Source organism: Hyperolius riggenbachi, chromosome 4 (genome assembly GCF_040937935.1).
Source record: "Hyperolius riggenbachi isolate aHypRig1 chromosome 4, aHypRig1.pri, whole genome shotgun sequence".
NCBI classification, from domain to species: Eukaryota; Metazoa; Chordata; class Amphibia; order Anura; family Hyperoliidae; genus Hyperolius; species Hyperolius riggenbachi.
The window spans coordinates 489,100,632-489,172,720 of record NC_090649.1 but is presented as its reverse complement, the minus strand read 5'-3'; positions in this window follow the sequence as shown (position 1 = coordinate 489,172,720).

Here is a 72,089-nt window from a genome sequence, read left to right as displayed (position 1 = left end):
TAGCTGCAGCTATAGCTGAAAGTTGGAGATAAAAAGTGTCACAGAAAATCATCCGAGGATGAAGCGCTTGTTCCCCGGCCAGACGCTGGGTTCATCTGCTGCGGCGTTTTTCGGCTGCAGCGTTTGTCAGCTGCGGCGCTTTTATCTGCTGCTGAGTTTAGTCGGCTGCAGCGCTTTTGTCGGAGCGCTCTGGGGCGTCTCTGTATCCAAAGGACTTTTTGCTGCTTCATCCTGAGCCGATTCTTGCCTCTCTTCTCCATATTTGCCCGATTCTATAGAACCACAGCCAGCTCCTCCAGGGTCACCCTGCCTCTGGGGTAAGTTTTGGGAGGAAACAGATGCAAGATGCAAAAATCTGCACCATAAATACCAACCCGGATGTGGATTTTATCTAAATACTGATCTATTCATTGATTTGATGAAATATTTACAAAACAGTGATTTTTTAATAATATAGCTACTGGAGGCAGATAAACCTGACCGAATATGTGAATGGCTGAAAAGTTTGTTGTTGCCGGCCCCAAATTAACAATATTTTCTAAGCTTTTATTTTGGAGAATTTGCAGAAACGTTGCAAAATGCTCAATCATATTTACACTGCAAATATATAGCAAAATATCTATCTATCTATCTATCTATCTATCTATCTATCTATCTATCTATCTATCTATCTATCTATCTATCTATCTATCTATCTGCCCATCCATATCTATCTATCTATCTATCTGTATCTATCTATCTGTATCTATCTATCTGTATCTATCTATCTATCTATCTATCTATCTATCTATCTATCTATCTATCTGTCTGTCTGTCTGTCTGTCTGTCTGTCTGTCTGTCTGTCTATCTATCTATCTATCTATCTATCTATCTGTATCTATCTATCTATCTATCTATCTATCTATCTATCTATATATCTATCTGTCTGTCTGTCTGTCTGTCTATCTATCTATCTATCTATCTGTATCTATCTATCTATCTATCTATCTATCTATCTATCTATCTATCTATCTATCTATCTATCTGTATCTATCTATCTATCTATCTATCTATCTATCTATCTATCTATCTATCTATCTATCTATCTATCTATCTATCTATCTATCTATTTGCCCATCCATATCTATCTATCTATCTATCTATCTATCTATCTATCTATCTATCTATCTATTTCTTGTATATCATCTGCCTATCTATCTATCTGTCTGTCTGTCTGTCTGTCTGTCTGTCTGTCTGTCTATCTATCTATCTATCTATCTATCTATCTATCTATCTATCTATCTATCTATCTATCTGTCTATTTCTTGTATATCATCTGCCTATCTATCTATCTATCTATCTATCTATCTATCTATCTATCTATCTATCTATCTATCTATCTATCTATCTATCTATCTATCTATCTGTCTGTCTGTCTGTCTGTCTGTCTGTCTGTCTGTCTGTCTGTCTATCATATATCATCATTTTCTATCAATCTATGCACAGTTCCATGATACATGTTCAAAGTTTTAGATTAGGCAGAAATGTATTTTTTTTATATAATATTGTTAGGCTAATAATAATAATAATAATAATAATAATAATATTTGGATTAGCTCCAGTTTAAACTTTGGGATTAGTTCTGCCAATCATTAGTTTATTAATATACAGCACTTTTCTGAGGTACCCTTATTAATAGATAGCACATTGTAGGGGTACATTAATAGCATATTGGGGTACACTCATTAATAAACAGCACATTGTTGGGGTACACACATTATGAAATAGCTCATTGAAGAGCTTCATTATTAATAGATAGCACATTTCTGGGGTGCACTCATGAATATACAGCACATTATTGGGGTACATTCATTAATAGCACATTGTTGGGGTGCCCTTTCCAGATAAGTCTAGTGCAATAATAAGCAGTGATCAGAGCAGATAATAAGGAGCAGTGCAGGGAATGCTGCACTTCAGTTCAGGACATTGCTGGTGAGCACTGCTTTTACATGGATATTTATATCTCCCACCTGCACTGATAGGTAGGAGCTGCACTGTGGGTGGCTTTTCCTGTGCAGGCAGTGGAGCTGTATTTGTCTGCTGAGCTCCTCTGACCTTCATACAATGCCCACCAGTGACAGTGGACAGTGACAGGACAAAGGGTACCACCATGTCAGGCAGTGTGACTCTCTGGATGATGGTTGTGGAATGTCACAAGGTAGATATTATCATCACAGGGAAGGACACTCAGACAAGCAGCAGGTCTGAATAACTTCAGCTGAGCATCACAAGACTATTCTCTCCCTGTGATCTCCAATAGAACGCATACTCCCTGCACAAGAGGCTGGGACACCCTGCAGTGTCACCCAGAGTGCCATACCTGCCTGTCTGTAGGTTCCAGAGGTGTAATGCTGGGTTCACACGGTACGATTTTCCGTGCAATAGATGGATCAGATAGATAGAATCCCTCAAGTTCGATATTGCTCCTGATCGTTTCCGCGCTCGATTTAGCGCAGAACGAGTGCGGAATCGTGCTGAAAAAAACCATCGGGTCGCAAAATCGCACGAAAAAAAACGTAACGTGTGTACCCAGCATTTAGTCTCATCTACACGGTACAATTTTCCATCAGATCGACCAGTGAGCTGCTACGAAATTGCATAGTGTGTAGACGTCCAAATTGTTTCAGATCAATTTTGCAATAGATTTTGCATTGATAAGTACCCAAAATCTATTGCAAAATCTATGGCAATCCGATTGGACCGGTTGGAAATTATCTAATAGATCCGATCTGATGGAAAATTGTACCGTGTAGATGAGGCTTAATGCTGGGTACAGACGATGCGTTTTTTCGGTCGATTTTCCATCCGATCGATTTTCGATTTGTTTCTTTTGCTCGATTTCTCCCTCAATTCTCTTATCTATTTCCATTCACTTCTATGAGAAATTGATTGGAAAAACAATCGAAAATAAGATCGGACATGTCGGAAACTATCTATTGAACCATCTATCTGCAGAAAAACCGTATGGCGTATTCCCAGTATTATGCTGGGCATACACGGTTCATTTCTGCAGCTCCATTCTCCCGTTCGATCGTTTCGCCGCTCGATTCTGCAGTAGATTCTTTTATCTTCCGCGTGTTTTTCTTATCTTTTTCCATTCAATTTAATCACAAATCGAGCAGCGAAACGATCGGGCGGGAGATCGGACATGTCGGAAATCATCTATCGAGCCATCTGTCTGGCCCAACAACAAACCGTGTATTCCCAGCATAAGAGCTTATTCACACTTGGAGTGATTTCACTTTTTTTTTTTTTAAAAAAATCACCTTAAAAGTGCTTCTGCAATGTTGCTCTATGTGAGTGTTCTCACATGAGCGATGAGCTTTCTATCCAATCGCAAAGGCGGTTCCTGCATCATTTTCTGAGCGCCTGGATTCAATAGAAAAGAGATTACAATTGCTAAGCGCTTAAAAAGCGCTTTGAAACGCAATTTTCCGAGCGCTGCGTAATATGTTGGCGCTTTATAAATACAATAAATAAATAAAGTAAATAAATACATGGTATTTATTGATTTCCGGGGCCAGAAGTACACTTCCTGACCGACGTCAGGAAGCGATAAAAACATTGCTACACAAAATCTTTTCTAAGGGCTCTTTCACATTATACAACACGTGCAGGAGCCGTTTACTGCATGCGTTGAATAGCTTGCGGTGTGTCGCCGGGATGTTGTGGTGCGATGCTGAGTAGCGGCGGTAGTAATGAATTAACCCGACGGGAAACCGCTGGCTCCCGGCGGTTCAACGCTACCGGGTGCGTTGAACAGCAATGCACCGAAACACAGCATCGGGTGTGAAAGGTAAAATGAAAGTCTATGTACTTCCATTTTACCTTGGGTAATGCAAAGTTTCGACTTTGCGTTACACCGCAGAAAAAGGGCTCTAGTGTGAAACAGCCATAAGCGCAAATTGCTCGGAAAATCGCTTTAAAAATTGCTCAATAAATTGCTCAGTGCTTGCGATAGCGCTGGCGATTTAAAAGGTAAACAAGGCTTTAAAGGGTACCAGAGATGCACCCTAGCTAAAAAAATGAAAAAGAAGGTGTACATACCTGGGGCTTCCTCCAGCCCCATACGCGCTGATCGATACCATGCCGGCATCCACCGCTGCCCGCATCTACGAGAACCGACTCCCGTCGCTGACGTCATCGGAGCCGGCCTACGCAGGAGAAGTGCGCCCTCTACGTATCTCTCCATACACTACTGCAGAGATACGCAAAGAGCGCACCTCTGCTACGCTTAGACTGGCTCCGACTGACGGATCAGCACGGAGCCGGTTCTCGTAGCTGCGGGCAGAGGAGGATGGCGGCGTGGGATCGATCACCCCGTATGGGGCTGGAGGAAGCCCCAGGTATGTATAACTTCTTTTTCATTTCAGCTTTGGTTCCCTTTAAACAGTCAGTGGGGCTGATCCAATTCACTCTTTCTCCTAAATTTTATCCCAGGTTATATTTCCACATCCTATATAATGATCCTGAAGTGCCTATGCGTCCCCTGGCCCTGTGTCCATGCGTTTGCGTTACTGCGCATGTGTAGCAGGGACAGCCGTTGGGACAGGAGGAGCAGGGGGCCAGGCGGGCCTGTGTGTGGGCGCATGTGGCAGATGCGCGCGCATGCGCCCTGTCATGTGGCGTTAGCGGCAGTCACAGGGGTGGAGGCTTGTAAGACAGACCTAGAGCCTGTTATATTAATGGCCTTAGGTCCACTAGTTAGAAATAAAATGCTTTGCAAGCCACCAGCAAGTAAGAAAATACTCAGAATAGTTTTGACAGTACTTTTTTTTACCTGGTTTTTGGTACTTTTTCAATTGCAGAGTGCAAATGTTTTACTGATTAGCAGATGAAACAAATGCAGCTTTTCATGTTATGTCATGATCTCTCAGCCTAAGGGCCCGTTCACACTGCACGCGTTTCCAGCCGCGTTTTGGAAACGCGTGCAGGTGGCCGACACGCACAACATCAGACATTGCATAGAGTGCAATGTCTGATGTTCACACTGCATGCGTTCCGGACCTGTGCGGTCCGGGAACGCATGCTGCACGCAGATTTCGCCAAAACGCGTGGCTGTCCCATTCACTTTTCAGTGATGGGATCAGCCACGCAACGCACACAAACGCGGATGGCCATGCGTTCGTACGCGTTGCGTTCCGCACGCGTTCCGCACGCATGGCCATCCGCATTTGTGATCTGAACGGGCCCTTACTGAGAGTTTACTTTACAACTTTTTTTTATTTATTTAAACTTTTCACCACGGTGCAATTGATAAAGTACCAACAATTAGGTGAAAAGGTACCTCTAACATTTTTTTCTTTTCTTTTCTTTTTTATTCTTTTGCTTAGCTGGTTGTTTAAAGGGCATTTTACTTAGAAGGTGTAAAAATATAATTTAGAAGAAAACTCCTGATAAGCCTTATTCAAATCACTTTTTTTTTTCATCCTGCGTTTTCTCCTAGCAGATAATTTTTCATCTTCTCTTTATGGACTTGTCACTGGGTTAAGAGCAGCACCCATCAATAGGAAGATCAGATAGCGTGCCTACGCTGACAGGTCTCCACACCACCGGAGCCGACACTTGCAACAATCCACTTCAGCAGGCACCACCGATATAGAACGTAATAGCTTTATTGTGTCATACAAGTTAAAAAGGCAGTCATCCAACGACAGACCGCTGTTTCGAGCTGTGTGCTCTTTCTCAAGTTGTCAAAACTGCAATGAATAAAACATCAGAACTCACACAATATATAGTAAAGGTTGGCCAATCAGAGCATGTCATTTCAAAACACCCAATCATATGTTGACACATCATAAGGGGACCTGATGGAGAACTTAGCTCAAAAGCAAAAGGCCCTCCCAGCATCTTCTCTTTAAAATATTTTTTTCCCCAGTACTTTGCAATTGAAAAAACTACCCAAAAGGAGGGGGAAAAGTACTGTCAGTATTTTCTTGCTTGCTGGTGGCTTTAAGTGGACCTGAACTCTTGCAAATGACACCAGGAAAAAAATAGAGAAATGCACCCTGAGTGCTTTTAGAGAGAAGAGCCAGTCTAATTCCCCCTCATCTTTAAGTAGTCACAAGTGTAATTAGATCTCTCAGCTGTGCCGGCACAGAAATACATCGGTGCTCGGCAGAGATGCGAATTGGTAAGCACAGGAGGTTAACCCTTTTTCTGCTGCCATGAAAGCAGGAAGTAGATACACTGCAGATTTATGGCAGGAGTTCTGTAAGCTGTAACAAAGAAATGTTCTTCCTTAAAGTGTACCAGAGACGACAAAACGTATACGTTTTATACATACCTGAGGCTTCCCCCAGCCTCATCCGCACGGATCGCTCCCGCGCCGCCATCCTCAGTCTTTTCTGTCTTCGTTAACAGGTCCCGTAAGTTCGGTGCAAGCGCAGTGTGCTCCCTCCGTCTCTCTCTAGCGGAGAATAGTGCTGCGCCTGCGTGTGTTTGAGTGTGAACCAGCTCTAAGGCTACATTCACAGTAGGGAGTCGCGGTGTGACATAACGCATTGTAGCACGGAAAGTCGCACTTCAGTGTTAATCTTACGTGATCTTCACAGTGCGTCCGTTGTAGTGTGATCTGGTGGAGTGCGGTGGTTACTGCACAACGCATGTTTACAGTGACAGTTAAGCATGCTTTTGATAGACTGTATAACGTGCTGTGTTACGTTTTCATTCCATTGAGTTGCATTCCTGTTTTTACAGGGAAGTCAATGGAAAATCCCACTGCGAAGGTAGCCCTTTCCTAAAAATGTCCACATACTGCTTACCTATTATACCTCTATCCCACTCCAGCCCCCAGGTCACACCCCCTTCATGTCCCCTATTTCTCCTTGCTTTGGCAATGCCTGTACGTGGCTTGGTCATGCCAATAAAGGCTCATGCACAAGTCCAACAAAAGCGCATGACAAACCTGACGACATGACCCACCGCATAACCAAGTGATTGCTCGAAATTTTCCACCCACCAACCAACCAACTGAATGACCAACTCATTTGCATACAGCGCGGGCAAGCGGAACGACAGACTTCCCGATATGGCTGCATTAAAAACAAGTACATCATTCAAACGACGTTGTACATACGTGGCTAACTGCACAATATCAGCCCAATAGTTATGTGAGTGGATCCACCAGCTGGATCGGGCAAACCGCCTGTCATCTGACCCTTGTCAAGTCATTTGTCATGCATACACATGCCAACTATCGTACAACAGATGATATGTACGACCCTAGGCTCTGTTTGATTGAATTTATTACATATTTATTGCCAGGGGCGGGCCACCCATGATGCCAAGCGATGCCACTTCTACTATATTCTAACTATACTGGCTACCTATGCTGGGGCAATTATACTACCTATACTGGGGCCAACTATACTGGCTACCTATATTGGGGCAACTATATTAGCTACATATACTTGGGCAACTATACTAGCTACCTATACTGGGGCAACTATATTAGCTACATATACTTGGGCAACTATACTGGCTACCTATACTGGGGCAACTATATTAGCTACATATACTTGGGCAACTATACTAGCTACCTATACTGGGGGCAACTATACTAGCTACCTATACTGTGGGCAACTATACTAGCTACCTATACTGGGGCAACTATACTAGCTACCTATACTGGGGGCAACTACACTAGCTACCTATACTGGGCAACTACACTAGCTACCTATACTGGGGGCAACTACACTAGCTACCTATACTGGGGGCAACTACACTAGCTACCTATACTGGGCAACTACACTAGCTACCTATACTGGGCAACTACACTAGCTACCTATACTGGGCAACTACGCTAGCTACCTATACTGGGGGCAACTACACTAGCTACCTACACGGGGCAACTATACTAGCTACCTATACTGGGGGCAACTACACTAGCTACCTACACGGGGCAACTATACTAGCTACCTATACTGGGGGCAACTATACTAGCTACCTATACTGGGGCAACTATACTAGCTACCTATACTGGGGGCAACTACACTAGCTACCTATACTGGGCAACTACACTAGCTACCTATACTGGGCAACTACACTAGCTACCTATACTGGGGCAACTATACTAGCTACCTATACTGGGGGCAACTACACTAGCTACCTACACGGGGCAACTATACTAGCTACCTATACTGGGGCAACTATACTAGCTACCTATACTGGGGGCAACTACACTAGCTACCTATACTGGGCAACTACACTAGCTACCTATACTGGGCAACTACACTAGCTACCTATACTGGGGGCAACTATACTAGCTACCTATACTGGGGGCAACTACACTAGCTACCTACACGGGGCAACTATACTAGCTACCTATACTGGGGCAACTATACTAGCTACCTATACTGGGGGCAACTACACTAGCTACCTATACTGGGCAACTACACTAGCTACCTATACTGGGGGCAACTACACTAGCTACCTACACGGGGCAACTATACTAGCTACCTACACGGGGCAACTATACTAGCTATCTACACTGGGGCAACTATACTAGCTACCTATACTTGGGCTACTATACTGGCTACCTATACAGGGGGCAACCATACATGGCTACCTACCTACCTGAGGGTGAACATTTTTAGGTGCTTTGTGATCATTCCAAATAGGGAAGGGGGGGATTCGGGGGCATCCTCACAAGTTTGCCTCAGGCAGCAAAAAGTCTAGAACCGACCCTGCTTATTGCTGTTCAGTTTGGGTTTATCATTGATGGAAACTTTTACAATGTTTCATATCTTATGGTCTATCTATCTATCTATCTATCTATCTATCTATCTATCTATCTATCTATCTATCTATCTATCATCTATCTATCTATCTAACTATCTATCTATCTATCTATCTATCTATCTATCTATTTATCTATCTACATTCCTTTTATTTATTACATCATCATCATCACCATTCTCTCTCTCCCTCTCTCACACTCCTTTCCATTCATTTCTTCATCTTCCTGACTTTACACAACTGACTGTTTATACCAGGGGTGCCCACACTTTTTCGGCTCGCAAGCTACTTTAAAATTTGCAGAGTCCAGGAGATCTACCAACATTTAAAGTGTTGCAGACCCCCCCCCCCCCCCCCCCCGGTCATGAACAGCCCCCAGGTACAAGTGCCTCCAGTATAGGTAGCTGAGTACTGGTCCCTTCAGCATAGGTAGCTGGGTACAGGTGCCTTCAGCATAGGTAGCTGGGTATAGGTGCCTTCAGCATAGGTAGCTGGGTACAGGTGCCTTCAGCATAGGTAGCTGGGTACAGGTGCCTTCAGCATAGGTAGCTGGGTACAGGTGCCTTCAGCATAGGTAGCTGAGTACTGGTCCCTTCAGCATAGGTAGCTGGGTACAGGTGCCTCCAGTATAGGTAGCTGAGTACTGGTCCCTTCAGCATAGGTAGCTGGGTACAGGTGCCTTCAGCATAGGTAGCTGGGTACAGGTACCTTCAGCATAGGTAGCTGGGTACAGGTGCCTTCAGCATAGGTAACTGGGTACAGGTGCCTTCAGCATAGGTAGCTGAGTACTGGTCCCTTCAGCATAGGTAGCTGGGTACAGGTGCCTTCAGCATAGGTAGCTGGGTACAGGTGCCTCCAGTATAGGTAGCTGAGTACTGGTCCCTTCAGCATAGGTAGCTGGGTACAGGTGCCTTCAGCATAGGTAGCTGGGTACAGGTGCCTTCAGCATAGGTAGCTGGGTACAGGTGCCTTCAGCATAGGTAGCTGGGTACAGGTGCCTTCAGCATAGGTAGCTGAGTACTGGTCCCTTCAGCATAGGTAGCTGGGTACAGGTGCCTCCAGTATAGGTAGCTGAGTACTGGTCCCTTCAGCATAGGTAGCTGGGTACAGGTGCCTTCAGCATAGGTAGCTGGGTACAGGTCCCTTCAGCATAGGTAGGTAGGGATAGGTGCCTTCAGCATAGGTAGGCAGGGATAGGTGCCTTTAGCATAGGTAGGTAGGGATGGGTGCCTTTAGCATAGGTAGGTAGGGGTAGGTGCCTTTAGCATAGGTAGGTAGGGATAGGTGCCTTTAGCATAGGTAGGTAGGGATAGGTGCCTTTAGCATAGGTAGGTAGGGATAGGTGCCTTTAGCATAGGTAGCTGGGTACAGGTGCCTTTAGCATGGGTAGGGGGATAGGTGCCTTCAGCATTGGTAGGTGGGGATAGGTGCCTTTAGCATTAGGTAGGTAGGGATAGGTGCCTTTAGCATTAGGTAGGTAGGGATGGGTGCCTTTAGCATTAGGTAGGTAGGGATGGGTGCCTTTAGCATTAGGTAGGTAGGGATAGGTGCCTTTAGCATTAGGTAGGTAGGGATGGGTGCCTTTAGCATAGGTAGGTAGGGATAGGCGATGTCTGGTCTCCCCTGTTTCAGCTGCAGGGCAGATTAGAAACATGTCGGCGACTGATGGAGCGCTCCGGCACGCAGCGTGAGTGAGTGAAGCGTGCGTACATGCATGCATGCGTGTGTATGTGTTGTGCCCGGCGCCGCCCCAAGCCATGATGCCACGTCATGGCAGAACCGCCCCTTGCCTCTCTTCAGCCGCGCCTCCTCTCTCCTCCCCGCTTCCTATTGGCCAGCGGCCGGCAGCAGAATTTGATGGGACAGCTGCCGGCCACAAAATGTGATGGGATGCGGCCAAGAGGCCGTGATCTACCAAGTAGTATTGGGCACCTATGGTTTATACTATTATTCCTTATTTATAAAGTGCCATGCTGTGCACACAAAAGTGTATATTAAATAAGGGGTGTAAATTACAAACTGGAGACACAAGAGGAGTGGAGTGCTCTGCCCAAAATTTCAGAGTCTCATTTATTAAATTATTATAACTCCCTCCCCTCCGCCTTTCCCAATCATAAATCCATTCAGCCAATTATTCATATGACCTTGTTTCTATGTCATTTAATTATTCGTCTGACTATCTGTTTATCTGTCTATCTGTTTATCTGTCTGTCTCTCTGTCTGCTCATTATCATTATTAGAAGTAGTTTTATAATGTGTCAGCTTATTTACAGAGTATCGTACAATAAAAAAAGGAGTGTAATTGTAGCCAATGCCATGCATCTAGCGATTCTGATTCAATCGACAAAGCAATCGACTTTATTAAGGAATCGACTTCAGTATGGTTGATTGAAAGTCGATTGACTAGTGACCCACACACTACAAACGATATCAGCTTCACATTCCATCTGACTGATGTTGTGTCTCCATGCTCTGAATACAAAAATCGATTCAGAGTCTATCGATTGACGCGAACAGTAGCCGATTCCTGTGCGATCGACCGATATCTTGCATCCTGCTCGATCAACTAAGCTGGTCAGTTCGACATGAAATCAGCCACTTTTCATATTGGGCGTACTGAAACACACTCAATTCTCTGTCGATTCTATAAAATGATCAAATTGAATAGTCAATCGTATAGCCAAATCGCTAGGTGTATGGCTACCTTAAGGCTTCTTTCACAGTGGGACGTTAAAGTCGCACGTTAGAAAATGTTTGAACGCAGACTAATGTACAGCAATACTAAGTCTGTGCGACATTCACAGTGCACACGTTGCGTTGTGTGTAGCGTTATTAGAAAGTGCTGCATGCTGTGCGTTTAGCAATTAATCTGCTGCGTTATGTGTGTTGCACATGCATTGCTCAGTAATGTTTTTTTATTGAAAAAAAAATTGTAACGCATGTGCCGTTTTTGGTCCATCACTGTGCGATGAAAACGGCGCACCGAGAGACGCATAAAGAAAACGTTAAAGTAAAAGTCTATATGCGTTGCGTTAGGGCCACGTTGTGCGACCTTAACGTTGCACTGAAACGCAACGTCCTACTGTGAAAGAGGCCTTAATGGCAAATTATAAACTTGAGACAATCACACCTCACACAAGCAGAGGAACAATCTGCCACGGAGAGCATCTAATACCTGTCTCTCGCTGTCCGTCCATCTGTTAATGCTCGTACAAGACACAGGACATTTATATTGTGCTTTTCTCCTGGCGTACTCAAAGCGACAGAGCTGCAGCCACTAGGAAGAAGCAGTGTTAGGCCTCTTGCACACTGCATGCATTTTAGATTCCGATTCCGCTTTTTAATCTGTTTTTACATCCGATTCCGATTCAGATTTTTAATCTTAACTGCATGCTGCGTTTTTTGATCCGTTTTTCTGTTGAATGTATTCAAGGAAAATCGGAAACGGAATCGGAATCGGAATCGGAAACGGAATCGGAATCGGAAAACGGATTTGCAGTGTGCAGGGAGCCTTAGGAAGTCTTGCCCAAGCATTCCTTGCTGAATAGGTGCTGGCTTACTGAACAGGAAGAGCCAAGATTCAAACCCAGGTCTCATGTATCAGAGGCAGAGCCCATAACCAGTACACTATCCAGCCACTGACCAGCCACTCGCACACACGTCCAACAAAGTGTACAACCAACATGATGACTTGACCAACACCACAGCAAACGGCTGATGAGTATTTTTTGCACACCATCCAACAAAACGACCAAATAATTTACATACTGCGTACGCAAGTGAAAAGAAAAACTGCCTAACACACGTAAAATCACGCATGAACACACACGCACATGCACACACAGTCAGGCACAGGCACATGTGCAATCACACACAAACACTTACACATACACACACACACACATGCATATGCACAGACTTTACACACACACACACACACATACACACACACACACACACACACACACACACACACACACACACACACACACACACACACAAAACCATGCATGAACAAACATGTACATGCACACACAGTCAAACACACAGTTACATACAGTCACATACAGGCACACACACAGTTGCGCACACATCCACAAACAAAAGCATATGTACAGGCCTTACACACACACAGGCCTTACACACACACACACACACACACACACACACACACACACACACACACACACACACACACACACACACACACACACACACACACACACACACTCACACACACACACACACACTCACACACACACTTACACACTCACACACACACATACATAACACACACACACTCACACACACACACACACACACACACACACACACACACACACACACACACACACACACACAGGCTCACACACACACACACACACACACACACACACACTATACACACACTATACACACGCACACACACACACTATACACACACACACACACAGGCCCACACACTCACACACACACACACACACACACACACACACACACACACACACACACACACACACACACACACACACACACACACACACACACACACACACACACACACACACACACACACACACACACACACACACGCACACACACACATACATACACACACACACACACACACACACACACACACACTATATACACACACACACACACACACACACACACACACTATATACACACACACACACACTATATACACACACACACACACACACACACACACACGAACACACACACACACACACATAGACACACGCACACACACACTATATACACACACACACACACACACACACACACACAAACACAAACATGCCTTACACACACACACACGCATGAATGCGTGCACACTTTGGCCAATGCTCCATAACACACAGAGATTCAATTAGAATTCTTCGACCTGCCAGGCAGATGAGCGCCCTGAAGGTCAGATGGAAGAGCCCAGCCTGCAGTCTGGGAAGGGAAGAGCTTGATATTTAGTCAGCTGTTGCGGCTCAATATTAAGTTACAGGATAATGGTGCAGTGCAGCCTGCTCTGAACCTGTTACTCACGAATGAGCAGCATCTGTCCAATACTATTTTCCTCTTTTGCTCTGTTTGGATTGAGCAATCAATAGAGAGAAGGATGTCTTCAGGCTGAGAGAAGCAGACAGAGCAAGGGGGCAGGTAGGAGTGTGTCCAGACATGGCACTGCAGGGGACTCACCTTCCATCAATAGAGACGATGCCTGCTTACACCAGCATGCTGGGGGGGGGGGGGGGGGGAGTGATGGTGCATATACACAGGCACTGCCAGGTGACACACAGGCACTGCCGGGGGGGGGGGGGGACACACAGGCACTGCCAGGGGGGGGGGGGGGCACACAGGCACTGCCAGGGGGGGCACACAGGCACTGCCAGGGGGGGGGGCACACAGGCACTGCCAGGGGGACACACAGGCACTGCCAGGGGGGCACACAGGCACTGCCGGGGGGGGGGGGGGCACACAGGCACTGCCAAGGGGGGCACACAGGCACTGCTGGGGGGGCACACAGGCACTGCCAAGGGGGGGCACACAGGCACTGCCAGGGGGGGGGGCACACAGGCACTGCCAGGGGGACACACAGGCAGTGCCAAGGGGGGCACTCAGGCACTGCCATGGGGGGACACAGGCACTGCCGGGGAGGCACGCACAGGCACTGGTGGGGGGGGGGGGGCACACAGGCACTGCCGGGGAGGCACGCACAGGCACTGGTGGGGGGGGCACACAGGCACTGCCGGGGAGGCACGCACAGGCACTGGTGGGGGGGGGGGGGGCACACAGGCACTACCAGAGGGGGGGGGGGCACACAGGCACTGCCAAGGGGGGGCACACAGGCACTGCTGGGGGGGGCACACAGGCACTGCCAGGGGGACACACAGGCAGTGCCAAGGGGGGCACTCAGGCACTGCCATGGGGGGACACAGGCACTGCCGGGGAGGCACGCACAGGCACTGGTGGGGGGGGGGGGGGCACACAGGCACTGCCGGGGAGGCACGCACAGGCACTGGTGGGGGGGGCACACAGGCACTGCCGGGGAGGCACGCACAGGCACTGGTGGGGGGGGCACACAGGCACTACCAGAGGGGAGGGGGGGCACACAGGCACTGCCGGGGGGGGGGGGCACACAGGCACTGCCGGAGGGGGGGGGGGGCACACAGGCACTGCTGGAGGGCACACAGGCACTGGTGGGGAGGCACGCACAGGCACTGGTGGGGGGGGGGACATACAGGCACTATCAGGGGGACACACAGGCATAGTTCCCAACTGTCCCTCTTTCCTCCTCATTTGTCCCTCTTTTAGGACTTTTTCCCTGTTTCTATGCAATTATATGTGTTTATCTACTGAAAAATGTCTTTGATTGACTCTAAACTTTATTCCCATTCTTTAAATTGATATATTACTAATTGTAAACTGTTAATATGAAGGAAAATGAACCAGGATAGAAAGGACCAGTGTGGTGTGAATTATAAAACAACATATTTTTCTTATGAAATCTTTATGGTAAGCGTGACTAGGGGTGTGACGGGGGAGTGGCTTAAATGTTCTTCTTTCTCATCTCAAAAAGTTGGGAGGTATGCACACAGCAGGTATCAGGGGAGACGGGCATCACACACACATAGATGGAAAGATAGGAGTGTGTCCAGACATGGCGCTGCAGGGAACACATCTTCCATCAATATAGAGACAATGCCTGCTTACACCAGCACTTCCTGGGGACGGGGGGGGACGACAGGTATCGGGAGACGGCATCACACACTCATAGATAGTTTCAATGCTTTATGAACAAAGTGCCAACATAGTGTACAATAAGGTAGTGAAGTAGCTGTACCAGATAGACTTCTATCTCTACAGGGCCAGCATTTCAATTACGACAAAGTGGGCCCCTAATTCCATAGGGCCCCGCTCAAGCATCTGTCTCCCCTTAAAAAATTACATTTTCTGGCCATGGGCTGCTGGGTAGTGACTTCAAGGGAACCTTGAGGCAGTAGGATCAGCCATACTATGCCAGGGATAAAAAAAAACACATATATAAGTAGATAAATACTTGATCTACTTACATAACACATGTATTGTACTGTCTACGTTTTCATTTCAGTGAATGTTATATAGTAAATGACGAGAATTCTGTTCCTGGTGGGGGCCATGACTTTTGCCCACAGTTAAGGCTAACTCGTGATGTCATTTCTGCCCTTTACTTTTTTTCTTGTCTCATCCAATCGCTGAGTCGCCTCAGCCTTGCTTGTAAACACAAGTGAGTAGGGGATTAGGTTTCAGATAAGCAGCTGGCAGGGAAATTAAGGAAAGATGAGGAATACATTATAGATAAAAGAACCCCAGCATGCAATTCTTTGGCACGACTACTAAAGGGCCAATGCTCCTTAAGTATGTGATAACTCCAAATCATAACAGCAGAAAAAGTTTTGAAAGTTTTGAATGCAGGATTAGCATCTTTATCACTTAATACACTCAGACCAGTTGCTGTTGAAATTTGATTTTTGTGGTGACGATACCGCTTAACGAAATAAGAAAAAAAAGAGTTTCACTTACCTGCGGCTTCCACCAGCCCCCTGCAGCCGTCCTGTGCCTGCGCCGTCCTGGAACGATCCTTCAGTGTGGCTTAGTTTCAATTCCAGCGACAGAGCCAGTCGCAGCCCACTGCGCATGTGCAGGCCCTAGCCACACGCATCCTCGATCATGCTTCCACCTCCGGGAGCGTCCTGCGCATGTGCTGCATACACGCAGGATGCTCCTGGTGGCGGGAGAGTGATTGAGGAGTCAAAACTAAGCCACAGCAGGGGACCGGGGGATCGTTCCAGGGTGTTGCGGGCACAGGGCAACTGGTAGAAGCCCCAGGTAACTTTTTTTTCATTTAGTTAAGGTTCCCTTTAAGTGGTGAGATGCACGCACTGCAGACGGCTGCAGCGGCGCTCTCCCCGTCATAGCAGGCATGTGACGCCACATCAGTATGCCCATGCCTGTGAGGAGGGAAGAGGTGCCCTGCTGTCGCCGCGGTGCGTGCGTTTCACCACCAGGAAGGCGAGGCATTGGAAACCATGGCAACCAGGCTGGCATAAAATCAAGTAAAGTATATGCCTCCCTGTCTGCTACTGCCTCTGCCACTCATAGCGCATAGCTAATAGTGCAGGACGCTATTGTGAGCGGGAACGGGAAGAAAGATATGCGTGGCACAGGGCGCGCAGGTGCAGTTGTTAAGTCGGTGGTAACAAAACTAAATGGGGACGGGAGAACTGAGGATCGTCAGTGGGACGGCGCGGGACAGGAAGGCTGCACAGGGCTGGCTGGTTTTTTAAGTTCTTTACTTCCACTTTCAGCTCAGCACAAAGCTTTGCAGACATCCTGCTGCTCTTCACTCACTCTCTTCTTTTAAATTAAGGCTGCTTTCCCACCAAGACGTTGCGTTTTAGGGGACATTATAGGTCGCATAAAGTGACCCTAACGCAACGCCTGGTGGTGTTGGTGGAGGACGCTACCTAGAGCTGTGTTATGCAGCTCTTGGTGCGCCTTTTTTGTGCTCTGGGATGCGGAGACCACGTGATCTGCATCACATGGTCCCGCCAGCCAATCGCCGCACAGAGTGACCGTTCCTGGAAAGTAAACACTGCACGTCACACAGTGCAGTGAATATTAATTAGCCATGTGGCTGGCCTCGGAGGAGGAGGGGAGACCTCCTCCTCCAACATTACTGAGCATGTGCAAACAGTCTAACGCGGCTTAGCCCAGTATAACGCACAGCATGCAGCACTTTAAGTTGACGTCCTGCGTTACAATGTAATGCAACATCCCATTTAGTTTTCATTACTGTGAGTTGGGCTGCGTTACAGGCTGCACTAACGTGCGCCTGTAACGTCTTACTGTGAAAGCAGCCTTAATGTAATACTCAAACACACTTTTAGTAGATAAACCGCTCAAAAGCTATCAGAAGTTATTCGTTGGGCTTTTGGAGAGAGATGGGATTATATCTCTGGTGTTTATAGGCCTCAAAAGTTGCACTGCAATTATATTATCCAACGCAACGGATTGCAATGCACCAGTGCGAAAGTTACCTTAATCTGTGTGGTTAGGTACACCGCCGCAGGCAAGCAGAGCTACTTAGTGTTTTTTATTTTATTTGAAAAGTTATTCAAAAGTGAAGTCAAAAGTTTGCACTTTGCACGCGTAAAGTTTTGTGCGCATTACTTCGCGTGCAAACCAGCTTAGCACAGGCGTGCTAAGCATACACTCTAATAGGTTAGCACGCGAAGCGCCGTAGTTTTCACGTGCAAAGCCGACTTATCGTGCATGCGGCGTAACGTCCTATGCGCATTAAAAGTTAACGTGAGAGTGCTGAAATTTTGCACGTGCAACACGTTTGCAAAATGCAAAGCTTTGAGGTGTCATAACCCAGTTATCACTGTTTTGTGAATCAAGCCCAATGCGCCTTACTAGTTACATTTAAAACATCATTCAACTGCGTAGGTTGAGGCTTGTTTCACACCCGGACAACAAAACACAATTCGCAAAAGCCTACAAATTGCAATTTGGTGCTGCGATAGCGACGTGATATTTGTGTGTAAAAAATGCTTAGGGTGTAGTTTTACTATTTGGCCACAAGATGGCAACAGTAACTTTTTGTTTCATGCGACGCTTGCAGGAAGTAGAAAGAGGCTGGGAGTTTGTTATTGCTCACAGTGATCGCGCTGCTCAGCCGAGCGGCAGCGGATCATTGCGGGGCTTAGATCAACGAACGGGAATGGATTTTCCCGTTCGTTGATCTCTGTGTTTGCTAGCGGCGGGCGGCGTGTTTACGAGCGGGAGCGCGGGCAGCGGCGGGAGCGCGGAAAGTACGGATTTCTCCATCCCTGGGGGTTAAAGGATGGAAAAAGGGACGGAGAAATCCGTACAGGCGGGGGTAAAGTGGTTAATCATTATTAACCTCTAGAGGACCACGCTCTTAAACCCCCCTAGTGACCAGGCCATTTTTTACAATTGAGGCCACTGCAGCTTTAAGGGCTCGCTGCAGGGCCGCACAACTCAGCACACAACTGATTCCTCCTCCCTTTTCTGCCCACCAACAGAGCTTTCTGTTGGTGGGCTGTGATCGCTTCCAGGATGTTTATTTATTTTATTATAAATATTTTATTTCTTTTATTTTTCAATAAATCTTTGCTTTTTTTTTTTACTGCCCTCCCTCCCCCCGCCAGCCAATCGGTGTGTGCGATCTCCTGCAAAACGCCCCCAGGACTGCATGCCAATTGGCGTGAGGCGGTTGTTAACTAGTTAAATAGGCGCCCAAAGATAGGGACCAAAGATATTTGTCTCTCAGTCTTTTAATTCCATCCTGGTGGATATGTTCTGCTGACAACTGTGCGTTAAACAAGGTGTTTGTGAGATCGCCAGCTACTTCTTAACTTCTGAGTGCACAGCGCATGCCTCTGACACCGGAGACCTGGGTTCGAATCTCGGCTCTGCCTGTTCAGTAAGCCTGCACCTATTCAGTAAGGAGACTTGGGCAAGACTTCCTAACACTGCTACTGCCTATAGAGCACGCCCTAGTGGCTGCAGCTCTGGTGCTTTGAGTCTGCCAGGAGAAAAGTACAATATAAATGTTATTTGTCTTGTCTTTTCTTGAATTTATGATCTATTTGAAATGTTGCGACATAGATTTCTGGCCTTTTGGGAATAGATGGGGAAATTAAATAAGTGTTTGGCCCCCACTAGAAAGAGATAGACAAGACACAAAACATTTATATTGCACTTTTCTCCTGGTAGACTTAAAGCGCTTTAGAGCTGCATCCACTAGGGCGCGCTGCATCTTAGATAAATCGAAAGAAAGATAGAAAGAGAAAGATAGAAAGAGAAAGAAAGAACTTGTTACAATTGTTGTGTGTGCAAGTTGATAACTTAAGTTTCAGCCTTAATATTTATTGTACACAGTGCTGCACATTATATATTGACTCATTTTAAATACAAAACAAGAATGATATTGATACATAAGTAAAAAGATGGATGGATTAGAACTGTAAGCTGCTCAGGGCAGGGTGCTCTCTCCTCCCCGTGTCCTGTTTATGTCAGCCTTCACCCCCTGATTTACTGTATATAGGGGGAGCGTGTGCGTGGTTTAATACCTAGATAGGTAAAGGGAGCAGAGATAGACGTGTATATACAGTAGATAGACAAACTGTGTATCAGATATGAAACATTGGGTGCATGAAAAAAGGGCGCCAGGAAAAAAAGGGCCCGGCTGGATAACTATTAGCTATAATATGCCCCCCCCCCCAAAAAAAAAACATAAACAAAAACACATATGTAAGTAGATAAATACTTGCTCTTCTTACATAACAGGTGTATTGTAGTGTCCACGTTTTGATTTCTGAGCTTTTAATACTGTATATAAAGTGACAAGAATCCTGTTGCCGGCAGGGGCCTGTCCTCTGGCAAAATCTAAAATTTACTTGGCCATACACTGTAAAGGTAGCCATACACTCGTTAGATTAGCAGCAGATAGATCATCAGATAGATATCTGATCTATCTGATGTGTTTAGGAACATTTTTTACTAGGAACAGATTTTCAATAGATTTCAGTATGAAATCTATTGAAAATCGACCTGATGGCATTTTTTTGCCATCAGATTTGCATTAGGGCCAATGCAAAATGATAAGCAATCTCAACAGATAGATTTTGATTTTCCAGCATGTCAGATCGATGGAAATAGATCGAAATCGATCGAAATTGGACGCAAATCGATTGATCGGCCAATCGATTTGCGATCGATCCATTTCGACCGATCGAACGGCCGCTAATCAGCTGAGTGTATGGGCCCCTTAAGACTCAGTACCACTTGCGCCAGATCAGTGGGAGGGGACAGTGTTGTGTCCGCTTCAATGGTCCGGCTGTAGCCCAGGGCAGATGCGTTACCCCCATACACTATATGAGGAACGCATCCGCCTGCTCAGGATTATCGCTGACTGCACAAAAGTGTGGCCCACTTACTGCAACAGATCCATTGCAGAGTGACAAGTGAGAACGCTCCTATTTATAAAATAGGAGCCGTTTGCTGTCCGCTTAGCAATGAGCAGAGAATGGACAAAAAATGTCTCTCAGCTCAAGTGGGAATACAGCCTTACCCTTGTAATGTACCCATTGGTAAACACACGTGAAGTTACAATTAGATGCCATGCAAATCACCAGTCACACTATCTTACTGGAGGTTCTGATCTCTAAGTGCTTCACACTACTTCCTGTTCAGAGATGATAACACTTCCTGTTACAGGAAGTAGTGTGAAGCACTTAGAGATGAGAGATCTCCGCAGTGGATGGAGGTGTGTGTTGCTGCCGCTGCCAGATGCAGGAGGGGAGCGCTGAGAGGAGGGAGACTGTCCCCTCTCCCTGCCGATGTGCAATGCTCTCCCCTCATGCTGCGACCCCTCCTGTCCCCCCAAAACTGCCCTGAGCGGGCCCCGGGCTGCATCCCCTATTGTTACGCCTCAGCAAACACATCATATCTGTGAACAGTGGCATAGCTAAGGAGCTGTGGGCCCAAGTTTTACAGTGGGGCCCCCAAGCACTCTATACATAACAACTGATACGGCGCACCAAAACAGAGGTGCAAGAAGGGGAATGGGAAACAGTTTGTTAATGATTACCACAATTCATAGCACCTATAGAAGTGATTATTATGAGCACAGGACCAATAGAGAGCTAATACTGTAGCTGAGGGAGGGCCCCAATGCAGTCGCTACCTCTGCAACCCCTATTGCTACGCCCCGTTTGTGAAATGACACTAGGGCCAGGAAGCATCAGCTCCAGTGTCTGCCATGCAGAAATCCCATGCCATGCCCAGTGCTGGGCCGAAATTACGCATGAGCGTAATTACGCATCGTAATTCAATGCAAATTTACGCGTAAGCGCTATGCGTAACTTACGGTCTTACGCGTAAGTATTTACGCGTAAGCAGTAAAGTGGTATCGTAATTACGCTGTCTACCGTAATTGCTAGGTATGCGTAATTTTACGAAGACTTACGCATAATTTTACGCGTAATTACGAACATAAAAACTCCCCTTTTCTAAAACTAGCCAATCAGTCAAAATCCTAAGCAACCAATAGTATCTTCTCCCGCCCTTCAGTATATAAGCGTACGTTTTGACGCATACGAATGATGTGTACGCAATAGCTATCACATTGGCGGCTATTGCGTACAGATCGTCCGTATGCGTAAAAAAGTACGCATTAATGGGTATTACGGCACTACGCGTAACATCGTAGCGTAAGCGCCTACATTACAGTATCCTTGCGCGTAACTGCGTAAATTAACGCGTAATTACGGTGATGAACCGTAGATAATTTCCTACGCCGGAACCGTAATTGCGTAATGCGTAATAGTGTAAAATTACGCGTAATGATCCGTAAGCGTAGATTTTTCCATTACGACCAGCACTGGCCATGCCACTACTGATTACAAGTCTCTAGGCTGGCATGTTTGCTAATGCCACTTATGCCAGTCATGCACACTCTGCCCTCCACCTACGAGCATGAGACTAAGCTAATCATTTAAACAAGGCCTAATAAATAAAATAAAAGTGGCAGAGTGGATAGAGAGTCACCCAGGTGAGATGAGGGTAAATATTTCCTTGGCATAGCTGGTTGTTCGTCATCTGAGCATAGCTCTCCACCTATAATATATAATCTCTGCATCTGTCTGTGCTGCTGCTGCACGTGTCGCTTAGATGCTGATACTGTTCTTATTTTCCTGTTTTGCAGCTGAAGCGGACCTGAACCCAGAACGACCGCCCTGCTCTAAAAGATAAGCAACAGCATAGTAACCTTTAAAGAAAAACATTCCTTGTTACAGCGCATACAAATCCTGCAATAAATCTGCAGTGTGTCTACTTCCTGCTTTCATGGAAGCAGACATAGGGTTCACATCCTGTGTTTACAAATTAGCAGCTCTTCCGTGGCAGCCAGCTGACACAGATGAGCGATTGCATTATAGTTTTGATTATTCACAAATGAGGGGGAATTAGACTAGCCGAACTCTCTAAATACATACAGGGTGCATTTCTCTACATTTTCCTTCTGTCCTGCGCAAGAGTTCCACTTTAACCTCCTTGCCGGTTATCCCGAGCTCAGCTCGGGGTAACCTGCGCAGGAGGATTTCTCAGGCCCCGCTGGGCCGATTTGCATAATTTTTTTCCCTACACGCAGCTAGCACTTTGCTAGCTGCGTGTAGTACGCGATCGCCGCCGCTACCCGCCGAGCCGCCCACCCCGCCCCAGACCCGTGCGCAGCCTGGCCAATCAGTGCCAGGCAGCGCTGAGGGTGGATCGGGATTCCCTGTGATGTCCCGACGTCCGTGACGTCGGTGACGTCATCCCGCCCCTTCGCCATGGCGAGCAGGGAAGCCCTGCAGGAAATCCCGTTCTGAACGGGATTTCCTGCTTACTCTGATCGCCGAAGGCAATCGGAGTAAGGCAATCGGAGTGGGTGGGGGGATGCCGCCGCTCAGCGGCTATCATGTAGCGAGCCCTGGGCTCGCTACATGATTTAAAAAAATAAAATAAAAAAAAAGTTCTGCGCTGCCTCCTTGCCGGCGGAATTAGACAAGGAGGTTAATTACCATTTGTAGTAATTGCTGAAGACCTGTCCTTTTTCTGTTGTTCACTACTTCGCCCTGATATATGTCCCAAGTTTAAAGTGATTTATCTCAGTGTATAACTTTCAGGGAGATTTCTGTCTGCCTTCTGCAAAGCCACCAGCCGAAAGGAGGGATTTGGTATAAGGCTGTCCTGTTATTTAGGTGCCTTCACTATAGCGGGTAAACATTCATGGGTTTTGCAATCTGCAACTGCAGCATGCGTTCACATTCACCTCCAACTCTTGCCGCAATTTGCATGCAAACAAAAATCAATCGCAGAGAGTGTACCGACCCTTCCCAAAAGTTTCCATTATTGCGGACTGGTAGAGGCTTTGCTTACACCTACAGCTAGTCGATTATACTGTGAGAAATAGAATCAGTCTTTTTATCAGATGCAAATATTTCTACAATGCAACAAATAAAAAAATAAAAAAATGATCGCATGGTGTGCACTGATAATCTTGCATTCTCAATGGCTGAATATCTAGGAGTGTAATCAGGTTAGGCATTCTTTATATCCACTCTATACGCTGACCAGTTATTAAGGATGAGGACGCAAATAGCTTGCATTCCTGCATGCAGATAAAGCAATCCTGTATTATACAAAAGTTTTAATTTAAAGAAAATATGTGAGCTTTGTTAATGGGATTGATTTATTTTTATTATTGTTATTATTATTATTGATTTATAAAGCGCCAACATATTCCGTGGCGCTGTACAAAGTAAGAAACAAACATGGGATGCATAATAATGCAGACAATTGTGTACACCAATATAAGGAATACAACAGAATCGGTATAAAAATACAGAATTGGCAATTACAGTGACAAGACACAGAAGGGTGAGAGAGCCCTGTCCTTGTGAGCTTACAATCTAAAGGAGATTTGAGTATTTTGAGAATATTGAATGCCAGCCCAGAGAAGTATTGAGAATTTATTTGAATATTTCTTCCCCTCTCTTAGTTACTATGTGTATTTAAAAACAGTTTTAAGCCCTGCCACCGCATATAAAACAAAATAAATACATTCGTAAGGGACACTATTATGCCCTGGAAGGAGGTGAGAAAATTTTTCCACTTATATATATATTTCACGTTTTTTTTGCCTATCCGCTTTCCACAGGTTGTGGAAACTCTTATATTAAAAAAATAGAGACAAGGGTCTTATTTGGGTTAAGGACCTAAATCCAGAGGCAGTTGAAATATTATCATTTGCTCTGAATATGGTCTGCTTTCCTCGGACTTATTGAATTATTTACAGCTGAAGACTCTTGTGCAGTAGACTGATCCTCCAGCATTATTTCAGCCATCTGAATTTGATCTTCTGTTGTCATTATCAGCTGTATGGTTGATTATTAACAAAACTTATTAAGGATAGGTGCACACTTATCAGAAATTTTAACGTTGCGGAAAAATGCTGCGTTTTTGCTGCTAATGGACGTCTATGGGCTGCAGGAAAAAAAACGCATATCAAAAAAGCGTTTTCTATGTGTTTTGAAACATGCGTTTTTAAAACCGTTTTGTTGTAAAATATTCAAAAATGCATCAAAAACACACATAATGAAAGTCATTGGAAAAGCAATGGTATGCATTTTTCATGTGTTTTCCATGTGTTTTTTTTAAGCGTTTTTGTAATAAAACAATTTTTTGTGATGTATTTCCTCTTCCTGTTGTCTTCCTAGTGATTTGCATAAAACGCAGTGATTTGGCTATAGAAGAAGCAATTGAAAATGTTTTCAAAGTTTACATATACTTGAATAAAATAATTAAAAATGAAGTTTGGAGGAAAACCCAATTTAAGTTGGTTCATAGGGCTTATTATGCTTATGATACTTTTGGTAAGCGACAACCTCCACCTGATTATTTATATTTTTGTAAAAAATGTCAGTAACCTCTTGCATCATTTTGGTTGGGGTGCAAGACGACTTGACAAATGTAAAGTTCTTAGAGAAACTGTACACAGAACAGGGAGTCACATATGAAGACATTTTTTAAAAGATAGAAATTCTTCTTTCTAAATGCGTTCAATGATAGCCAGATAAAAAATGTAATGAAAACTTTTGTCAACTGGTCTTGGTATCTTTCAGAAGATTTAAGACTTCGAGTCGACTGTAAGTATAACAAGGGTAGCAGGTTAGATCAAAATGTAACTTCCGCTCTACCCTTCTCTCCAAGAGTCACCTTAACCCCAATGCTATTTATAAGCTGAAGCAATGATGACACATGTATTTCCAGTTTATAAGGTACTTGTTTATTTGTAATTTTTTTCTTTGGATATTCTTAACAAGTTAGTTGTTTTTATTAGAGTATGTATTGTTATTATAGTCATATGCATGTTTGCAATGTATCTCTGTATCGAGCCGAGATTAACACATGATTTGTTGTCATAAAACTCAATAAAATATGCTTATAAAATAATGTTTTGATTACCATATACATGTTATAATTTTTTTTTTAAATCCTATTTATTTATTTGAAGGTAAAACATAGTCTTGCCTTCCTGGTGTAGCAGGGAAGTCTTGTCTTTGTGACTGGTAGTTAAATTCCACTCTTCAATATGGATTTACCTTCACTACACAGTGGTAAAGCAAGAAACGCTTCCAGATAAAAAATAAATTGTCCGCCAGACCAGCAGGGGGAGCACCTCAATAGACAAACAACTGAAAATAGATAAAATAAAGAAAATAACTTTGTAATTTTTGGTCATATAATTTCCAAGTTTAGCATTGGAAATATTCAATAATAAAACACTAAAATTTAAAATAGTTATTGTAAATTCCAAGATGTAATGTTTGAAACATACTTATGACAAAATAATAATAATAATAATAATAATAATAATAATAATAATAATAATAATAATAATAATAATAATAATTATTATTATTATTATTATTATTATTATTATTATTATTATTACTGCTATTATTATTATTACTATTACTGTTATTATCATTATTTTTTTTTTGTCTTTATTATTAATTTTCAAGAACAGTCCAGTACATTCATCCCTGTTATGCTTTAAATTAAATCAATTATAAAATTGAGAAATATATATTTTTATATCCTGTATAACAGTGAAAGCCCAGATTACATGATTGTCTAATACTCGGCGGTTATTGGGTATTGCGACAATGAGGTGTCATCCATATTTAACTAGAATGATTACTAAATTAATAGCAGCCACTAAGACAGATGTCAAAACGTCTGAAAAATGTTTATGTGTGAATAAGCGAGAAGGTGCTGGGCGCATTATCTGATTGTGTGATGAAATATGGATGAAGAACAGATGTTTGCAATAGGCATCCTCCGGAGTCATTAGAAGTGGCCTTGATTTAAACAAGTACTGTAATGAAGTTTGTGAGTCCCTCTTTCTGATATTATTCATGAATGTTTCATAAACTTCACTGGCGATGAAAGAGGGGGAAGGGAGGGCTGCTAATCATTCATTACTCCCGAAATGGAGTATTCTCTAATCCTATTGCTTGTTAAACTGGATTCAGAGAGCTGTCAGCTAGAGAGGAGGACACAGCTGAATGGCATGAAAAGCTTCGGGGGTCGTCACAGGAACATTCGAAACGGTATTTACACTGGAGAGCCTGTATGACAAATGCAGATTGCAGGAAGGAAGTGCATCAGATCTATGAAAAAAAATTAAAAAATAATATATATATAAAATAAGGGGAAATATTTTTTCAAAAAAACCTTATAGTTTTTGAAAAAATCTATTTTAAAGTTTCAAAGGAAGTTTGAAAGGAAAAAAATATACATGTAAATGCAGTAAATACATTAACTGTCATTTACCACATTTAAATGTATACTATTTTCCTTTGAAACTTTAAAATTGATTTTCTCAAAAACTATAAGGTCTTTTTGAAAAATGTTTTCCCCTTGTTTATATATATATATATATATATATATATATATATATAATGTTTTATTTTTTTCATAGATCTGATGTACTTCCCCTTGTTCCCACCATTCTACTTAACATATCTGGCAATTTTGGTCTTTATATCATGTAAGGGGACTTTGCTATTAACCACTAAAGTGGGCGGGTTTTCAGGTTATAATAATTTAGAACTGAATCCATGATGGAGAGGCGATCACGAATTTAAGATCCGATCTCCTGATCAGGAAAAACAGCTCGCGAGGCCGTGGAGAGCAACACTATGCCTTTTCCCCTCCCCCCCGGGTGGTGCCTAACCGTAACCACTCCCCCTGCAGAAACACCCTTACACACATAGAAATGATAATATCTTTGAAAACGTAAGATCTGTACATACAAACAAAATGATATGACAAAAACTATAACATTGCAAGCTTCTGAAACAATAAAGTATTTCAAAAACTTTTTCCTGCTTCCAAAAAAAGGGTTAGGTACTTATCTGCATACAGGAAAGTCTCTGAGTCCCATAGGGTCTCCCCGGTCCCCATTTCGCCGCTGTCTCTCGTTGAAGTTTGACCTGCAGGTTCAATATCTCTTCCGCACGCCTTGTGCAGTCTTTGGAAGTAGTCGCATCCCCCAATGAGCAGATCCGTACTGCGCACACACGAGTCTGGGCTCACACATGCGCAGTATGGATGTGCACATCTTCAGACGCACTCAGGGGTGCAAGTACTGCTGAAGCCTGATGAGGAGTACTGGAGATGTGTAAATTCAGTGGGGGCCAGCGGGGGAACGTGGTGACAGAGAGAGCACCAGGAAGGCTTTGTGGGAGAACTTTCCCTCTACATAAGTAAGTATCTAACCTAATGCAAGTTCACGTTAATGCGCATACACAAGTACTTTAATGTGCACCTTCTGTGCATGTCATGTGCACTTCCCGCAATGCACTGCATGTTCTGAGCGTGCGTTGCATTACGCTCGGGTTGTAGCGTGGATGTTATGCAATGCACATGGCCTTAAAGGATACCCGAGGTGACATGTGACATGATGAGATAGACATGTGTATGTACAGTGGCTAGCGCACAAATAACAATGCTGTGTTCCTTTTTTTTTCTTTCTCTGCCTGAAAGAGTTAAATACCAGGTATGTATGTGGCTGACTCAGTCCTGACTCAGACAGGAAGTGACTATAGTGTGACCCTCACTGATAAGAAATTCCAACTATAAAACACTTTCCTAGCATAAAATGGCTTCTGAGAGCAGAAAAAAAGATAAAAAGGGTCAATAGTTCATAGATTTTAGCTCTGGCATACTTCAATGAATGTGTCATTGAGCAAAAACAATAAAAAAGTTAAAACTTAAAAAGTTGATTTAAACATAAAATAAAACTGTGGAATATCTTAAACTGTCATTTTTAGGAGAAGGAAGATAGATACAATTGTTTATTTAATTCGTTTATTTTCGCCTCAGGTGTCCTTTATTCACACTGAGAATCACAAAATGCTATCAAAATCACTAGCATTTTGCAAAGCGATTTTTCTGTGAATTTTCTCTTTACAGGAAAGTGATTTTGGAGCGATTGCATTTTTTGATTTTTTAACAATGAAATGCAATTGCTCCAAAATCACTAAAAGATGCTGCACGCCTCATCCTTGCCATTTCAGCAAATCGCTAATCACTGCGGATCGCTAATCACTGGGGATCGACATTGTGGACATTTCCACTGATTTGCATTGCTATAGAGCTTTTTCAAGTGCTAGAAATTTACAGACAAGCTGAAACCACTAATAAAATGCTCCAGTGTGAAAGAGGCCGTAGGGTACTTCCACACTGGCACATTGCGTTGCTGGCGCTATTTTTCTCAAGGCGGTGCAGTTTAATGCTTATCAATAATTCACACACTGCAATGCAATGACCGATTGACAATGCAACCAATTTCGGTCAGAAATTGATCACATGTATGGAACGGACATGCTGAAAGATGTCGGGCCGTCATGGTCGATCAGGTGCACAGTGGTAGCAGCAAGCAATATTGGGGTGAGCTACGAATGCGACAAAAACCCCGGCACTGTTTCCTCTAATGTATAAATGTGCCCCGTTCATGTTGAAATTGATTGGGAATCGTCCTGCGGTTAATTTTACCCGGGGGCACCATTTTAAATAACTGGCCCTAACTGTAAATAAGATTGCCAGGATGCTTTTAGCAGGTGCAGACTGGCACTTTATAGACCCGGACTGGTACTGGCTGTTGCTTGCCACCTGTTCTCAACCACATTATCCATGGACTCTTGCAGACGAAGGTCTAATCACTATTAACCAAAATCTCTGCAGCAAGGTGTTTTGTGATGCCAGCCAGTACCAGGCTTCTGGTGCCACCAGGCCTTATTGAGTACAGCAGTTAAAAAATGCCAGGGATCGCTGGTAGTGTGACAGAAGAAAAAAGGGAGAGAGTTTACAGGGTAGGTGCTTGAAAATACTATTCAAATTTCTTTGCCTTTTTTGTCCTGGAATGTCCCTGTCATACAAGCCTTAGCAGAAATGTATTTTTCCTATGCCAAGACCCCAGCACAGAGAGGCCGGAATCAGTCCATAAATAGCCCCCATAGCGTGTCACTGGCCTGGTGACATAAGAGAGGTCTTTGAATGGTGGTCTCTTGGGCAAAGCGCTCACTCCCAGGTCTTGCTCGGACAGCACGGTTGGCCATTGTGTAGACTTCAGTTGGAGTGTCAGGCAGAGGTAATGGGAAGTTACTGGGAGGTGAGGTCTCTCAGTGTCTGCACAAGATTCTTGGTTCACGTTGGGGTTACAAAGACTATTGACTTCTTTGTTTTCTTTCTTCAAACAGCCCTCTTCCTTCCTTGAAAGGATGTGCCCGTTTCTCTTCCTCAGCCATTTTCTTCATGGGTGTCTCAGAGCCGGGACAAATGTTTGTTATTCTTCATTGATGAAAATGGTCCAGACTGGAGAAAACAAGCAGCATCTCTGCGTCACTGGAGAGAGCTGGGGGGCTGCCTGGAGCAGCTGAGGACCATGGGAGGGAGGAGGACCCGACTTCTAAATCTGGTATGTCCCATAAGTCTGGTCAGTGAAGGGAAAACACACAAAGATCAGACGCGAGCGCAGCCCAGGCAAAGAGGACAATGTCAGGTCCTGTCTGGAACACAAGGTCATGGTGAATGTGCTTCAGATACTGCTGAGGTGATTTTGGAAAGGCAAACAGCAGCTGAAAGGCAATGAAGTTGAAGGAAACATTGAAAAGAGGATTCAGAGTATAACAATTGCTTGGCTACCAGGCAGACGTGTATCTCTACAAATGATGGAATCTCACAGGATAATATTGATGGGACCTCCAGGCCTAGGCATGCTAGAGCAATGATGCCCATCTCTACTCCACCAAGAATAGACCAACCTATCCTAACTATGGGTCCAGTGGAAAATGGCATCCTGCGAATAATGGCGCATGGTGATGCCGCTAATCTGTTTCCTGCTTATTGTTATTTAACGTTAAGCGCCATTTTCCACTGGACCCATTTTCCGTTTATTTTTATTTAACGTTAGCAATAACGCTCGTCATCTCCCCACCTCATGTCTACATTTGATTAATGCCATGTTTTGAAAACTCTACTTAAAGCGGATCCGAGATGAAAAACTAACTATAACAAGTAACTTATCTATATATGTTACCTAAAGTTTAGATAGTTTACACAGCAAATATAGCTGCAAACAGCTTTAATAGAATATGATTGATTTTTCCTGTGATACAATGGCAGCAGCCATGTTGTTTGTAAACATTACACACAGACAAGCTTATCTGCATCTTGAGCAAAAAACCTAATCCCCCCTCCTCCCCTCTGCCTCTGAAATCTATGGCTAGTAATACCTCCCCCTCCTCCTGCCCAGACTGAGCTCCCATGAGCCCTTGCTACTGTCTGAAAGTGCCTTGGCTCTCTGAAAATCTGTGGGCGTGGCTTGTTTAGTTTATAGGGAATTAGAGTATTAAAACAAAAACAAAAAAGTATGGCTTGAGGAATGCCCTATAAACAATAGGAAAGGAACACAATTATGCAATGAGTAAAAGTTCATCTCGGATCCACTTTAACTATAAAAAAATTATAGAGGACTTAACTATTACAAACTGCAATGACAACCAAAAAAGAAAAGATAGTGTAATGGTTAGAGATGTGGACTCTAAACCACTCTGAACAACACTTTTCAAGGTTCGAGACTAATATATATATATATATATATATATATATATATATATATATATATATATATATATATATATATATATATACTAAATAAATAAATATATATTTAGTTTTTATCACATATAAAATTATAATTTATTTACTTTACAGTACATTTACAATTATAACATTAAATTATACATAAGCATATTATATATTCGCAAGCGGCATGTATTAATGTTTATTTAGAATTCACAACTCAAAGTATTACGGAACTCTTCACATGAAGCAGCTAACGTTAAATAATGTTTAATATTTGGTTTTGGTACGGCGCTATTGATAAATATCGTCAATGTGTGCCCTCTTTCACCAATTTTTTCTGTGAGCAATTATTATACCCTATTAACGTTAAATAACGTTAAGGCTATACTTTATATGCGGCGTCATTATTAAGCATCGGCGATGTGCGCAATTTTTCTCTGATCCGCCCAACTATAAGGAAGGGAGGAATCAATTCCTGCCACACACAACACATTGATTTTGTTTTATAGATTCCAGCAGGGTATATATTGAAAATCGATTGAACCAGGGCATTACAGTGTTTGATGCAGTGCAACGGTATGGGCGGTCGATCTGCCACCGCTCCTGCCCCGCCCCAGATTGACCTGTCTGATCAAAACTTTCAATCAAGTTTTAGTCATCATCTACCAAAATTTGATTAATGGAACATGTAAATTAATCAATTCCCATCTAGTAATGAGCCGAAATGTTGCATTTTCATAAGTACGACACGAAAATTGCATCTCTACATGCAATTGTAATTCGCAAAAAAATTGTGATTCGTAATTTCGGGTTAAATAGCAATTTCATGTTTCATTTTGTGTTATTCATAATTTCTTGTAAAAAAAAGAAAATTGCACAAAATTACACAATAAATCCTCCCCAAAATACTCGAAATTATTAAAATTTTAGCCCTTACAAAAATTTCTTCACGAAAATGATCATAATTACAAAACACAATTGTAATTACAAAAACATTTGTGTATGGTCATAATTTAAAATTTTGTGTTATTTTTTGTGATTGCGACTATTCCATTATGATCGTAAGTATGAAAATTACGCAAAATTACACAAAATCGTAATAAGCACATTATGATCATCACTATTCCCATCCGATTTTAACAAAGTGATTGAATCAGTAGGGAATCAAATGAGAAAATCGATAAGTGTATGGGCACCTTTACCTTGCTCCTGCCTCTCCTTTTCCCGACTCCTGCCTCCCACCTTCCCTACTCTTGCCACCTCCTCCCTACTACTTCTGCCTCTTCCCTTCCTGACTCCTGCCTCCCACCTTCCCTACTCCTGCCACCTCCTCCCTACTGCATCTGCCGCTCCCTTTTTCGGCTTCTGCTGCCCACCTTCCCTACTCCTGCCACCTCCTCCCTACTGCTTCCACCTCTCCCCTTCCCGTCTCCTGCCTCCCATCTTCCCTACTCCTGCCACCTCCTCCCTACTGCACCTGCCTCTCCCTTTCCCGGCTCCTGCCACACACCTTACGTACTCCTGCCACCTCCTTCCTACTGATTCTGCCTCTCCCCTTCCCAACTTCTACCTCCCATCTTCCCTACTCCTGCCACCTCCTCCCTACTGCATACGCCTCTCCCTTTTTCGGCTTCTGCTGCCCACCTTCCCTACTCCTGCCACCTCCTCCCTACTGCTTCCACCTCTCCCCTTTCCGTCTCCTGCCTCCCATCTTCCCTACTCCTGCCACCTCCTCCCTACTGCATCTGCCTCTCCCTTTCCCGGCTCCTGCCGCCCACCTTCCCTACTCCTGCCACCTCCTCCCTACTGCATCTGCCTCTCCCTTTCCCGGCTCCTGCTGCCCACCTTCCCTACTCCTGCCACCTCCTCCCTACTTCATCTGCCTCTCCCCTTCCCGACTCCTGCCTCCCACCTTCCCTACTCTTGCCACCTCCTCCCTACTGCTTCTGCCTCTCCCCTTCCTGACTCCTGCCTCCCACCTTCCCTACTCCTGCCACCTCCTCCCTACTGCTTCTGCCTCTCCCCTTCTAGGCTCCTGCCTCCCACCTTCCCTACTCCTGCCACCTCCTCCCTACTGCATCTGCCTCTCCCAGTGCAGTTTCTAGGTCAAACTGCTCCCAGGGCGAGGGTCAAAAAATTTGCCCCCCCCCCCCCCCAGGGCAGGTGGTGATGCCACTTGCCTCTTGCTGGCTCCCAGACTCCCTCAGCCAAGGCTGGATTTGTATTTTTCACTACCCAAGGCCTCACCGACCCAACATGGTTGACCAATATCGCTCTTCACGTATATTCATTAGGTTGTCAGTTTTGGGGAGCAAGGCCCACGAAGGCACACTGCTGAGCTATACTTTCTATTAAATGAATAAAGGAGCAGGTGGGAGATACAATCGGCCGGCACATAGTCTCTGGGAATGTGCAAGCACAGCGGGCTTATTTGTTATTAGCCATTTAACGATTTACCAATGTTGTGAGCAAACTATAAACACGGCAAATTCTCAACCAAACTTCTTCCTCTAGCATGCTATGGGAGGGCCGGCAAATGTGGAAAGATGCAGTTTTACAAGAATATGTTTTGGGAGCGGGGGGGGGGGGGGGGGGGGGGGTAACAGCCTGTTGCAGGAATGGGCGGGAGACATACATGGTAGAGGAAAACTGGAAAACTGGATCTGACACTGACTGAAGAGGTTAGCTTTGGCAAACATTATATCAGTCAGGTGTAAATAAGCAGAAATGGGAAAAAGGAAGGATGTCTATTACAGAGAGGAGATAGCATGTAGCACTACAGACTACACAACACATACATAAACGTATGACTATGGTAGGAATTATATTGTGAGCCCCTCTGAGGGGACAGTGTAGCTGAGACTTGGATTTATGGGGAGCAACAATCTGAATGCAATAGGATGAGGTGTGAAGTAGCAGTTTGGTATTGATGTTTGGAGGTAAACGTTCAAAAAAAAGTACAGAAGGAGTTTACACTTTCTTAAAGAGACTCTGTATTTAAAAAAAAACATCCCCTCAGGGGGTACTTACCTCGGGAGGGGGAAGCCTCAATGTCCCAATGAGGCTTCCCCCTCCCCTGTAGCTGCAGACAATCCAGCACTGGCTCCCCCGAAGCCTCCCGCAATCCTCCCCTGACAAGCCTGATAAGGCTTGCTCTATTTACCTTCCCTGGCGCCAGCGGTTGGTGCAGTTGCGGCTCTCAGAACAAAAACAGCCGATTCCAGTTGGGTCCACTCTACTGGGCAGGCGCAGGAGAGATACGTAAAGAGAGCACTTTCTCTTCCGCAGACTGGCTGAACTAACGGGACCCGATACCGGAGCTGAAGGCAGCGGTGGACAGCGGCGTGGGAGCGTTCTGTGCTCATGAGGCTGGAGGAAGCCCCAAGTATGTATAAAACGGTAAGTATGACTGATCTCTAGTACATTTTAAAGAGAACCTGAGGTGGGTTTTAAGAATGCCATTAGGACACAGAGGCTGGTACTGCATACAATGACCAGCCTCTGTTACTATACTGTGCCCCCCAGGCCCCCCCCTGCGCTCTGCTGTCCCCCAGAAATCAAACCGCCGTGCTAGCGACATGCCGCATGCCGCTAGCAGGCTGTTTACCTCTGAGTGTCTGTCACCACCGCTCCCTCGCCTCCTCTATAGCGCAGTTCCCCGCCTCTGTAAGCTGATTGGAGGGAAGGGACGCAGACGGAGAGCAGCGCTATAGAGGAGGCGGGGAGCGGCGGTGACAGGCACTAAGAGGTAAACAGCCTGCTAGCAACACGCTGCATGTCGCTAGCACGGCGGTTTGATTTCTGGGGGACAGCAGAGCGCAGGGGTTGCCTGGGGGTACACAGTACAGTAACAAAGGCTAGTCATTGTATGCAGAACCTCTGTGTCCTAATGGCATTCTTCGGTTACTGTTTAAAAACAGCCAGAAGGAGAAGCTGCCACAGTTATAAAGGGTGTCAGATTATGCAGCTGCACTCTCTGGACAAACAAAGTGAAATTAAATCTTCCCAGCTCACTGCCTGTGCGCTCCCATAGCCCACCTCACTACTACAAACTGTAAGCCCTGTGCACACAGAAGCACCTCCTCACTGTGCTGCGTCAGTGACTTACAAGAGACAGGAATTCCCATCCATCACCATAGCTGTGGTGGAACCTCATATACCAAACTTCTTGACCCACAACTTCAGTTCAGCCATCTCGTGTCCTCTGACATAAAAAGCACCTCTGCCTGATGCAATACATAAAAAAAAATCTCAGTCAATTAATTTCCTCCTGCAAAATTAATCTTCCCAACTAAAGTTCACCTGGTGGGAGTGAAAGTGCTTAAGTTACACTCATCGTTCTGGATTTCATTACTAGTACTTCTTCAGCCTCCCAATACTCTGTGCTCTGCAATGTGAGTGGGATGTTCTGGAAACAAGAAGCACAATAGCCTTGTGATTCCTCTCTGCTGCAGCTCTATATTGTTCCCCTGCTGATATCCTCCCTCTCCCCTGTGCAGAGCTCTCAGCAGCTGCTTCACAAATACCTGATCGGATGAACACTTTTCCCCCTCAAGGGCTGGGGCGGTACTTCCCTTCCTCTCATTGCTGCGTGGTAGCAGAGGAGCTGGGTCACATGATCGCCCATCTTCCTCTTATTTCCTCTTCCTCCTCTCCTCTGCAGCTCTGCTCAGTCTGAAACTTTCTCCTCATTCAGCGCCCCCTTGCTCCAACCTCCCGCACTGCGCTCAGTGCAGTTGCACACCCTGCACGGCCCAAGAAACGGCAGCGGCCTCTCCCTTTCCTGCCTGGCTCCTGCTGCCCACCTTCCCTACTCCTGCCACCTCCTCCCTACTGCATCTGCCTCTCCCTTTCCCGGCTCCTGCCGCCCACCTTCCCTACTCCTGCCACCTCCCCCTTACTCCTTCTGCCTCTCCCCTTCCCATCTCCTGCCTCCCATCTTCCCTACTCCTGCCACCTCCTCCCTACTGCATCTGCCTCTCCCTTTCCCGGCTCCTGCCGCCCACCTTCCCTACTCCTGCCACCTCCCCCTTACTCCTTCTGCCTCTCCCCTTCCCATCTCCTGCCTCCCATCTTCCCTACTCCTGCCACCTCCTCCCTACTGCATCTGCCTCTCCCTTTCCCGGCTCCTGCCTCCCATCTTCCCTACTCCTGCCACCTTCTCCCTACTGCATCTGCCTCTCCCTTTCCCGGCTCCTGCCTCCCATCTTCCCTACTCCTGCCACCTCCTCCCTACTGCTTCTGCCTCTCCCCTTCACGGCTCCTGCCTCCCATCTTACCTACTCCTGCCACCTCCTCCCTAGTCCCTACTGCATCTGCCTCCCCCTTCCCAGCTCCTGCCGCCCACCTTCCCCACTCCTGCCACCTCCTCCCTACTGCTTCCGCCCTCCTGCTTCACCTTTCCCTGCTCTTGGCTTCCTTCCACTCCTGCCTTCCCTTGAACATGCTCTTGCCTCCCCGCCTCCCTGTTCTTACCCCCTTGATTTCCGGCTCCTGCCTAACCCCCTTTCTCACACAACTGCTTCCCCTTCCCTCTCCTGCCCCTCTTCCCTGTCTCTGTCTTCCTACTTTTATTCAACAAATCTTGCAATTCTCTTAAAGCCCAGTTGCAGGCACAGAGCTACACTTCCCATATGATAGCTTAGTTAGCAGATTAACCAAATATTTCCACTTTTTGTACCACCTCTGCAGTTCTTCTGCAGTTAAATATTGTGGTAACGTACATGTCCTGAAGCAGCCTGACTGAAGGAGGCAACAGCAGACTGTGAGGGTTGCAGTTATTGCTGCTTTACTCAGCATCACCAAGATATTTTCAATGTGACACAGTCAGAAAATTCTGAGATCAGAGCCTGCAGCTCTGAGTATGTGTGCTACTGGAAATGGTTAGTTACCAGATGATCTAAAAGTAAAGTACATGACATGAGATTAGGATAACATATGTGCCTGGATTTGAGCAATAAAGAGAACTTGAAATCAAGAAAACATAAGGATTCCTGCTTACCTTAAAGAGACTCTGTAACAAATTTTTCAGCCTTAGTTCTTCTATCCTATAAGTTCCTATGCCTGTTCTAATATGCTCTGGCTTACTGCAGTCTTTCCTAACTGCACTGTCTCTGTAATAAATCAATGTATCTTTCCTCTGTCCTGTTTGTCGGGCTAAAGCTTGATTGTGTGGAATGTGCAGGGCTGCTTGTGATTGGTAGAAGCGATACACACCCTCTGCAGGCCCCCTGCATACTCTGAATGACTCACACACTATGCTTAGCTGAGCCTATTAGAAGCTGGTTAGTTTGTTTGTAAACACTGCCTAAAACTGTTAATTACAAGCCAGGATTGCAGCAGAGAGTGGCAGAAACAGCACAGAGGGGCACAGGAGAAAATAATGAATAGAATGGTATGCTTTTTATTGTAAGAATATTAGAGTACATATTCTCTTTAAGGCTTGTAATTGCGCAGGTGCAGAACGCTTCCAGCCAAGGGAGGATGACCAACGGGGTATCCAGGCCAAGGCCACACATGCTGCTCCTTGGTCTCATCTTCTCTTTAAGGGCTGTAGAGATGTGGATATGCCCATACAAATGTATGGGGTAGCCCAATTTTTACTGATATTACACTATCACCTCTCTTATCCTATTCTCACACTAACTTTCCCTACATCTATGCACTAGTGAATGAGCAGAAACTACGCCAATACATAATTATATGCGCTTTGAGTCCTATGGGAGAAAAGCGCTTTAAAATTGTTACTGTATTATTGTATTATGCATCGTAATTTGCAATTACGCATCGTTATCGTAATGTGAAATTTCAGGGAAAAGCGTAATTAATTTTGTATATAATTGTAGGCATTCATAATTACGCATTCATTTACGTGTAATTTACGCGTAATTTCGTGAACAGCAAAGCCCCCTAACATGCTATTGCTACCAAAATTGCTACATATGTTAGGGAGAATAGCGGGTATAAGGTAAAAAAAATTGTTCAAAAAGACCTTGTAGTTTTTGATAAAATTGATTTCAAAATAAATTTTTCTGAGTTTAAAAACCATTTTTCTTTGCATTTTTAAAATTGATTTTTTTTTTCAAAAACTACAAGGTCTTTTTGAATTATTTTTTTTTACTTGTACCCACTATTCTGCTTAACATTTGTAGCAATTTTGGTAGCAATAGCATGTATTGGGGGCTTAGTTATTCACCGCTAAAGTCGTCACAAAATTACACGTAAATTCATGCGTAATTATGAATGATTATACAAAGTCAATTAAATTAACAATTTGTAATTACATATGCTGTATATTCTGCCGCATAAGACTACTTTTTAACCCTTGAAAATCATCTGAACAGTCAGGGGCAGTCTTATACGCCGGGTGTCATTGATGCCGGGTGATACGCCCTATCCTGTTACCGTCTCTCAGATCTCGCTGCTGAGGACTGTAGTGAAGCGGCGCAGGTGCACATGTGCAGGATCTGAGAGAAGGTGGTAAATAGGATACAAGGGCGGAGCCAGAAGGGTGAAAGAGGCGTGTTTTATGGGCACAGCGCGATCTATTCTTCCATACCGCTCTGATAAACAGGGAGACAAGGAGAGCTGACCAATCCACTTAGAGAGAGGGAGAGCTGGCCAGTCAATCACCTATATACTGTTATATACTGGGTACCACATACAGTACAGCACCAGTATCTGTTCATACATAGCACCAGTATATGATGTTTTTTAATGTTTATTTGGTTTTCGTTGGAAGAGGGGTAGTCTTATACGGCGAGTATATCCCAAACTCTTTATTTTAACTGGAAACGTTGGGGGGGTCATCTTATACACCCAGTTGTCTGATATACCGGGATAATTGCCAAAATGTACGCGTAATTTCACGTAACCATGATTAGCTGATTATGATCATCATTACCTAACACTAACCCCACCACCACCCAACCCTAACACCTGCACTAACCATTGTTCACTCTGCAAAATGTCGTTACGAATAGAGCAGCTGGAGTCACAGCTGGAATCCTGCCTCCGGCTCACTTATACTGACATTTTAGAATGAAGTGCTGTCCCTGTACATAGCCTGTAGCCACCGCTACACTCGGAGCCATAGCACCGCCCATGTCCATACCTGCAGTTCACCCACTATTAATGTCACTATTGCTACTGCCGCTGTTGAGCAGCAACCATAGTACCAGCTGTAGCTAGTAACTGAATAATTTAAAGGGAACCCGTGGTGAGAGGAATATGGAGGCTGCCATATTTATTTCCTTGTAAAGCGGGATTGTCACCATAAAAATCAAATTTCAACAGCAACTGGTCTGAGTGTATTAAGTAATAAAGATGCTAATCCTGCATTTAAAACTTTCAAAACTTTTTCTGCAGTTATGATTTGGAGTTATCACATACTTTAGGAGAACTGGCCCTTTAATAGTCAGTGCCAAACAGTTGCATGATGGGAGTTCTTTTTATCTATAATATATTCCTCCTCTTCCATTTATTTCCCTGCCTAGCTGCTTATCTGAAACACGATCCCCTGCTCACTTGTGTTTACAAACAAGGCTGAGGTGACTCAGCGATTGGAGGAGGAAAGAAAAAAAGTGAAGGGCAGAAATGACATTAGAATTTAGCCTAAACTGTGGGCAAAAGACATGGCCCCCACCAGAAACAGAATTCTCGTCATTTACTATATAACATTCACTGAAATCAAAACGTGGACAGTACAATACATGTGTTATGTAAGTAGATCAAGTATTTATCTACTTATATATGTGTTTTTTCCCCTGGAATAGTATGGCTGATCCTACTGTTTTAAAACAATACCAGTTGCCCGGCTGTCTTCCTGATCCTGTGTCTCTAATACTTTTATCCATAGACCCTGAACAAGCATGCAGCAGATCAGGTACTCTGTTTTACTGGATTAGCTATATGCTTGTTCCAAGGTTTTGACTCAAGCACTTCTTATGCCAGAAGATCAGCAGGGCTGACAGGCAACTGGCATTGTTTACAAGAAAACTAATATGGCAGCCTCCCTATCTGTCTCACCTTGGGTTCCCTTTAACATGGGCACCGGTGGTGACACCCATTTTCCGGGTTGCGAATTGCACCCAAAAAACCCACACCTGTATAGTATATAGTATATGTGAGGTCAACCAGACTGAATATAATCCGAATAGCTAGTTTACGTATGTCCTCGTGCTTTTACCATAGATTTAGGTTCAAATAATGTAGAGATTGTACGAACAGATTGTAACATGTGTGGCCAACTTGATTTTATAGCAATCTAAAGAACTTATTTTTGCCTTTGGAAATGTTATTGTTTGCACAGCAGCTGGAGGAATTTTTTACAATCATTTCTTAGCTGCAACCTGTTGAGAGTTTCCAGCCTGCAGTATTGTTAAAAATAACTAATTTTATAGAAATAACATTTGGTCTCCTGCCAACATCTTAATTTCAGATCACAGATACAAACAACCAACCTACCACATTGTTCCAGCGTAATAATTCAGTAAGTCTATCCAATACGTGAAAGATCCGCTGTGTGCCTTTACCAATTCATTTCCATCCAATCAATTTCTCAGCATCCCAGAAATCCCAGGGTTCATCGGTGTAGTCAGAGAATTTCTTTCTCATTGGCGCTGCATGTCGACTATACATTATCATGTGAGTTAACGAGTTTGGATGAGTATTCATGTTCTTTTTTTAAAATACAAAAACAAAAAACTGTGGGACGTTCCATGGAGAAAAGTATTAAAGTGGCCACACATTACAATTTTTGTAAAAAATATTTTTGAGTAGACAAAAATTATCCGAATTTTAAGTTGAGTGAAAGTACAGAGGAAGTTGTTTGAGGTACCACAAACATGTGTTTGAGATTGTCGCAATTCCCCCCCCCCCAAAAAAAAAATAAATCAAAAAAACAAAACAAAAACAAAACACAGTATATGAAGAAAAAGTTGGTTGGACCCAAAAACATTTTGAACTTTTATGAATACTTTTTTTTTTAACATGTAGGGTTCATCTAAAAACTTTTGAATAATAAGAAATACCTTTTTTAATATGGAGGTTTTATCTAAACTGTAACATCTATCTATCAAAGGGGCTGATTCACTAAACCGTGCTATGCCTTATCAAAGATAACATGCCTTATCAAAGATAACACGCCTTATCAGAGTAGTATCGAGCGCTACGAACCCGCAGGGGCTCAGGGCAGGACGAGTGCCATTGCCAATTAGCAGGCATAAGTTCGTAGCACTCGCTATGCTACTCTGATAAGGCATGTAAACTTTGATAAGGCGTGCTATCTCTGATAAGGCATGCAATTTGTCATTGCACGGTTTAGTGAATCAACCCCAATATCTCATGCCGTCATCATTCTCTGTTTAGCAAATTAGCATACCACTGGATACCACATTGTTAGTTAAATCTTCATTCAACACACATTTTCGCCACCCAATCATTGATTTCTGTTTATTAATTAAATAAACCATGTAAAATCCAAGACTGTGCATAAAGTGAAATCCGCACAATGTCGGTAGGATCTGTATGTCTTTATTGAATCATGATACACGACAGGCTAAAACCAGCACCACATGCTGACATGTTTCGGGCGTTACACGCCCTTAATCATAGCAAGCAAATCCTGCTATGATTAACATGTCAGCATGTGGTGCTGGTTTTAGCCTGTCGTGTATCATGATTCAATAAAGACATACAGATCCTACCGACATTGTGCGGATTTCACTTTATGCACAGTCTTGGATTCGAGGTTTTGGCAGCCCGCTTTCCTGCACTGCCGGTAGACGGAGGTTGTGAGCGGAGTTCCACGTACTTTATGTAAAATACAGTTGCATTTTATTATACACCCACCTAGCAATCACTTTTCCATTTATATCATTTTCACTTTCTATTCCATACAATTTCCATCTATATATACATGTGTGTGTGTGTGTGTGTGTGTGTGTGTGTGTGTGTGTGTGTGTGTGTGTGTGTGTGTGTGTGTGTGTGTGTGTGTGTGTGTGTGTGTGTGTGTGTGTGTGTGTGTGTGTGTGTGTGTGTGTGTGTGTGTGTGTGTGTGTGTGTGTGTGTGCGTGTGTGGTATGTGTGTGGTATGTGTGTGTGTACATATACAGACACTTTCATAATTCCATCCATTTTATACAAACAATAAATAAAGTTTGTTGTGTACTGAATACTTGCATACAATTTATTCTGGTTGAATACAATATGACAATCTATCATACACCATACAATTGTTAATGAGAGTTTTCCAATATGTCCAAGCTCACAAAAAAATAAAAAAAACCACAGAAATGTAATCAGATTTCTCAGTCAAATAGAAAAAAAAGTTTGTTGTTTCAGTGCAGCTGATCATTTTCATCGAACTGCGGTAGAATCAAACAGAAAAATGGTAACGTGTGTAGCCACCATTAGGCTGCATTCCCATAATGAGCAGCTGTTTGTTGCTTTTCTGGGTGTGAGTGCGCTGCCTTTAAAATTATACGGCCGTGTTCACATCTCTGCGTTGTAACAGACCACATTACCAAAACGCGCTTTCTTCAATGCGTTTATGGATAACAGTGATGAGCGAAAATGCTGATATTATTTTCGCATTCATTTTCACGAAAACTATGTAAAAGTTGACTTTTGAGTGAAAATGCTATCAAAAATCATTCTTAAAAAAATGTGTGATTTTTTTTCCAAATTTTTGCGCAAAAATCAACAATTTTCACTGTAAAAGTAAAGATTTTGGCGTCTTTGGTGAATTTTCACATCGGAAAGAGAAATTTATTTTCATTGATCATATTGCGAAAATATATTGTTTTTTTTCGCCAATATTTTCTTGAAATCAAAAATAGCATTTTTGCAAGCCACGCTGAGATAATGTGCATTATTGAGCACGTTATAATAGAAGTCTTCATGCCATAAAAATAATGTGCATGTCAAAATGTGCAGAGTGTACTTTGCATTATGTCTATGCTGTAGCGCAGGCATTACGCGTTAAAAAATTATAACATTTAAAATTGATGTACTGTATATGCTAATGTATAAAATGTACATTTGTTTTTCCAGAATAAAAAACCCTATACATTTCTTTTATCATAGGCTGCTGTCACTTACAGTAGACAGTGAACAATTTGTCAGACAAAACAGGTTTTGGACTAGTCCATCTCATGGGGGCTGACTGCCCGACACTTAAAGGGAACCTGATGTGAGAGAACTGCAGAAGCTGCCATCTTCATCCTCTAATACACAAGACCAGTTGCCTGACTCCTCCTGTGCTGATGCTCCACCTCTAATACATCATGTTACTGGCCCAAACAGAACATGCAGATCAGATGCTGGGACTCTGGAAGGATTCCACTGGCTGCATGCTTGTTGTTAGCGGAAAACAGCTAAAACCAAAAGCTCAGCATGACAGCCAGGTAACTGGCATTGTCTATAAGGGAATGAAAATGGCAGCCTCCGCATCCCTCACAGAGGCGGAGCTAGGGATTTCAACATCCAGGGACAAAGACAATTTTGTACCCCCTCTAGGCCAAAATGGGCATGGCCACACATCAGAATGTGGCTGTGGTCATGGGTGGAGTCAAATGCTGTTTAGACAGATAGCCATATGTGCCCCTTTCCCCCTTATAGATAGCCATAGGTGCCCGATTCCCTTCATTTAACTAGCCAAATGTTCCAGCTTTCCCAATTCAGATAGCCAGATGTGGCCCCCTTTAAATAGCCAAATGCGCCCCCTTTAGATAGCCAGATGTGCTCTCCTTCCCCTATTTAGATAGCCAGATGTGCCCTCCCCATAGATAGCCAGATGTGCCCCCTTTAGATAGACAGACGTGCCCAGCTTTTTCTGCTGCTGTTATCACTTCTGCGCTCCTCTGCATAGGGAAGGAGAGCAGCAGGGGCACTTCGGGCAGCCAGTGAGCCCCCTCTCACGCATGTGGGGGTGCAGCGGCCATGCTGAGCGTCCTCACAGTGCTGCGCCGGGGGACATACGTTCCTCTTTGCCCCCCCATAGCTACGCCTCTGATCCCTCACACTTCAGGTTCTCTTTAAACAGAAATCCAGCCCATGCTTGCAGTATGTTGTTCTTCCGTTTTTACTGGCTCAGTTTCACAGTATCAGAAATGCACAGACAATGTTTTGGAACGCCGGATTCCCCTTGATTTGGCAACAGTACATGAAAGCAGGAGCGACAGCCGACGTCTGCCGTGTTTCCGTGTGTCCTACAACACCGCAATCATACTTCACACAACACGGAACGGTTCTACATGCTTCCCATGTTCTGAAGGATGAAAAAAAATATAACTGAGTCAACATTGTTTCTGCAAATGTCAGAGTGATTCCCGAAAGAAAATGAATAAATCAGCTCCGGGAGGTGAGTGCTGGTCGTCTGCCAAGGACTCTTTTAATAAATGATGATGAGAAGTTGGAGGTGAAAAGGTGAGGGAGCTGTCAAAATAGGAACCTATTAGGAACGTATAGTCTTCGTAAAGTAATTTTATATCTATATAGAACGAAGGTGACTCCAGGGTCACAAGATTAAAAGGGAAGTTTTCTTTCTTAAAACAGAAGGTATTTGCGATTATTCAGGTTGGAGGGAGCATATTATGTCTCCCACAATGCATTGCTGTTGAATATGCAAATCACCCCTTTGTAGTCTCTGTAAGCTAGCCACACCTTCAGAACCGCTGGAATGCATTCATGTGTCCATTGGTCTGCCCATGAACTGACTTTACAACAACAAAAACAAATAGCATTTGTAGAGCGCTTTTCTCCCATAGGACTCAAAGCGCATATATATATATATATATATATATATATATATATATATACAGTATATCAAATGTATCTACTATCTCAAAAAATCCATAAACACAAAAGTTGAGCGCTTTTCCAACAAGTCTTCAGGGGGAGGCATATGATGACATCATAACACTTAGGGTGTGTCCGAGACCAGGAGTGTTGCCCTTAGCTCTTCCGCCACAACAGGAGTCTTCTGACTTATAGGAGTAACTTTGCATCAGGTGATGAAAACCTGCAGCACTCTGAGGGGTTAAGTCTGGTCACATGATATTACAAATGATATCAGCTGTTTTAAAGGTGTGAAATTATATCTAAACCTGGACATTACTTTGCGCGTGCATCTCCTGCTCGGGGGGGCGGAGCTCCACCCCACCTTCAGTCTCCGAGCGGCTGTCCTGGCCATCGGCTGTCATAGGCTTCTGCCTATGAGAGCCGAGGAGATGGGGATAGGGAGGGGATTAAAAAATAAATAAATAAATAGTCAAAAATAGTAAAAAAACAAACAAACATATATATTTATAAAAAAAATAAATAAACAACTTTGGGGCAATCAGACCCCACCAACTGAGAGCTCTGTTGGTGGGGGAAAAAGGGAGGGGGGAATCACTTGTGTGCAGTGTTGTGCGGCCCTGCAGCTTGGCCTTAAAGCTCCAGTGGCCATTTTAGTAAAAATGTACCTGGTCTTTAGGGGGGTTTACTACTGTGGTCCTCAAGTGGTTACAGGAAATCTGAGGTGAGGGGAAAAAAAGCTTTACTTACCTGGGACTTCTTCCAGTCCCTAGAAGTGTATGAGATCCATCGCTGACAATCCACTCTCCTCCAGTGTCCCGATTTCACTTTCAAAAGCTTGGCCACAGAGGCCCGGGTCGTGCCATGATCACACTCCCATTGCTGCGCATTCGCAGAACGCTCTCGGCGATGGGACGACGGTAACATGATTGCTGCAGGCTTTTTTTCTCTTTCACCTCAGATTTCCTTTAAAGAAGAACTATAGTCAAAGTGGTTGACAATGCAGAGCTCAAAGTCAGCGCTACTATAGGAGCATTACTTGCCTAGGGCCCATTTCACCATGATCCTTTTCTGCTAAGGATGTGCAAGCTCAGTTTTGTGTCGAGGAGGAAGCCGGGGCAAACATGTTGGCGGCAAAAGGACTGTTCAGCACATAACAAGCAAAACGGACAAAAAAAAAAACAAGCCATAATTAAATAAATAAAAGTAAATAAGTGGCTCCTGATTACCTTGTCTTTGATAACAATAATAATTTCCTGACCTTATTTTTAGTACACTGGCTGCTGAAAAGTATTGAATAGATAAGCTAAGGAAAAGATAAGGTGTGGGATGCACTAAGCTGCTCATAGAGTTATCTCACACCTTATTTTCACCAGATCTATATAACTCAACACCCAGCAAACAAAGGGAGTGATTCACAAAAGGGTGCTAACTAAAGGCCCGTACACACGCTTGATGTGTAGGAAGGACGGGTCCGTCAGACCCTCCCGCTGGGCGGGCGTTCCAGCGACAGTCCGGTGTGTGTACAGTCTGTCTTCAGACTGATAAGGCTGTTTCTGAGCGATCCGCCGGATGCAGACAGACTGTACACACGCCAGACTGTCGCTGGAACGCCCGCACTGCGGGAGGGTCTGACGGACCCGTCCTTCCTACACATCAAGCGTATGTACGGACCTTTAGTTAGCACGCCTAAAAGTCCTTTAACGTGCCTAAAGCCTTTTAGGGCGTGCAAACATTTGCGCACTAAGTTAGCGCACGCAAAGTTTAGCGCTGCCCGTAACGCGCGAAACGTTGCACCAGGTGCGCCTGAAACGTTGCACCGGGTGCGCCAGTTTGGGAGCACCCGGTGCAACGTTTTAGGCACACCCGGTGCAACGTTTTGCACGCTACGGGCAGCGCTAAACTTTGTGCGTGATCAATAAAAGCTTTAGGTGTGCTAACTGCTTAGCACCCTAGTTAGCATGCCCAAAGCTTTTAGGCGTGCTGAGTGACTGAGTTAGCACCCTTTTGTGAATCGAGCCCAAAAAGTGCTACCGAGAGAAAACAAATCATGCTGGTTAATTAAACAAGGACTACCTATTTTAAATGTTTTTGTCTTTTTTTTTTTTGCATTCAGGGTGAGGAAGAGTTATTTTTATCGAGGAGGTGACAGAACAAAAACAGTCCCAATTCAATAAATATGTTTCTTCTGAGTTTTCACAGCCTATCATCATCAATAAAATAGTTGTCTCAAATGAATTTAAAAAGCCCACCGTACGCAATCAGATGGTCATTAGCAGTGTTGCTCGTTGAAACCGGCATTTTCGATTTTGAGAACATTTTTGTGAAAATACGTTGTCATTTTGCAATATGGCAAAAATTCACTAAAACATGAAAATTGTTATTTTTACAACAAAAAATCTTTCATTTTAGCGATAAAATTCACAACATATGCCAAAATCACAAACTTATCACAAAACGATTCTCAATGGCATTTTCACTTGAAAGTCAAATTTAACATTATTTTTGTGAAAATGAATGCGAAAAGAATATCGCCATTTTCGCTCATCATTGGTCCCTGGATGATGAAATGATTGCTGCTTGACTGATATTGATCGCTTACCTGGGTACTGCTCTGTACAACTTGTAATTGTTTCCTAGGTTAGCAGACATCTGATGGAATGCCAATGTAACCATTAAGCTAGCCATACATCTAGCAATTCTGATTCAACAGACAAAGTAAGCAACTTTATTAAGGAATCGACTTCAGTATGGTTGATTGAAAGTCGATAGACAAGTGACCCACACACTACAAACGATATCCTATGCGAATCACCTTCACATTCGATCTGACTGATGTTGTGACTCCAATGCTCTGAATGCAAAAATCGATTCAGAGTGGATCGAATGACCTGTGAACAGTAACCGATTCCTGGGCGATCGACCGATATCTTGCATCCTGCTCCATCGACTAAGCCGGTCGATTCAACATGAAATCAGCCACTTTTCATTCATTGGGAATTCTGGAACTTACTCGTCTCTCTCTCTAGGTTGTATAAAATCATGGGCGTAACAATAGGGGAAGCAGCCCATGCTCTCGCGGGGGGGGGGGGGGGGGCGCTCAGGGCAGTTTTTGGGGGGGCTGGAGGGGTCGCAGCATGAGGGGAGAGTTTGGTGGCAAGTCGGTGGGGAGGGGGGACGGTCCCCTCGGGCTCTCCCCTCTGCGCTCCCCTCCAGCATTGAATAAAGTGTATGCAGGCGGCGGGCAGCAGCAGATACATACCTTCCGTGCTCTCCAGCGCGGATGTTTCTCCCTCTAATGTCTGACGTGACTTCCTGTTTACACAGGAATTCGTGTCAGAAGCTAGAGCGAGGAAGATCCATGGAACGCAATGAAGGTATGTATCTGCCGCTGCCCGCCGCCTGCATACACTTTATTCAATGCTGGAGGGGAGCGCAGAAGGGAGAGCCCGAGGGGACCGTCCCCCCTCCCCACCGACTTGCCACCAAACTCTCCCCTCATGCTGCGACCCCTCCAGCCCCCCCAAAATGGCCCTGAGCGGGCCCCAGGGGGGAAGGGGGCCCGCTCAGAATTTCTGCAGGGGGGCCCAGCAATTCCTAGTTACGCCCCTGTATAAAATTATTGAATCGAATGGTCGATTGTGCAGCCAAATCGCTAGATGTATGGCTACCTTTATTCTGCCACTTTGCACTGCTCAGTGGGGTACAAAGCCATAGCCATGGGAAACAGTGTAACTGAGAGGAAATGAAATTAGAAAAGTTATACTTACCTCAATAATAGGTTTACAGACACACCCAGGTACCTTCCTAAGGCAGACCACCCCTCCGTCTTGCTGCAAAGCTCAATGTCCATGGTGCACGCGCTGTCCACTCCACACTACCTCATGAATTGTGCTTCCGAATGGTGAGCGCACCAGCTGCAGGCAGCCAAGAGCCTCCTGGGAATTCCCATTTCGGAAACAATCAAAACTTTGCATGCCCAGGGCGGTCCGGGTGACTACACACAGTCATGCGAGAGTGCATATTGAGGGGAAACACAGATGGACAGAGCATGCCCCCTGTAAATCCCACTGGAGTTACAAGTGGGATCTAGAGGGTCAATCACTTAATTTATTCCACTCCACACATGTGCTAAAAGTGACTGCCTTAATCTGTGGAAATTTAAAAGCCGGGAGAAGGAATGGTCAATGAAATGCAAATACTTCTGAATTGATGCAGATTTATGCAAATTGTTTTGCAAGTTTTTGCAACTTGAAGCAACCAATAAAATCCCACCTTGGCTACATTTGATTGGTCCATTTTCAAGCTGTATACATTTTCATACAAAAATTCTGTAATTGCACTTCAGGTCTGAATTATTTGCAATGTTTTGATACTCCCTAGCTTGGAGTACCATTCTTTTAGGCAGGGGTCACACTTGCCTTTCAGTTTTCTACACTTTTCAGAAAACTGAAAGACAAGTTTGACCCCTGCCTTACAGCCGCTATTGTAATTTATACAGAAAATTGAGAAATTGTGCAAGATGTTCTGCGCACAAAACCTGCATTCAAGTGTGACCTTGCCTATTGATTAACATGACCCCTGCCTTAATATTACATTAGGGGCATGCTAATATTGGCCCTCCATCAGCCTCTTCCTAAATATAAAAAGAGTGCTAAATCCACCATCTTCTTTGATTGGGCATTAGCTCTTCTCACCCTATACTGATCTTGCTGTCCTACTGAGCATGCACACTCTAATCAGGACACTAATGTCAAATGTATAATCTATGACTGAGTCAGAGGGTAGCGGCACAATTACTTGCCTGCAGACTACTGCGCCGTGTGCATCACCCAGTCATGTTGCCGTACCTCGGAGCAATCTGCGCATGTGCAGTTACAGTCTTGATGAACTGTCCATGCTCAGAACTCTCGCAGCCATTGGAGCATGATGGGGTGGTGCACGTGGCTAGGGATGTCAGCGGTACAACGGAGGGGACCACGAGGATGGTGAGGGAGCTGACAGGCTACAGGCTGAAGGAAGCCTCCGGTAAGCAAAAATCCTTTCCTCCCTTGAGCTTTAAGGTTTGTACTCAAGCTCAGTTTTGAAGCGGGCCGAGTCCTTTACAGACATATCGCTAGCGACATTTTCTGTTGTGATGGAGGGAGGTGGAGGGATGATGGTGCAGCACTTAGTGGACGGGGCCCCAGGTGAATAGGGGAACACACAGGTTGGCCTGAGCTTGGCTGAGATGACCCGCTAGTCCTCAGGGCCGGGCTGAGGCAGAGGCGAGAGAGGCTCCAGCTTCAGGGCGCAGTGTAGGAGGGGGCGCACAACTCACTCAGCTATCATTCCCCTATTGTGTTTGAAGCAAAGAGAAAGAAGAAAAGGGGATACATAGCAGTTAATGCAACCCAGATAACAAGAGATTAAGGTGTTGAGGGCCCTGGGGTGCCTCTTAGTCTAATAGTAATCATTGTGTGACGGCTGGGGTGGGAGGAATGTGGGGGGGGGGGGGCACAATTTGGTGTCTCAGCCTTGGGTGCTGGAATTCCTGGCCCAGCTCTGCTAGTCCTGATCTCTTGGCGGTGCATCAAGGATGATCAGAGCCACCGTATATACTCTACATTCTCTGCAGAAGCATCACATCTAGCGTATGTACAAGACTTTAGTTATACCTATGGTTGTGACTGTATACACATGTTTATTGCACCATGTTTTACACTCCAAGTACATTTTAAACTATGCTTCTACAATGGGGAGAAGAGACGGAATCACGAGTAGACATCACTGCAGGACTGGATTTACAACTCAGGATCCTGTAGGCACAGGCGTTCTGGAGCCCTAAACTCTGCAACTCCACACAGACCACGCCCCAAAATAAAAATATTCTGAATAGTAATCCCTGCGTAAAGTCACTAACTGTCTTTAGAATCTTACACTCCAATCACTCTCTCATGTTACTAAACTGTCCTTAGGATCTTACACTTTACAAGTCACTAAGGATGACATGAGACAGTGATAAGAGTGTAAAAACCTAAAGCTGGCCATACACTGGCCCGATTTGCCGCCGTTTCGACAGCAGATTCGATCACTGGGATCGAATCTGCTGCCAATCGTTCACGCTACACGCCAAATTTCTATCCATTTCGTCCGATCCCATCGATCGCTCCGTGCGGAAAATTACCGTCGATCGCCCGTGGGTAGGGAGCGCGTCGCCAGCGGTGTTCGATTGCCCAACGACCGACGCAATAGAGTGGCAATACATTACCTGCTCCGCCGGCGCGACTGCCCCAGGTCACCGCTGCTCCGTGTCCGTGCTGGTCTCCGGCATGCTTCAGTTCCTCCTGCCCGGCAGGAAGTTTAAACAGTAGAGGGCGCTCTACAGTTTAAACTTCCTGCCGGGCAGGAAGAAGCAAAGCATGCCGGACCTGAAGACCAGAGCAGAGACGGAGCAGCGGTGACTGGGGGCAGTCGCGCCGGCGGAGCAGGTAATGTATGTGGGCATGCGGGCGGGGGAGGGGAGCGGCGGCAGCAGCACCACCACCACAACAGATTGTGATCGGTTTCAGGATGAAATCGGTTCACAATCTGTTTGCAGTAAAGGTAGCCATACGATCCCTCTCTGATCACATTCAATCAGAGAGGGATCTATCTGTTGGTCGAATCTGATGGCAAATCGACCAGTGTATGGCTACCTTAAGGATAGTTAGTGACATGATGCAGGGATTATGGGTCAAAGGGAGGCCTAACAGAAGGATGTTTCAGTATGACCTCATCAAGCAAGGACCCTTACAATACAGAAGAATGACACCGGTATGCAGAGCCACCACTAGCAGGACGAGGGTGAGTGCAACTGCCAGCACCTGAGGACCAGTCATCAGAGGGAAGGAGAAAGTGGAATGGTGTATGGTGTATGGGGACATCGATAGTGGCAGTCAGAACACTGCAGGATGTATAATGCAGGACCATGGCTAGCAGGAAGGAGGTTGAGTGTCCCTGTCTGTACCTGTGTGCACCTCTCTGAATCAGAGGGAGGGAAGGGAGGCTGGGCTATGCACATTGCAGGGAAGAGAGTGCTGCAGTAGCATCTCTGCATCGAGCGGGAGACAAAGGGGGATAGGGGTCCATTCAGAGAGAGGAGCCACCTCTCCTACACAAGGTGCCTGTAAGCACGAGCCTACAGTGCCTTATGGCCGATCCGGCCATACATCACTGGCTCCTGAGGAGGTTACAGGCACCCAAGAAGGTTTTCTACCTTATCTAAAGGTTTGGACCAATAGAGATGAGTTTTTTTCCTGCTCAATTTGGCCAAAAGCACAACCGTCTTAACTAACTGTCTGTCATTTCCCATCTTTTGATAATTACTTTAGACGATATCAGCACATGACTTTTACAGTGTGCGAACATGTAAACTCGTATTGTAGCATTTTAGGTATAATTGCCCTTTACTGTCTTCCGACTTTGACTACACTACATTAGCAGATAAGAGAATCTTTTTTTAAGGGGAGTCACTGCGGAAGATAATGGGAAAGATCATAGCAATCTCTTATCAGTATTGTTGTACTGTGTTACTAATCACCTAATTACCTCTTTCACAAAGGTGTACGGCTGGGGAGAAGCGGGAGGCTGTCAGTGGCTGGTCTAACCTCAATTTTCACTTCACAAGAAAATCATTAGTACTTTCCAGCAAACCTTGCAAACATTTGGCACATGAAATAAGCACCTCCACAGTCCATTTTCCCCTGCTAGATGTAGTTAAATTGAACAATTGCTCTGTCAGCCTCTAACAGAGGTTCTGCTGAAATATTAATGGGATGACTTGGCTATGCTACAACTTTGGAGGAGGAAATAATAATAACCAATTTAAGGAATATGTCGGCCACAGAGTTCAACCTGATCAAGTTTTGGAAACTTATAAAGCAGAGGTGGCACTGGGTGGGGCGGGACTTTCTCCACCTTGTGGGACAACTAATTGTTACCCAGAGGTACTGCTTAAAAGTGGACCTGAACTCTTGCACAGACTTTTTTTTAATGTTGCATGTATATAGCTGTCTGTACCATCAGCCTGCAAGCAAACGGCTGATGGAAGGAAAGGATTTAAGCCAGATGAAGGCTGCAAGACCGAAAGCTTGCTTATTCTTATTCTTTTTAGTCAATAAATGGTATCATCCTGATTTAAAACTTTTTGTTATTCAAATACATTAGCTAAGCACTTTTCAAAGCGCTGGTGTTTTTGAAAGCGCTCAGAAGCGCTCATGGGCCTGATTCACAAAGCGGTGCTAACAGTTAGCACGCTGGTGAAAAGCCCTTTATCACGCCTAAACTCAGTTTAGGGGCTCGATTCACAAAGCGGTGCTAATCCAGTTAGAGACTTTAGGCATGATAACCATTGCACCACTCTGGTGAAAAGCCAGTTTAGGTGTGATAAGTTTAGGCATGATAAGTTTAGGTGTGATAAGTTTAGGCATGCTAAGTTTAGATAAGTTTAGATTGCTTGCAAAGTCCCGCACGCAAAGCAGCGCCATTAAACTTTATACGAAGTGCAACAGTCTTTGCTAGCGCAAAACTTTTGATCAGCTGTGCACTGCGGTGCTAATGCAGTTGGCGCTTAAACTTAGCATGCCTAAACTTATCACACCTAAACTTATCATGCCTAAACTTATCACACCTAAACTTATCACACCTAAACTTATCATGCCTAAACTGAGTTTAGGCATGATAAAGGGCTTTTCACCAGGGTGCTAACTGTTAGCACCGCTTTGTAAATCAGGCCCCAGGTGTGATAAGTTTAGATGTGATAAGTTTAGGTGTGATAAGTTTAGGCATGATAAGTTTAGGTGTGATAAGTTTAGGCATGATAAGTTTAAGCACCAACTGCATTAGCACCGCAGTGCACAGCTGATCAAAAGTTTTGCGCTAGCAAAGTCTGGTGCACTTCGCATAGAGTTTAATGTCGCTGCTTTGCGTGCGGGACTTTGCACGCTATCTACACTTATCTAAACTTAGCATGCCTAAACTTATCACACCTAAACTTATCACACCTAAACTTATCATGCCTAAACTGGCTTTTCACCAGCATGGTACAATGGTTATCACGCCTAGGGCCTGATTCACAAAGCGGTGCTAACAGTTAGCACCCTGGTGAAAAGCCCTTTATCATGCCTAAACTCAGTTTAGGCATGATAAGTTTAGGTGTGATAAGTTTAGGTGTGATAAGTTTAGGCATGATAAGTTTAGGTGTGATAAGTTTAGGCATGATAAGTTTAAGCACCAACTGCGTTAGCACCGCAGTGCACAGCTGATCAAAAGTTTTACGCTAGCAAAGACTGGTGCACTTCGTATAAAGTTTAATGGCGCTGCTTTGCGTGCGGGACTTTGCAAGCGATCTAAACTTATCTAAACTTAGCATGCCTAAACTTATCACACCTAAACTTAGCATGCCTAAACTTATCACACCTAAACGGGCTTTTCACCAGCGTGGTGCAATGGTTATCATGCCTAAAGTCTCTAACTGGGTTAGCACCGCTTTGTGAATCGAGCCCCTAAAGTCTCTAACTGGGTTAGCACCGCTTTGTGAATCGAGCCCTTGGTGTGCACCAGCCCTAAGAAGGCATTTTCTGGATGTGAGATGCTGGGTATAACATTGTGTATTCATTTTTGTAGTGACAGAGTGATAGATTCTCAACAGAACGATAAGTGCCCAACATTGGTGTGAATTAGGCCTATCTGTTAGACTTCTCGGAGATGGTAGGCATACTTGGGTCATGTGGCTATTGTCATCCGATGCTCCCCCAGCCGGTATGACACCTTAATAAGGGGCCTGTGAATATAATACCAGATTCATTTTTGGGATAATTTGCAATTAAACACAGAGACATATAAGCATAGCGCTGTTTTCTTACTGACCGTAATGATTTTTCATCAAATAGGTTTTCTGCACAGTTAGCTTCTGGTCTTACCCCAATTTTCGAATGCCGAGATCGATTGCCATTTGTAAAAACAAGATTACCTCCCTCATTTTGGCATGACAATTTTCTGGCGTGCTGGTCAATGTTTCTGGCACTTCAAGACGTTCAATAGAAAATAGCTTGTTTGTATATATCTTTAGAGGTAGATCCCTCAACACAATGCTAAGTACTGATATTCAGTTTACAGTCAACGCCAATAATCACCATCCTAATCCAATCTCAAACAGAAGCGGTGGGCAATCTACTCCCATCAGACAGCAGCACCAGCTCACTAAAGTTTACAGCTGTGTTGACAACAAACAAAGCGTGATAACAATCAAACAACACAGAAGTGCAAATGGCTATATAGACAGCTAATGACACAAAACAGCAATTAGAGACCTGATAGTGGGAAGGGAAAGTGACAAGATGTGACACTTCCAAACTAGCTTCTGAACATTAACATAGAGGCACTACTCATCACCATTCATCAGTCCCATCGCTTTTCTACATTAACATTGCTGTTTTTAACCCTCCTGGCGGTCTATTGAAAACTGCCAGGGGCAGCGCAGCAGTTTTTGTTTTTTTTTAAATCATGTAGCGAGCCCAGGGCTCGCTACATGATAGCCGCTGTGCAGCGGCATCCCCCCACCCGCTTCGATTGCCTCCGGCGATCTGCGATCAGGAAATCCCGTTCAAATAACGGGATTTCCTGGAGTGCTTCCCCCGTCGCCGTAGCGATAGGCGGGATGACATCACTGACGTCATCGACGTCGTGATGTCATTGGGAGTCCCGATCCACCCCTCAGCACTGCCTGGCGCTGATTGGCCAGGCTGCGCAAGGGGTCTGAGGGGGCGCGGCGCGGCAGGTAGCTGCGAATCGGCGCGGAGCGGCGGCGATCGGTGTGCACATGCAGCTAGCAAAGTGCTAGCTGCGTGTAGCAAAAAAAAATTATGCAAATCGGCCCAGCAGGGCCTGCGAAATCCTCCTGCGCGGCTTACCCCGAACTACGGGGTTACTGCCAGGAAGGTTAAGCAATTTAAAGAAGAACTCTATCGAAAAGGGAAAAAAAATAAATATATTGCAGTGAGAAGTTAAAAAAATAGAAGACAGATCAATAAATGATTGATATTCGCCATGTAATTTGTTTATGTTGTATAATCCACATTCAGCCTGCATGTAATCATCTTTACGACTGGCAGACATGCCAAAAAAAAACCAAAACAGACAGCACCAACTGCTATTATTTATAACCACACCCCCTAACAATGTGATAGGCTAAACAGTTTTTAAAAGAGGAACTCCAGTGAAAATAATGTAATAAAAAGTGCTTCAATTTTACAATAATTACGTATAAATGATTTAGTCAGTGTTTGCCCATTGTAAAATATTTTAAATCTCTGATTTACATTCTGACATTTATTACATGGTGACATTTTTACTGTTGGCGGATGATGTAGCTGCTGCATGCTTTTTTGGCAGTTGGAAACAGCTGTAAACAGCTATTTCCCACAATGCAGCAAGGTTCACAGACAGGAAACTTCCAGAAGTACCTCTGTACTCAGAGCTTCTTGTGGGAGGGGTTTCAGCACAATATCAGCCATACAGCGCCCCCTGATGGTCTTTTTCTGAAAAGGAATACATTTCTCATGGGAAAGGGGTTATCAACTACTGATTGGGATAAAGTTCAATTCTTGGTCGGAGTTTCCCTTTAAATAAGTATACATATGCACAGAGGAAGATACTGGTGGCTTGGCAGTTGGAATTGGAAACAGCTGTTATTTCCCCCAATGCAACAAGGCTCTCGCAGTGGGCTGTCAGAACCTAGGTCCTGACATCACACTGTGGGAGGGGTTTTACCACATATAGATGTCATATAGATGTCTTTGATAATATATGTGAGAAAAGGTAAAGATTTCTCACGGGAAAGGGGGTATCAGCTACTGATTGGGATAAAGTTCAATCCTTGGTTACAGTTCCTCTTTGAAGTAAACCAGAGATGTATTAAAGTAAAGATTCCTGTAATGTATAAATGCATCTATCTATGAAAACAGTGGTGGGGGGACATTGTTACACTAATACTCTTGTAGCTACCAGTAGGTACAATAGTTTTCAAGTTGCAGTTTCATGCCCTTTTAAAAGACAATTCGGCCCCAACTCACACTGTGTTTTAGATTTTGGCCCTTTTTGAGATTCAGTTTGACACTCCTGATCTAGCTTGTGTGCATAAGCCCCACTGATGTCACCTAAAGATTCGGCATGCCACTGACACATGAGCACATTGTTCTCTTCCTCACTCCCCCCTCCAGAAGCCGCTCCATCATGCTTGAGTTGACAGTCTCCCCTTTCATAGCAACAGATGCATCGCTACCCTCTAGCCTACTAACGAGTCCCAATCCCTGCAAGGATGACTCGTACATGTGTGCAAGGATTTAGGAGACTTCACTGTGACTTTGTTGTCCTGTTTTGCTTTTCCCAACCTACTGTAACAGGACTTGAGGAATCCATTATCCAGGGCCGGATTTACCATGAGGCACTGTAGACACATGCCTACAGGCGCCTGGTGATGGAAAGGCGGCTCATGCTCCTGCACTAGTGTCTCCCACCTCCTTCTCTATGCAGAGTCCTGATGAGAGTGTAAATGAGAGATTACTCACCATGCTCTCAGCATTCCACTGACAAGATCTCCCTTCAGTCATGGGCACCTCTAGCTACTTAGTACTGAATGGTATGTCTGGCTACCTAATGCTAAGGGACACCTGTAGCTACCTATGACAGGCAAGGGAAGTAAGGGAGAAGTGACAGCTGGGCCAGCTAACAGACTTGTGGTGTGGTTTAGTGGGTGTTTGTAGGTTCATGGAGGGACATCTGTGCCTATAGGCTCCTGTGATGTAAATCCAGGCTTGCCATTAATGGTGCAACCTCCGAGAGGATTGACTGCAACATAGATTGGATCAGGTACAGTTAATGGTGCCGATTGATGACAAAGAATTGTTCTGTTTATTTGAACTTCAAAACGATTCTTTAAAGGATACCCGAAGTGACATGTGACATACAATACAATACAATACAATACAATAACATTTGTAAAGCACTTTTCTCCCATAGGACTCAAAGCGCATAGCTGTGTCTCAGATTAATACAGGGTTGCAGGCTGGGTTGTGTTACAGAGGAGATAGTCAGATGTTCATGAATGCCAGACTGAAGAGGTAGGTTTTCAGTTTAGACTTAAATGCTTCCAGGGATGGAGCTGTCTTGATTGGGTGGGGCAGGGAGTTCCAAAGTGTAGGGGCAGCATGACAAAAGGCTCTGTCTCCAAAGGTTTTGAGGTGGACTCTGGGGGTGACCAAGGTGTTACGTCCTTTTGATATAAGATTGTGGGGGGTGTGATGCAGTTGCAACAAGTCCTTCAGGTATCCAGGGCCCAGATTGTGCAAGGATTTGAATGTCAGTAAGCCAATCTTAAACAGAATTCTCCATTTTATCGGTAGCCAGTGGAGTGAGCTCAGGGCTGGTGTTATGTGTGGCAATGGCGGGGTTGGCTCGTTAGCAGCCTTGCGGCGGCATTCTGTACTAATTGCAGGCGGCGTAAGTCTTTCTTATGCAGGCCTGTGTAGAGGGTGTTGCAGTAGTCTAACCTTGATGTGACGAAGGCATGAAGTGACTACAGTGTGACCCTCACTGATAAGAAATTACAACTATAAAACACTTTCCTAGCAGAAAATGGCTTCTGAGAGCAAAAAAGAGATACAAAGGGGAATTTCTAATCAGTGAGGGTCACACTGTAGTCACTTCCTGTCTGAGTTAGGACTGAGTCAACCACTTACATACCTGATATTTAACTCTTTCAGGCAGGGGAAGAAAAAAAAGGAACACAGCATAGTTATTTGTGTGCTAGGCACTGTACATACCCATGTCTATCTCATCATGTCACATGTAGTGTACAAGATACAGAGGCGCCAAAAGAATAAAAGGTAATTAAATGAACTTAAAAAACCAACTGGTTAAACAGAGGAGGCAGCGGTGGTCTTACCCCCTCCAAACAGACACAGGCAAGGACTGCGATTCAGACAGTCAACAATTTATTCGGAACTGAAAAAAAACAATGCAACGCGTTTCACGGGCCATACATCCCGCTTCCTCAGGCAAAATACAGTAGGAGTCACAGCATCTGTATTATATCAGCGAGCTCGGCGTTTAACCAGTTGGTTTTTTAAGTTCATTTAATTACCTTTTATTCTTTTGGCGCCTCTGTATCTTGTACACTACATTGAGTCCACCCTGGGTGGAGGGTTGTTACCCTATCTTCCTGTCTACAGAGAGCGACTTTTTATTCCTGAGTGGGGTCAGGATTGTTCTCCCCACCTGCCTATACAGTGGTTGCCTATTGGTAACCCTGGTTTGTGAGTATAATTTTAACTTCTCATTTATTTTGTTGTCCCCAAGACGAATTACACTATTGGGGCTCTTGGTGTCCCTCTGCTTTATTTATCATCATGTCACATGTCACTTCGGGTATCCTTTAAGTCTGATCAAATAGCTTATCATTTTCACATCTGTTGATTGCTTATAATTTTCCCCTCCATTGGTCGGCCTGAACGATCATTTCCATTGCAACGATCAGATCGGGCAGTCGATTGGGAAATTGGATCATTAATGGCCACCTTTAGAAAACAAACACAGAAAAGATGGCGCTAACTGAAATATGTAAAAAAAAACAAAAAACAAGCTAGTCTTTCAATGTTGATAGTAAAAGAAAAGAAAAAAATATATTTTTGCATAAACAAACACTCAGTTCATCTTTGCCGCATTTTAAAGGGCAAGATGGCACATGAGATGTGAGTGGCCATCACTATAGCAGTAAAACATAAGCAGGCCGTCGTGACAGAAAAATGATCAACTGGCGATTAGCTCTCTTCAAGTCAAACAAAGTTCTGTGGGGGAGGTCATATCTTCCGGTAAATACGGCATTTAATTCAGGCCTTCTGTTGACTTAATCATTTTAAAATTATAAGTCGTACTTTCTTCTTCGTCTTCCTTTTTTTTTTCCGAGGGTGGCAATCTTATCGAGCTAAGTCCCCTAAGCCTTGTTATCTGTTTCCATTTCCCAGAATAAACAAAGCACTCGGGGAGAGGAGTAAAATAACTTTCACCAAATCTATTGTTTTCTCAATGCCTTTGGTCTAAGCTGCTGCTATTCTGTTTTGTAGATAATTAACAAGGCAAAAAAAAAAATCCAGGAAAAACAAAACTCTGAAACTTTCAATCTTCATTGATTGTGGCCAACAAAGGTTTGTAGAGATGGAATGAAACAGCGTGGAGGACCTGGTGATTTTCTGCTGAGGGGATGCTAGACCTGTATCCCTCCTGCATTGCAATTCAGGATCAGCATGTAATGCGGATATGTTCTGTCAGGCAGGAGGTCATATCGTTGTGCCAAGCAGAGACTGACGGGTGGCCTTGGCTTCTGGGCTGAGATTGGTGTAGAGAGGTTTAGCTTGCGGAACATATGGAGGAAATATATGGAGATCACTCAGCACTCTTAGGTAGTTACTGCATGACCTCTGATGCTAGATTAGCAGCAGGGAGCAGGAGCCTATCTGGTTAATATAGAACCTTCAAGAATCACTGAAACTGCCCCCCCTCATCAGAACCCCCTTCCCCCATAAAACAGCACCCATTCTCGCACGTACATGTGGTATGGGTGCCTGTGTCTTACGGCTCGGGATATTGCTGAAGTTGCTTTTTTGGAAATATGTCTTCTTATTTCCTTATTGTGCTCTTCACATAAGTTAAGTAGCCATGTTCCCCAGAAAACAGAAAAAATCTGATCTGAGGTCTGAGTGACAGGAAGGCCCGGGGGCAGGCATGGGCGAGCAGCAGAGGGGCAGGCAACAGGAAGGGGGGTTTTAGGATTAGGTTTCAGGAAGGGGGGTTTTAGGGTTATGCGTCAGGAAGGGGAGTTTTAGGGTTATGTGTCAGGAAGGGGAGCTTTAGGGTTAGGCGTCAGGAAGGGGGTTCTAGGGTTAGGTGTCAGGAAGGGGAGCTTTAGGGCTAGGCGTCAGGAAGGGGGTTCTAGGGTTAGGTGTCAGGAAGGGGAGCTTTAGGGCTAGGCGTCAGGAAGGGGGGTTTTAGAGTTAGGTGTCAGGAAGGGGAGCTTTAGGTCTAGGCATCAGAAAGGGGGGGGTTTAGGGTTATGGGTCATGAAGGGGAGCTTTAGGGCTAGGTGTCAGGAAGGAGGGTTTAGGGTTAGGTGTAAGGAAGGGGGGTTTTAGGGTTAGGTGTCAGGAAGGGGGGTTTTAGGGTTAGGAGTCAGGAAGGGGGGTTTTAGGGTTATGTGTCATGAAGGGGAGCTTTAGGTTAGGCGTCAGGAAGGGGTTTTTTTAAGGTTAGGTGTCAGGATGGGGGGATTTAGGGTTAGGCGCCAGGAAGGGTGGGTTCTGTGTGAGAGTAGAGTTACGTTAAGGTGTAGTAAATTATTGTTTATATGTACTATAAATTTATTAGGATTATTTACACTTTAAAAAGTAAATATATCGGTAGATATTAATGATCATTTTATTAATGAAAACAGGCACCCATTTTTACTCATGCTCCTTTTGCATGCACCCCTTTGGTGAGCCTGGTGCCAGATTATCAATACGAGCTAAAAAATGTTCTGGTAGCAAGGTTCCTAACACAATAAACCTGAAATACACAAGTGCAAAAATGTCATGTTGCCCAGGGTGGTCCGCCATCGGCCCAACACAATGTTCCACGCTCACCGGGTAATTGGGCCCGCTCTGTCTGCCGCCGGGACTTTGAAAAGAAGCTTAGATCTGACTGATTTTTACAACACTGAAAAAAAAAATAGGTATGACATACAGAGGACAAAAATCCAGTTCTGCAGTGCTCCAAATGTCTAATGCCTTACAATAAAATAAGCGCTTTCCAACAATAGGACTTAAGCGCCTTTGTATGTGGCAATTATACCTTTCTACCCTCTCTACAGCACGCACGGCCTTTTGTAGCAATATATACATGTCAGTGTGGTTAAAAAAAAAAAAAAAAGCTCCCTCTATCAAGTTTAACAACTTTCTGGTATAACTTCTCAGTCCCTCATTGCTTATTCATGTGGAAGCGGGCACGCCCAACTCGTTTCGCCTGGTTTTGCTACTCTTTGTCGGGCTCCCTGGCTGTTATGGCAGCTGTAAATGGCTTCTCAAGTGACATTTGCTGACATTCAATGAAGTACATTTATCAGCATTGTTCGCCTCACCTCTATACAGACAATCCATTTTATTTTGTTCTTCATCGTAACCTCTTTTTCTGCATCCAGGCTCTGAAAATGATAAATGGCACGGTGGCATATTTCAGGGCTTCGGGAAAATGTCACTTTGAAAAATCCTTAATGGACTAAGTGTTGCTTTTCAGGTTTCAACTTGTCAAGCGTAGAGAAATTCTAGAATTTTGTTCCCCCCTCCCGGCTTAATCCCCCCCATTTCTTTAGAAAAAGCACAATTCCTAGGAGAAACTAATTATAAGTTATACTGATCACAGCAGGATAGACAGAGATCAGGTAAGAATCCATCTGATTGGGCCGCAGAGATTTGTTTCTCCTCTCTTGTTGTGAGTTTTACACTTTATGTAAGTAAAGAATAAGAAATGTGCTTGTTGTAGCTTGGAGTAACATTAAAGAGGAACTGTGGGGAAAATAACATCATTAATAAAAATTGCTTTATTTTTTTTTTACAATATTCATTTATAAATAATTTACTCAGTGTTTGCCTATTGTAAAATCTTCCCTCTCCCTAATTTACTTTCTGAAATGTATCCCTGGTGGTGACATCTTCAGTCCTGCCAGATGATCTGTACGGAATGTTCGTTACTGAGAGTTCTACGCACAGAGGGAGATACTGCTTGCTTGGCAGTTGGAAAAAGCCGTCATTTCCCACAATACAATGAGGTTCACAGACAGGAAACTGTCAGGGCCATGGTCATGACATCACACTGTGGAAGGGGTTTTATCACAATATTAGCCATACAGATCTATTCAAGAAAAGGTAAAGAAAATTGTTATTAATGTAAGAGGATAAAAAAATAGCACTTTTTGATGGAGTAAGATTTATTTTCACTATCTTGAATGTTATTTTCACTACAGTGTCTCTTTAAATCCGACTCCTCAGGTATGAATCATGAGGGTTTAGCTTTTCTTGGTTCAGACTAAACAAGATGAGGAAGAGGTGTAGCAATACTCTAGAACTGAAATGTGATTTCAGGTTCTTGCACTTAATTAATAGATGTTTGAGAAAAAAATGAGCCAACACTTGCTATACTCTAACTTCTGCAGTCACGGCTGGATTTACCATAAGGCATTGTGGGACTGTGCCTACAGGCGCCCAATGATGGAAAGGTAGTTCACCCCTCTCTCCAAGTGCCTCCCTCCCGCCTTACCTATGCAGAGTCCTGAGCGGAGTATAAATGAGAGGTTACTCTTCCAGGTCTCGGCTTTCCATGGACCAGATCTCCCTTCAGCCGGGGGCACCACTAGCTACTTAATATCTCTGGCTACCTGATACTAAGGGGAACCTGTAACTACCTAGAAGGTAGGGAAGAAGGGAAGTAAGGGAAAAATAAAAGCTGGGCCAACCAGCACACGTGCAGTGCGGTTCATCGGGTGTTTGTAGGTTCATAGAGGTGGAATTCTTGGGTGTCAGGACATCTGTGCCTATAGGCTCTTGTGATGTAAATCCAGACCTGTCTGCAGTAGTCAGCCATGCTACTGAAATCTGAAGAAAAGGTCTCCCATGACCAAGTAAGGTTGGTTTCAGCTGTTTTCTTCTCTGTGGGTAACCTCACAGGCCACTTTTGACATCGTCCTGTACAACCACTTCAATAAACGCAATCGCTGAAGCTAAAACAACACTGGTACAATTAGATGCAAATATTTTAATCTCAGTTAAAGTAGAACATGTTTATGAATGTATCTGTCAATATCGCAAGCAGTCATAGAAAAAAACCTTCAGATAAGGGCTCTGTGTGGGTGTGGAGTCAGTAAAAATAATTAACAGAATTCCTCGTTCCAAGAACAATAAAAACATTTGCGTGCCAATAAATGTTTTTGAAAGGGATTTTCTCAGCGATGAAGAACTGTGTAATGTGTTGTTAGTGTGGTGAGTAAAACCCTATGTCTCTGTCTCCATTTATCTCTGATTTATTGGAGGCCATTGATAAGATGTCTCTTCATGAGTGGTGCCTATCAATAACCGGTGAAGGCACACCACACGATAGCCTCTTATTGCCCTATAGCGATGAGCAGAGGTTTCATATAGGCATAATTTTGCTACGAAATTACGATGCAAAATTTTGGGAAAATTGTTATTTCGTCTGTAATTGTAATCATTCGTAATTTTGCATACATTTTCACTGAATTTTTGTGTAATTTTGTGCCAAATTTAGCAATGAATAACAAAGGCCCCTATACACAATATTGTCATCAAAATTGCTACATATGTTAAGGGGAATAGGGGTACAAGGCAAACGTTTTTTGAAAAAGACCTTGTAGTATTTGAAAAAAATAAATTTTAAAAATGCAAAGAAAAATGGTTTTTAAACTGTCATTTTTCTGAGTTTAAAAAACACTTTTCTTTGCATTTTAAAACAAATTTTGGAAAAATTCTTTTTTTAACTTATACCCACTATTTTCCTTAACACGTGTAGCAATTTTGGATAGTAGCCTGTATGGGGGTGTTGCTATTCTCCGCAAGAGTCAGCACCAAATTACGAGAAAATTCCATGAAAATTGATGTGAAATGACGAATGATCATACGAAATCAGTTGAATGAACACATTGTAATTACGTATAGGCATAATTGTGAAAATGTATGCAAAATCTCGCGTAATCGTAGTTAGCTGATTACAATCATCACTATGGCCTCGATTCATAAAGCATTACCTCATGCGGTAATGCTGAAAACAGCAGACTTTACCGACCACTTAGCAAAATGTCAATTCATAAAGGCTGTTACCGCATGAAAAGCTGACATTACCGACCAGGGAGCTAAATTACCGACTTGGCTGCAGTTACCGACAACACATGTCAGTAAATTGTCAGCAAATGTCAATTCATAAAGCCTTCAACATGCGGTAAGCCTGGCGGTAGTTACCGACACCTCTGGTGAGGTCTTAACAAGTTACCGACAGCTCTGACAGCTCTGATTAATGCAAAGTGCAGAGATCCGAAAGTCTGTTTGATTCATCTGTGGAGAGAGCCAGAGAGCTGTCTGTGTGAATCATTTCAGCAGGCAGGGAAAGACTGTGTGACTCATCTGTCTGAGTCATCAGTGGAAAGAGCCGGCTGTGTGAGTAATTTCTGCAGGCAGGGAAAGACTGTGTGACTCATCTGTCTGAGTCATCAGTGGAAAGAGCCGGCTGTGTGAGTAATTTCTGCAGGCAGGGAAAGACTGTGTGACTCATCTGTCTGAGGCATCAGTGGGAGAGCCAGAGAGAGCCGTCTGTGTGATTCATTTCTGCAGGGCAAAGAGGGAATCGGGACACTGCTCTACTCTACCGCTCAATGGGCTGCGGTAATTTACCGACCTCCAAGGGCAGCTGGGGAAATCTTTATGAATTAGCACACAGACCGGGAAAATACCGAGTGCGGTATTTTCCCGACAAGATTTTGTTTATCGCACTGCTGTTTATGAATCGAGGCCTATGTGTCATGTGATGTTAAAGCGGAATATAACATTATTTAAAAACATTATTTACAGCATATTATATGCAACCAGCATTTTTTTTTTACTAGACCAGCATTCGAAGGGTTACACACAGAGCTTGAAAGTTCCGTGCAGTGAAATGTGGACACATCCGAAGTTGTAGATTATGTTATCTTGTGTTTACTTAAATGTATCAAGTGAGGAATGTGACACATTCTCTGACTGTGAAGAAGCAGCTCCACACAGACAGAGAGTCAAAGCATGGCTGCCATCAATACATAATGAATAAAACCAGTTATTAGTAAAATGCAAAGTCAGCTTACAAAGCAAAAAACTGTACTTTTGGGAACTTGTAATTTCTAAATGAATACTAATACTTATGCACAAATGCAAATATGATAACCGTTTGGCATATAAAAAGTAGGAAAACATGTTTTTATTGAATATTATGTCAGGGTTTTATACCGCTTTAATGACATTCCCTACTGATTTCTCATACACTCTGCTTACATAGTGGACAACCCCTGGGCCCAGAAGCCGCAGGGGGCCCCGTGGGAAAAGTTTCTTTTCCCTGTCCTGAGAGACTGACAACTAAGGGCATGGAAATGAAAAACTTTCTGCTCTCTGCACAATACAATGACTGCATCTCCTCAGCCACTGATAAGAAATCATACAAAGTTTTGTAGACAGAGATTTGTAGACAGTCCCTATTCAGTGTTCAGCAGGGTCTTGTGTACAGCTCTGCTTTACCCCAAACCTCTCTACTGTAGTGATGCTGGAGGAGTCTGCAGAGCCCCGCCCCCAACCTCTCTACCCCTCCCCAAGTGCTGTGTACTGTAGTGATGCTGGAGGAGTCTGCAGAGCCAGTTCTGCTCAATCAGAGGACAGAGTGAATGTAATATGCTGAGGCTGGGAGCACACTCATCTGTCAGTTTTCTGTATGCGTTTTCTACACACCAGGGCCCATATGCAATTCACTTTTTCTCCTTAGTTTTCTCCAAGTTGACATTTTCACATCTTGTCATAAAATCCCTAATAAGCCACCAGCAAGCAAGAAAATACTTAAAATTATTTTGATAGTACTTTGTCTTTACTTTTTTGTACATTTTAGATTACAAAATGCTGCAAAGTTATTTTAAAAAGAAGTAGAAAAAATATCTCCAAGGAGAAAACTCAAGTGAAAAAAAGAATTGCATATGGCCCCATGTGTTTCTGTATGTGTGAAAACATGCACGTTTTATCACAGAAGCTAATGTAGTTGATAGAGAGCATGCATGGGGGGGGGGGGGGGGGGGGGGAGAGGGTTCATCCAAAGTTTTCAGGAGGGCCCAGTGATTTCTAAGAACGCCCCTGCGATGAAGATGTAAAGATAGCCATACATCTTACATCTAGCGATTTTGGCCACAGCAGCAGAGCCCATAAACAGCCTAAGAAGTTGGCCTCGGCTTTACCAGTGTGAGTCCTGCCAGCGACAGGGCCGGAGCTACCATAGGAAAAAATGGGCAATTGCCCCAGGGCCCCAGAGCCTGTAGGGGCCCCCAAGTTGTCCCTCCCCCATCTTAACTGTTGCTCCCCAGGCAGAGTCTGTTAAGTTGGGAGGTGATTGGGGGAGGGTCAGCAACCAGCTCAGGGGCCCAGGAGGGAAATTTAGCTGCAACAAAGGGCCTCTAACGACGCTTTTTGGTCGGGGGGTGCCTGTTGGGGGGGGGGCCCCAGGCTAATTTTGCCCTAGGGCCCAATTGTTACTTGAACCGGCCCTGGCCAGCGATATCTGCTGGTTGGTTGAGTTCCGGATAAGTGGGGCTCTACTTTATTTGTGGGTGTTTTTTGTTTTCTTTTCATATTTTTTGTACCTTGTATTTTTCTCCTTTGTGGAAGCGGCTGTGGATGTGCTCGGAATCTTGTCTGTCTCGTTGCCTGTGAGTTTCCTCTTCCAGTTACAGGCACACTTTGTTTTCCCCTTGTGTAATAGCGCCCAGTGTCAGTGGAATGTTCAGCCCCGGCTCACAGAGACAATAGCTGGGCCGCTGATGCATGGCTGAGACATAACAGTGACATGTAGAGTTCCTGGAACTCCTATTAGGTTTTTACCAGAATATAATTACAGCCCGGTGGTTCTTCTACAATGGACGGATCTCAATGAATCTCTTCAGATCAACGTTGCGTAATCAAATAAGTATAACCGAAAACAATATGTTGTATTATAATGGGGAGCATAAAAGGGGCATAGAAAAGTAACAGGTATTCTAGAAAAGTGTATGAATGATAACACCTGTCTTCTACACTCTACAGTACAAACAGTGGCGTAGCAATAGGGGTTGCAGAGATTGTGAGTGACCGCATCGGGGCCCTTTGGCCAGAGAGGCCCTGAGGGGGCCCTTCCTCAACCACAGTATCAGAGGCGTAACAATAGGGGCTGCAGACCCTGCACTTGCAGGGGGGCCCAGTGATTTCTAGTTACGCCCCTGCACAGTACAGTATTAGCTCTTTATTGGTCCTGTGCTGGTAATAATTACTTCTATAGATGCTTTGAATAGTAGTAACCATTAACAAGCTGTTCCCCAGCCCCCTTCTTGCACCTCTGACACTATGACTGTCCTTGTCAGGTTTTGGTGCACCGTATCAACTATTATGTATCAAGTACTTGGGGGGGCCCCATGTAAAACTTGCACTGGGGCCCATAGCTCCTTAGCTACGCCACTAAGTACAAAGGTCTGTGCAATTTTTTAAAAGCACTTCTGAAGTGAGAGGGATATGGAGGTTGCCATATTTATTTCCTTTTAAACAATGCACGTTGCCTGGCTGTCCTGTTGATCCCTGCCTCTAATACTTTTAGCCATAGACCCCGAACAAGCATGCAGCAGATCAGGTGTTTTTGACTGAAGTTTGACTGAATTAGCCCAATGCTTATTTCAGGTATGTGACACTAGGGGCACTGAGATGCAAATCATATTGAGTTGATGCAGTATTATGCAAGTTTTGTAAGCAAAAGGAGCCAATCAAATTCTGCTGAGGTAAAATTTGATTGCCCCAGTTTCAAGCTGCATATATTTGCATACAAAATTTGCATAATCCTGCATCAACTCGATTTTATTTGCATCTCATTAACCATCTCTATGTGACACTACTGATGCCAGGAAGGTGCTCAGGACTACCAGGCAACCATTGGTCTGCTGCCATCTGATCTGTAAAACATCTCGGCAGTAGACCTACTGTGAACCGACCCTGAGGGATCAGTGATGGTTTTGTTTTCTCAGAATGAAATTAGGATTCATGGCCCTTTCACACTTACTGCATCGCGCCGCAGAAAACCGCTTCATCCTGTCTCAGAAGCGGGGATAGTCCTACGGGGCTATCCCACTGATCATGGTACGGCAGGTCGGCATGATGCAAAACTGCAGTGTGTCGTGCATGGTTAACCTGGAAGTGCAGCATACTTTCATTTCATTCAGAAAATCTGACAGAACCGACAGATTTTGGACTGGTCCATCTCCTCATGGGAGATTCTCAGGGTATTCTTTGTTTTCAAAAGAATTCCCTGAATGGCAGTTTCTAAGGCTCAGTCCACACTTGTCCAGTTGCAGATTGGATCCCGTTTCAAACGGATCAGTTTTTCTAAAAACCAATGCAAAACTGATCGGTTTTTCAAAATGTTGTCCTTTTGTAGCATACGTTTCCACTCCGTTTCAACGTATGACCTTTCTTCATGTGTGTTTCTATTGGATAAGAGATGATGTTGAGGGGAGGAGCAGACAGTAGGCAATCCGGTTTTGCCCCTGTTGTGTGTGCAAAAGTTCTCTGTGTAGAGCGAGATCCGTTTTTTTTTTGTGTAGCCTTTTACTACCTCTCCATGTATCCGGGGTCCATGAAAAACCTGCAAATCTGGACTTTAAAGCTAATGGGAATCCCGATGTAAATAATAAAAAAAAGGCAGATACTCACCTAAGGAGAGGGAAGGCTCGGTCCTATTGAGCCATCCCTCTCCTCTCTCGGTGCCCCCGATGCTGATCTGGCTCCTCCGTTCACATCCCCCAGCCGAGGGGACTTCGGAAGTCTTCGGGAGCCGAGTCCTCCCGAAGACAGGCGGTGCACACGCGAGTGTGTCATAAAGGGCGCGTGTGCAGTGTATAGCGGCCCGTCCTCGGGAGCACTCGGGCTCCCGAAGCATTTCCAAAGCCTCCCTTCAGCCGGGAGACAGCGATATTTGACTGAAACCTGGGAATCCCCTATGAAGAGATGGATTAGTCCAAACCCTGTTAGTTCTGTCAGATTTTAACTGCTGATTTTTTTCGCTGCAGTGGTCCTTTAAGCCCAGCTGAATATTTGCTACTTTGGAAACATGGGGATTACCAAGAAGACAAAAATAGGTTTCTTTGATTTGGGCTACTCTCTGCGACTTCGAAGACAAGAAATATATTTGTTCGAGTCACTGTTATGTTTAACAAAAAGAAATTCACTAATTTAAATGAAGCCTTTCAATGATACCATATCAACAATGCATTCCATTTAGGAGAGATATCATCTCTCTGATATCCCAACCCAAAGAATAAGATGTTCTCGCATTATCATTCTGTAGAGAACCCGACACTCCTTGCATCAGTCTAGCCAAGGTGTGCTTTTTTTCCATTTCAAAAGATGTCAATGTCTTCTCTAATTGGAAGTGTCCAACTAATATCCCGGAGACGTGCTCCTTTTTGCAGTTTGCCATCTGCTCCATTCGACCTGTCAAAGGTTTGGCAGAAATTGCAGCCACGCGGTACTCTTTGATGTCAGACATTGTCAGGTGTTTTCTAAGTTACTGAGAAAGAGGAACTGCAGATAATTGATGGGTGTACACCCCACAAAATGAATGTTCTGAGGGTAGGACTATTAAGTACTGAAGGTATATGTGACCACAAATAACCTTCATTTGGAAAGTTAATACTTAGAGATGGTTTTAGGCTATGGGATATGCTTTTTCTATATTTGATTTATGGATGTGATTATTTTCAGACCTTTAATGGAAACAAAACTGACCAATTGTCTAGGAAGAATTTCCACCGCATCTATTAGGCGATTGATTTGTTCTTCTAGATGAGGTACATAAAGTTGCCTATATATTTTCTGGTCCTCATCAGTACATGGCAGGGATTGATACGGCTGTATGAGATAGGGCTTGGACCAGTACAACATAGTAACCAAGCAGCTCAGGGTGACCCAAACTACTAGGAATGTATAGGGGGATAAAAGAGACCAAAAAGCCCTCCTACTAAAAAAAAGCAAAGCTCGGTGTATTTGCCTTCTTAAAACAGAAGGAAATCTGCAATAATTCAGCTATAAGTGAACATTTGTGGTTACCCACAATGCACTACCAAACTTTGCTTTTTTTAGTAGGAGGGCTTTTTGGTCCCTTTTACCCCCCTATACATTCCTAGTAGTTTGGGTCACCCTGAGCTGCTTGGTTACTCTGTTGTACTGGTCCAAGCCCTATCTCATACAGCCGTATCAATCCCTGCCATGTACTGATGAGGACCAAAAGTCCAAAACAGGCTGTCTGCATGTGGGGTTGGTGTGGCTGTGTAAAATTTAAAGCTATAGGCTTGCTATACACCGGCGGTTCTGAAAAAACAAAAACAAATAGGTAATTTAGAGAAAACAGAGAATAATTTCTAATATCTAATTCAGAGAAATATGAAAAAAATGTTGTGAACGAAACACAACAACAGAAGGATACAAAAATGTCTGTACATCTCACATATACTATGTTTTTAATTTAATATCATCAGAAAATACTACAATTTAATCAATACCAATAGTGCAATATGTCAAACTAATTGGTCAAAAGTAAAAATATGAGAATATACTCACAAAGGTGGGTTACCCCTGGTAACCACTCAGTAAGCAGGTGGGGAGATTAGACCTGACCCCACTCGGGTTAAAAATGTCACTCTCCATAGAAGTAGAAAAACAGGGGTTAACACCCCTTCACCAAGGGTGGACATTTAGGATAAACAATTGTTAAAAACTGAGGCGCCAGATAAGGATAAAGTAGTTAAAAAACATTTAAAAAGGTGGACTTACCTCCCACAAGTAGACACATGATCAGTTATTCACTGA